Source organism: Solea solea, chromosome 15 (assembly GCF_958295425.1).
Source record: "Solea solea chromosome 15, fSolSol10.1, whole genome shotgun sequence".
Lineage (NCBI taxonomy): Eukaryota > Metazoa > Chordata > Actinopteri > Pleuronectiformes > Soleidae > Solea > Solea solea.
Window position 1 is genome coordinate 7,331,266 of NC_081148.1, and position 60,948 is coordinate 7,392,213.

Consider the following 60,948-nt stretch of genomic DNA (forward strand, 5'->3'; position numbering starts at 1 on the left):
ATGTATGAGTGCTGAGTGTTCTGTCTACAATAAAACATATAGGTTGATGCCAGCGAACATATAGCCAATTCGCTGGCTTATACTGCATATACTGCAAAAATATAACCTGTTTCAGCTTCAATGATCTCTACTTTGTAAAATTAATTTTCAAATGTGTCAGTAATTCAGCACTGGAGCCACAATGTGGCTTCATCCAAAAACAGGACGACGGCAGACTCACCAGGAGCTCTGTCAATAACACCTGGAAAATATCCCACTGCATATGCTAATAAATAAAAGGCCAAAAGGTTTTTTTTAAAAAACAAAACAAGATTGCACCCACTTTTAATCTACGTAGTCTCAATAAGGTCAGACTGTTTTGGAGTGTGAGTGTGTGTGTGAGTGTGCATTTTTACATTGTTTGAGCTTGATGAGAAATAGTTCTTCTATATTTGTGTTTATATACTGTCTTATATTGTCATTTTTACTGTACATGTGTTACTGTAGAAACTAGCAAGCAACATACTCTTTCTGCAGTACATCAGATGCACTTTATGTCCACTATGTCTCACTGCATTGTCCCTGAAAAAGAAAGATTGATTGATTGATTATTGTTAAAAAAACAGTGAAATGACTACTGATCAAATAACAGTCTCTCATCCATCCTGACGATGGATTGCGTTCATGTGCCACATTCACTTCTTCAAACCACCTCCAAATGTGTTTTCTGTGATTGGATCTGATTAGTTAGAGTATTGAATTACACTAAGTAGCCGCTCTCAAACTGACACTGAAGTACTGACTTTGTCCACAGGAAACAAACCCTGGACAATATCTGTACCCAGTCCTTCATACATCATCTGGAGTTCACGTGTGAGTATATGGCTACAGTACAGTACAGTACAGTGAGTACAATAACAATTCTTTCATGTCATGTGACTCACACTTTCTAACCATCATGTATTCACTCCATCATGCATCTCATCAAATCAGCACAGTACAGACAATGGCCAACAATTCCCATAATGTAATAAAGTATCAATACATTATAAAACTATTCAGTTCATATCTGCTTGTGAAACCAAAGTATTATTCATTACCATATTTAATTCAGTCATATTCTAAGTTGGTTGCTGCTCAAACCAGAAATAACGTCAGAGTGAGACCTCTTTCTGTGTTCTCGTCTCTGGCAGTGAAGGTAGAGGAAGGATGAAGCCACGCGAGATCTTTTCTGCGGCGCCACGAGCTACAGATCCAGGCTCAGTTCCACCATCACCCTTTCACCACTTCAACATGTGTACACTATGCAATGGAGCTGACTCCAGAGCAGCTGATAGGAGCAGGATCCTCCGTGGACCAAGTGATGCCGCAATATTTTAATATTGGCACAAGGAAATGAGGCACGATTTCATGATTTTCATTTCATAAACTGCGCCACCCAAACAAACAGCATTCTCAATATCTGAAATCAACAATAATGATTCATTGGTGACATTTTCTTGCTCTCCAACAGTTTTTTGATCTCCACACTTTATAAAATCAACAATAAATAAATAAATAGAATTAAAAAGCACTTCTTTTTAACATTATTCTTCAGTTATTGTCAAATGTTTTACAAACCTGTGGAACCAAAAATACACACTTTCATTAGTTATGCATTCTTTAAAAAAAAAAAAGCTGCAATCATTTTAAAGCTATTTCCACAATAAATTAAATAAAAAATAAAATGAACACAGAAAGGAAAAAAACATGTAAATCTCTTCAAACACAAACAAAACTAGAAATACAAAAATATGACTTTGGTTTGAAAAAAGGTACATTTGCATTTGCTAATTTTATTTAAAAAGGTTAATTTAATAAAAATAACACATACTACTTTGAATCAAACAGATGGTTCTGCAGCAGTTTTAAGTAAATAAGGTAATAAATAAAATAAAATAAAAAATGAAATAATAAAAAGACTACTTTAAAAAGGTATTTATAGTGTGAACTCTGCATTGGCACATGACTTTAGAAAACCAGTGGACTGCTGCTGCTGATTTCTGTGTCTCATCACTCGTTGTCCCCTCAAATTTTCCCACGATTGCAGTCACCTGATGAATCACCTTCCTCCACAGCTGTTTTCAGTTCATTCCTTCGCTCCCCACTATAAATAGAAAGCTGCTCACCCTCTCCTGTTTGCCATATATTTAAATTAGCTCTGAAGCTATTGTCGTCCTGCCATTTGTTGGCTCAGTCAAAGTTTGTAACCTTGCCAAAATGTTCTGCTTTTAAAATATTTCCTCCTCTGCCTCTGTGTCTTTATCTGTGTCCTATTTCCTGCCATTTTGATCCATTTATCATCCATTCATCATCTGTACTGCTCGTGCTCTGCGGGTTCTGTGAGGAAATGGAGCCAATCGAGGCAGACATTTGATCAGAGGCAGGGTTCACTGTGGTCAACATATAGAGCATATTCGTGTATTTAGAATCTTCAATTAATATAATGTCTTTGGACGGTGGGAGCAAAATCCACAGATACAAGGGGGGAAAAAAGCACTTTCTTTATAAAAGACATGATTGAAACTCACTGCAATTGACAGTGTTTTCTTAATAAGCTCAGTATGTTCACGAAGTATAAATGTAAGCAAGTGCATCTCCTTTTCTCCTGCTGTCCTCTCCGCCTCGCCTCTGATCTGTAAGTGAATATGTGGAGCAATGTTTGGAGACCTTTCCTGGCAATTAATGAGTGTTTGCAGTGAGTACAGGAGCAGCGCAACCAGTTTCTGCCATAATTACAGTGAGCCGCTCTGATATGAAAGCCTAATTAGTGAGGGTGCAGAGGTACTGTCGTATTAATTGCTGAATTGCTGTGTTCTTCTGTGATGTGCCTGTCAGAAGAGTCTTGGACAGGCTGAACAAAGGCAGATCTGAAGGGTGGGCGGTGACGGTGGAGGACAGAGCTGCACTTACAACCTTTCAGGCTCGTGAGCCATAAGGCAATATCTGCTGGCAAATGTTAACCACGGCCAAAAAAACAAAAATCAACATAGTCTCAGTTTGGAAAGCTGTATTCTCTTGAATGGCATCAGTAAAAAGGAATCTGTATGTATGAACATGAGTTATATCAACAACTTAAATCCATCCATTATCAAAATAATTAAGGAAAACTTGTTTAGATATGAAAATAAATAAACAAGCCGTAAGATCAGGCAGCTATAATCATGTAAAACGGCATATGAAAAAGCCAGCTGGAGGTACGCGGTTTACACAGAGACGAGTGAAACCTTTTGCGTGAGTATAAAGTGATAACTTTGTGTGACTCATTCACTTGTGTTGAGCTACAATTATCAGGTGTTGAGCGAAGGAGTGTAATCAGGCTTTAGAGGTTATTAAAAACCTGCTGTCATTGTGGCATGTCTGCTGAAGTCACAGCCGACCTGTGCACTCTTAAAAAAAGTGAACACAACATTTTTTCTATTGTTAATCCTCTCATCACTGCAGAGACACCTTGACTGTCTGTGTTTCTCACTACAGCAGTGTTCTGTTTTCATGCAGCCCGGCAACATCCCCACGCCACACACAGGAAGTAGAGGCAATAGCATGGTTAACGCCAGACTGCAACTCAGTCTCATTTGACATTTAGTATGAGTCTAGAAAGGGTGTAGTCACCTCCCACTTTCAAGAGGTGTGACCAACGGACACAAAGTAGATGAAAACCATGGTCGCCATGTTTGAAGTATTGTATACAAAAGCTGCAAGATCATGTCACTTCTCTGTTGTTACTGCATTAAGCCGGCCTCTAGCCTCTAGTTTGTGAGTGGTTCCCCCTTTTTTAGGACATTTTTAGGAGAGTTTAGGAGAGACATTGGCCAAAACTACGTCCTTGCCAGACATGACTCGGCTGGATTCACCCAGGCTATAGTGGCAAGACACAACAGCTACATAGAGCAAAGCGAAACAGTTGCACATAGTTTCACAAATGGACTATTCTGCTAGAAATGAACCTGCACATTCAGTGTTACTTTGCAATTGTATTTGTTAATCATGATCTTGATTGACTACATGCATGTCTGTTCCCGCACCACACGGCTTCAAGTCTCCTGGATGAAGTCTGGACAAGTAACACTACTATAAAAGCATTTATGTTAAACAGAATGAGATGTAAAACAATCCTAAGTGCCAGTGGACTCTGCAAGGCAGGGGCGTTCTCCTCCCTGAGCCAAGCTTACACCCGACTGCATACCTTTGCAAAAGACTGTGTTCAAGTGGGCTCCTACCTTCACCGACGTTCCGCTAATCTATGCGTCTCCAGAAGGCTCAGCAGTAGATTCTGGTGTCCCAGAACCACCCTCCTCTGTGTCTGTCCAACCAGTCTATTTGGGAGACCATGTTGGATCTCTATCTCTTCAGCCATAGGCACTGGCTGCTCCGCTCCGCCACTCTCGATGTCTCTTTGATTGCTGGTCCACTGATGCCCAGGTCCTTCATCAGCATTACTGTGGCTGTTGCCACGTAACCCCAGCACCCGATTTCCACGCTGCAGATCTTCACGGCCAAGCCTCGCTGTTCTGCCACCTCTGCGAGATCTGTATAGCGCAGTTTTTTCCCTTCAAAGGCTTCCTGCACAGCATCCTCCCGAAGAACTGTGAATTCAATCACGTAAGCTCTGGAGTGCTAGTTGGACCACAAGACCAGGTCAGGCCTCAGGTTGGTGATTGCAATCTCTGGTGGTTGTCATTGGCCCACGTCCACCAGCATCTGCCAATCTCTGGCTGCCTCTAGTTCTTCCATTCCAGTCCTTGGTTGGACTTTACGCTGTCCTTGTTCCCCCTCCTCGACAAACACTACAGGTACGATAGAGGTGGTTCTTCTCGCTAGAGGTGGTTCTTCTCGCTAGAGGTGGTTCTTCTGGACAGCAAGGCGTTGGTGGTGGTTCTCTTGCTTTCCAAGGTAGCTGACAGGCATTTGAGCAGATATACAACACATAACTTACAAAAGCCCTGTAGAAAAAAACAGAAATAAAATGCCTTGTGTTGTTTTTGTAATTACTCAGAAGTCCACCGTGGGCGCTTTAAACAATGAAAGAAGTTATTTTGAATGAGTACATGAGTACTTTTACTTTTGGGAAGAGCGCTTTGTTAATAAAACTGAACAGGTATTTAAAGTAGTCTTTCGTTGTGCAGTACGAAAGCTGAACCTCCTCACGGTGATGAAACAGGAACAGCAGCAGCCAAAAGAGAGAGACTCACTCTCCAAGAATGCTCTGGGTATCTTTGTAGATCTTCCCTCACGCTGAACTATGACACCACAGGACACTTAATGGTTTTTTGACATGTGTGCGTGTGTGTTTTATCTCAGGGAGAGACCACCTGAGTCGTCCCCCGCATGATCTATCTGCTGCTGAGCTGCACGGACACTGGCTCTTTGAGGTCCGGTTTGTCATTCAGTAAATCTAAAATCTTAACCTTAACAGTTTCCTGAGGAACGGTCTGTAACGTCCAGTACATTAAAGTGGATGTACTGTCTTTCTTTGTCAATTACTGAATCATCACGTTGCCCCAGGTAAGCATCTCACACAACATCAGGGCTATTTCACTGCTTAATGGGCTGCAATTTATGATGCTATAGACTTGAGTGAATGTGTCCCAGACGACTCATTGATATCACTCTGTCTCACTGAGTGAGTGTTGAGAAATGGCTGCAGTGAGGAACGGGTTATCCATGTTCTACTGTGATGTGACTCATTTAGTGGTGAACTAGCATTTTGAAATCATGAGTTTAGTATTTTTGGCAGAGTTTGTCTACTGCACATCCACCTACATGTGACATCACATACCTATGGGACAATACTAGCTGTCAGTCAATGCGTCCATGTGTCATGCTTCTCCAACAGTGTCAGGGCATTGATGGTGAGTTACAGTAAATATTGACTTTCATATATTTTGTACACTAATGTTGAATCCAGCATTTTCGATGCCTTTCATTAATATTTTACATGACATTAGTTGTAGATTACCATCAGCTCTGTAACACCTCCCCTTTCACTGTCTGGTCCTTGTGGTAAAAAAGGTTGGGAACTCCTCGTCAATTTGATGCTAAATGGGACCATGATTTTTTTTTTAAACCACCTAAGACCACTTTACATACAAACAGACTATTTCTGCAACCAGGCTCTTCTGCCTTGGCTTCACTTTATACATGTACTGTATATTATTTGTCTTATAGTTTTGCTTTGATTTGTCTTTGGTGTTCAACCGGAAAGTTACATTTAAAGTTGCAGTGTGTAATTCATGGGATTATTGTAGTTGTTTGTTTTGTGAACAGAATAAATAAATAAATTACTATATAACTATATATATACTATATATTATATTACTTGTTCCCTGCATCCTTCGTCTGAAAACAAAAAAAACTGTCATGCAAAACTCAGATCTGACTGATGGAGCATTTGTGTGCATGCAGTGGTGGTGCAGGGGCAAGTGGAGTCAATAAGCATTTATTCCATCTACTAACTGCTAAGCAGAGATTATTGAGCAGTAAAATTCACACCTGAAACTCTGTCGTGACATAAAATGCACCACTTCCTGTGCACTGTGTGAGAATGTTACTGAGTGACACAGGATCCAAGCAGTGGTATACTGAGAAACACAGTCAGTGCGTTTACATGCATGTTAATAGTCCGATTTTAGTCAGACTAAGACAATATTTAGTTTTTTTTAATGTCATGTAAACACATTAGTCCCACTAAAATCGAGCTAGTCTTAGTCAGACTAACATACCTGGATAACGCGATTCATAATCCAATTACTCCTGCATGTATACGCTTAGTCGGACTGGAGTCAGACTTGGCGTTCTGCTGATGCATCCAAATTTCCTCCCCGGTCTTTGACCTGGAAGTAGAAGGAAAAAACGTATAAATTGCAGTAGGTAGCCATAGGCCGCTGTGTCTTTCTCTGGACAACACAGCAACCACAAGAGTCATGCTCCATCTAATTTGTATCATAATTAACATTTACAGCAGGTATAAAACATACAGAACAACAACACAATCCATCTCACCGTTTGTTTTTCTGTGATGTAAAGGTCAACAGGAAACGGATTAAGTATGATCAAGCTTAAAGAGAGATACAGCACCACCTACGGAGGTGGAGTCAGACGTACACGGTCAATAAATAGATTTTAGATCGAAAAAAAGAAATAGATTTAGACTCAACAAGTTGTCCGATTGTCTGTCTTAGTCAGACTACGGTTGTAGCTCGATTAAAATGTGGATGTAAACGTACTGAGTGAGTGTCGTGTGGAGATGATAGACTGAATCAGCAATTGTTTAAACATGACAAACATCCATCCATTTTCTACCACTTTATCCTGCACAGCAGGGTCATGGGGGGTGCTGTGCCAATGTCAGCTGACATAGGGCATAGGTTGAACAACCATTCACTCTCACACCAACGGTCAATTCAGAGTGTCCAATCGACCTAATACAAACATTTCTTTTTATATTAGTTACTACAGTTTTAAAACAGTATAGTTCTTGTGCTTAATGTCACAACTTCACCAAAAATCTGAAGACGTGAAGTTGCCCCTTACCTTCAACTGGTTCTCCAACAGTAGCTCCCACCCACACACTGAGTAGCACGGTGTGTGTGTGTTTGTGCGACACCTCCTCCATGATTTATATAATCTGACGCTGCCTTATTTCTGCGGGCAATGACAGTGTACTGGGAATCAGATGTGTGGGCATCTAACCATTGTTTCTCACATGTACACGACTGTGAAGGTCTCCAAGCAACGTTGTTACTACGAAGGCAAAGCAGTCTCATCACATCTCATCATTGCAGTCTGCTTTTGTGTGTGTGTGTGTGTGTGCAGGAAGTGAGCCAAGTTCCTTAGGCTTCAATGCTCCTTGGAGTGATACCATGAACTCTGTGCAGATGGATATTTATTGAGAATAGAAAGCCTCCAGTTATTTGATTGCCAGTATTTTCCATAGAGATGACAGCCACAGAAAGGGTTTTAGTTTCTTTAAGTGTTTGTAAAATAAAATAATATACAAAATAAACCTGTTGAGGAAACACAAAGCAAATGTTCTTCTTAAAAATGTCTTCATTTTGATGAATATCAATGGATAAAGTAATTTGGAAAGCCGAAGCTTTATATTGGCTTCAGATGAAGTTTAAATGTTGGCAGTGAACAAGGACGTAGGATGTGAAAAAAAAAAGATGAACAATAGCCCTTTGTCAGAGCAGTTACTGTGTTTTTGCATGAAATAATGAAGGCTCTGTTGTATTTTGAGAGAGGAGTTTAATTATGTCATTTAACTATGTAATGGAATATAAACCACAGTACCTGACAGAGTGGAATTCCTTTTTTCATGGCAGCATCCGATTAAAGGTAACAAGACCAAAAAAAGTCATTGGGATTCATCATTTTAAAATGTCTATGGCAAATGTGAGCAATCCAAAAGTTGTTTTATTTATTCTGGACCACAGTGGTGGACATTACCAATCTTACAGCTGCTTATAATTTAATATAACAGCACAACTTCTAAAAAAAACAAAACAATACTCACTGAAATAGTCCTTAGGAAATGTACGGATTAGTCACATACAAGTAACTTATCTTGAAAAGTACACTGTCCACTTTCTTTTTTATTAGACTTTTTTAAGACTTTCATCTTCATTAAAAACTAGCAGAGTTGCCCGAGAGCCACAAGGGAAGTCGGAAAATATTTGCAACAAAGAAAAACAAGATTGATCATGTCATTAATTCATTGTTTACCTCTCTATCCTCCACATGGGGTCATGGGGGGCAACTGGAGCGAATCCCAGGTGACACAGGGGGAACGGTGGGGTCAGGTCATTGCAGGGCCACAAAGAGACCAACGACCATTCACTCTAGATTACATCACAAAAGTTTATTTTTTTTAATAAAACAATTAGCCACTTATTGCATCTCAGGCATGTCTCATGCAGCTCCGCCTCCCCTGGGAAACTCTCCCTTCCCGCCTCCGCTCTTTTTATTTTAACTGTATGCCGCAGAGCTCTGAGCAAAACACGGACACCATTTCTAACTCGGTCTTTCAAAATGAGGACAAACATGCGAGTAGGATGAAGAACAAAATGAGAAAGACGAGGGAGGGGGCCGGTTTGCAGAGGGAATGAAGAAAGAGCTGAGGGATAAATGGAAGAAGAGTGACATCAGGGAGGAGGAGAAGGAGGAGGAGGAGGGGGAGGAGGCAAATGTGAGAGCTGACCAGAGGGGTAAGAGATGGTGAAGAAATACAGATGAATATTCATTATGAGGCCACTGGGGACAAAAGTACAGTTATGTTGCTGCTGTGTGTGGTATTGCTGCTGACACTCTCATCCAGGAGGACATTTACATCTACACTGTACACCACTGAAGGTGTTTACTGTGGAACAGGCTGGGTGAGACCGAGCAGAACCAGCACTGACTCATTCCTGTCAGGCTTCAGCAGCAGCACGGCGGCGGCACGGCGGCGGCTTCACCGGCAGGCAGATACATCACACCTAATCAGACAGCATGAGGCGTCGCCGGCCCAGTACCTCAAAGAATTACACCCTATTAGGTGGTTCTGCAGTTTAGGATTTGGCTTCTTTGCCAATGTTCAGTGCAGACTTGGGATGTAGCGTGTACTCTCACTGAACACATCGCTGCCAGTGGGGGCACTTAATTAAAGACTCACCTCACCAAGAAATCTAGGCTTGCTTAAGTCTATGATACCTTAAGAATATGTCAACCGATTTTTTTGTTTGTCTCTCTTTGTGAAGTTCTGTTCCATCCTTTGTTTGGATTTACCTAAGTAACCCAAAATTACCAAATAAGGCAGCAGTAGGCAGCAATTTTCTCTATGGACTTAGGAGAAGGAGAGTGGGTGGTTTACAAAGCTCACTTTCCCGCCTGAAAATACTGCCTTACTTTAAAAAAAAAAAAGAGAGAGAAACATACCTTGACTTAAGTTGTCATAGACTTAAGCGGGCATCCATTTTTATCACGTTGCTAAAACCTGTTTTTCCTCATGCCCTAAATGGTTCCTGATGACATGAGATGTCAGTGGAGACATTTTTTCAATACCTTATATAACAGTAGCAGCATAGTTCAAATCCCTTTAACACAGTCACATACAAAATGACTGGATGATACTGAATGAAGATATTTCTTAACAAGTCATGTCTTTACCTGGCTCACTTATATCCAAATCATAGTGTTTTATAACACAGTGATAGTGAGTTAAATATCATTTCAAATGACACAAATTCACAAATTCAAATGACTACAGGGTCTGGACATCATGAGTCAGTCACAAGTCTCTTAAAGTGAGTCTGCACAACCCCTAAGACCAGAAGAACAAGGTCAAGTTTGACAAAGACAACTGCTCCGGGTTCTTGATGTCATCCACAAAGGGTCGTCACTGACGATCAGGGCAGGAGAGATAGTGAGGTCATCCTCCGTCCATGTTTTCTGGCCTTGTTTCCACAGGCACGCACTCTACCTCCATTTGCATTAATCAAAGTGTCTGTCGGTACAGGCAGTACATGACACACACGTTAATCCTGATGTAGACCAACGACAGCCCAGAGTCATGGTGCTGCAGTTTGGCCACGGCACTGAGAGTGAATCAGCTTGCTCAGTCAGCTGCGCTGCCTGTCAGGCTGCCTATTTATCTGCCGACCTTCAGTGTGTGATCATGGCGGGCATTTTATTTCGTCTCCTCCTCTTTTTCTTTTACTCCTGGTTAAGGTGCCACTATAAGTCATATCAAGCTCCTGTTGGATTATGACCAGTGTTTGAAGTCTACAAACACAAATTTTATATTAATAATATGACAAGCATGACACCTACACAGAGTCAACTAAACACCAGTTCCAATTAGGACCAGAAAAAAACATTTAAAAGAGTTTTTATTTAACATCAAAGAAGTTAATGTAATACTAAGGACACATATATTACATAGTTCAAGGAAACAGGTTGACTCTCTAACAGTATCTCAATAAGCAGTGTCACTTTAGACATTTTGCAGTGTGTTCCTGGTTTCTAATGCCTTGTTTTTACAGTGTTTGTTGTTTTAGATTTTAATGTCAGGTCTTGGCTAGATTTATTGATGTATTCTTAACTGTTTGTGTTGCATTACTAATTCTTTTAGGGAAGGTGCAACATGCATCTTTTTTTATTCTGTTACTTATATTATGTGTCCTTTATAAGCCGTTTTTTGTCTCTGTTGTGCTGTGTGTTATTCTGCAGCTGTCGCAGCACTTTTAACCATGAAACGTTTACCTGTGGGGACAATAAAGTATATATGACCGACTGATTGACAATTACAACACCCACACTAATTGGTCCCAAACAGTACTGGCGTTAAATCCACTTGTTTAGTGATACTTAGTGCTATACTTTAAACACACATTTAACTGTGTAGATGTGTGCAATTGTCTTTTCATGTGCAAAACAAAGGGAAACACATCCCTCTGTGAACAACTGGCTCTATTCCTCTCCCCTCCATCTCTCATTTCCTCTCCATGACAGCAGATGTGTTTGCCTCATCTCTGAGTGTATTGATTCATAATAACCACTTTAAGGTGCCTTCAGATGTGTTCAAATGACACATGTTATATGAGGATCACAAAGCGTTTCTAATTAAGGTTGCTAGATGAAAACATTAAATAAACAGGGTTTTCCTCTCTAGACGTGAGCCCACCTTTTTGAAGAGGGCTTTTAATTTGCATAGTTTACAGTGCTTAACCTTCATCATCCTTTCTTTCCTGCCATTCTCCTCCACAATATTCCCCTGCTCTCCCTCCAGGCCCAGCCAGGGGCTCCACACTCCTCCATGGAGGTCAGGGTCAGCCATAGGATCATCTGGTGGATTCATGGCCATCACAGCTGTCTGGTTGTACTCTGCCAACCTGGTCAGCAGATGCTTCACTATCAGAGGACGAGCGTCCGCTAGGTCTGACCTCTCATATGGGTCAGAGGTGATGTTGAACAGCCAAACTGACTTCCCCAGCTCCCTGTGCCCTTTCTCGAGTCTCTTCCACCGTTCTGGACCAACAGGAAGAGCCTGTGGTGGTATCCAGTCCCCATCACCTACATTTCCTGTTAATAGCTTCCAGTCCCCGGCCCTTATCGCAGCCCTCACGGCTGTGTCCCAGATCCCAAAACCATTGAGTACCAATGCTTTTTCATATGGCTCTCCAGGCTTCCTGGAGATTGGGTCAATGTTGAAAAGGATTTCAGTTCGAGGACAGGGGAGCCCCTCGCTGATGGTGCTCCACACATTGTGACCATCAAGGCCACGGTTGGACTGCAGGGCCCCTGCCAGCCCGAGTAATGTGGGATACCAGTCAGAAACATGGATCATCTCCCGGCTGATCACACCCTTCTTCTTTAGGAGGGGACTATGGACAAAGCCCACAGCACGGATGCCCCCTTCCCAGTAGGTCCCTTTGCCACCTCTCAGTGGCCAATTGCTGCCTCCAGAGAGTGGCTGCCCGCCATTATCTGATGAGTAAATCACTACTGAGTTTTCATAAAACCCACTGGTCTTCAGTTGTTGGACTACTTCTCCAACACCGCTATCCAGACAACTCAGCATGGCTGCATAGTGGCGTCTGAGCCGGTTTCCCTGGGAGTCATAAAGGTGCAGAAAATGATCCGGTACCTGTAAAGGTGTATGAGCAGCCTGAAGGGACAGGTAGAGGAAGAGGGGCTTACTGGGGTCATGGCTCCTCAGTATCTGCTTCACTCTGGTGGGACAGAGGGAACACATTATAAGGTTTTTAAAAGTTACTCTCTCAATATATGGGGTCTATAACTATTAAACATGAACATATGACTAATGGTATCAACAACTACAAAAAACATCATCACTGGAGCTTTAATGTATGCCTCCATGCCTCACCTCTCTATGTAAAGCAGCGTGGAGTAGTTGCCGGTCATCTCCCAGGCAGGCCTGTCTCCGTCATGCAAGTCAAATCCACAGGCTTCCGCCCCATCGCAGCTCCGATAGGAGAAGTGGTCTCCGCCGCCAGTGAGCGTGCCCAGGAAACTCTGAAAGCCACGTCCTGTGGGAAGGCAGCTTGGCCTGCAGAAGCCCAGGTGCCATTTACCCACCATGTGTGTGGCGTATCCAGTCTCAAGCAGACGCTCTGGCAGGGTGGCAACATGCGGGGGCAAGCAGAGCGGCTGACGCGGTCGGATGATTGAATGCTGGAGTCCAGTGTGAATTTGGTAGCTGCCTCAATAGGGAGGTAGAGTGAGGAAAAAGAAAAAAGAAGCAGTGCCTTGGTGAGATCTATACATTAACACGGAAATGGGAAATTCAACAGATGCTTTAGGAAACATCTCACACGGATAATCTCAAACATCACTATTCAAAATGCTCAGTGATTGGAAGAGGTTGAGATAAGGAGGTCTTCTTCAGGTTCATCCCAGAGATTAATAATGTCTATATCAGAAATACGTTTATAACCAGAAAATTAACAACACATGGTGGTGGATAGTCACTGTAAATATTATAATGTCTTTAATTGTAAGCAAATGTTTTTTAAACACCTTATCCCTTAAATGTTTACATTTCCTTAGAAAATGTAATCAGTCTACGATATCTGTTCTGTGGTCAGAAAACTTCTGTATCAGGTCAGGGCATCTGCAGTTGGATGGTTATTCACAGATAAAAATAGGTCTGTTAAATAGTGTGTTTTACTGTGGATTTGCACTTTAAAATAGATGCTTATTTTAGCTTTGACATTGTTATTGATATAATGATGTGAGACAGTTACCACGTCCCCAATGAGGACGTTGAAGAAGTTGAAATCCATATCGTTTCTGCTTTTGTCCCAGAATCTTATCTCAATCAAAACAACGTTTAGAAGGAAAATCATTTCTTCTTTGTGTATTTGAAAATAACTACTTCATACTTCAAAAAACAAAAGCCTGTCTACAGTATAAATTAAATGAGAAATGACGGATCCAGATAATGATGTACTGAGGAGGAAAGTACTCACCGCCCTGTCATGAGTTGACTGCGAGAAGGTGAGCAGATTGGCTGGACATAATAATTTTCCAGTTTCACTCCCTCTGCTGCGAGTTGGTCCAGCACAGGAGTGTGGATATCTGAGCCATGGTAGCCAATGTCTCCATAACCCTGGTCGTCCACCATGATAAAAATAAGGTGAGGAGGCCCGGGCCCATTCACAGCTTCTGTGTCATTTGATGCCTCACCCAGGCAGCAGAGCAAGGTCACCCAGGCGACCTGGAAAAGCACTGAGCACATTCCTCCCCTCATCTCTGTCATCGCCCCCAAAGCGAATATCTACTTAAGCCTGACTTTGTCTGGACTGTATTTTATGTCCTGTTTGGTCAATAAATCTGAAGCCAGCTCACCTCAGCAAAAAAAGGTGCAGATCTTTGTGACCATGAAGCTCATCGAAAAGTCTTATCTGTCCATAAGGATTGAGTTGTCATCTGTTTCTGGGGCTTATTATTGGTTTTGTGAGATGTGCCAGCTGCTGTAGTGGGTGGAGAAAAACTAAGATGGAAAAGAAGTTGGTAGAAGTGTGTGTGTCTATTTCACTTGCCCTGGTCTTCCCAGCCATTGCATGAGGCCCCTCGGAGTACAGAGGAATGTAGCATGGTACTGTAAGAGGGGAGCTTCACACACACACAGTATTCTTCTTCTTGCAGCTCTTCTTGTAAGGACTCTGCATCGACACTAATTTGGACAGCTTTGGCAAACCCTTGACCTCAACAACTGACATCTGTTCAAAACTAAACTCAGTGGACAGTTGGGGAATGTGATGCATAAAAGAAACACCAATACACTAATAAAAAAACACTTCCCGCTTACTTTTGGAGAGATGGTGATTTTCTAAGCCTCCAAGCAATGCATGGTTCAAACTCAACTAAATAATGAATAAAACAACACAATAAAACAATGTTTATCTTTCCTTGTAACTTTTACCTGTGAGATGAATTCAAAAGCAAAACAACAGCTGACAATACAAATGGTATTGGCAGGGGTGAGAAGAGATACAGGTGCATCAGTCATATAAAAATAAAACTCTCAAACTTCCCCCTCAACATAACAGATGCTTCTTTTCTGCTATTTGGCCGAAGTATTCCTTTCACTTTTCATTTACACTGCAAATAATAACCTTTTTTGTTTCTTGGAGGAAATATGACAGGGAAAAAGAATTGTGATTAATCCTTCAATAGTAAATCATATTCCATCGGCAGAGAAAATCAGTTAAACCACGGAGAAATAAAATAGCTGCAGAGCAGCGCATGTAGTGCAATTATATGCTTTTGTGTTCAATTTCTATACAGATAGAGCATAGAATAAAAGCACGTAATTGTCTTTGCAGTAAGATGAACACAATTATAAAATCTACAACTGAACATAGTGCTCATTAAAAAGGTAGCAAGTAAATACAAAACCTCACATCTGGTGATAAACATACAACCTATAATTCAAAAACACTCACCCAACATTTCAACAAACATCTAACAGTATAAAAACTACCTATGCAAAGAATAAAAAAGAGGAATATTGTACTGCCATCTTTCCCCTCCCTGCAGAAACAGCAACCTGTGTGCTCTGTATTGCTGCTACATTACTGCTCTTCGTTCTGGGAGCCACTCCCATCAAAGTACTTTTATGACCACAACAGCTTTATCCCACTTTGATCTCCCATACTGCATAATTCAGACTATACTCTAAACCCCTAATGAAAATAAAATAATCCCTGCGATCCGTCTTTTGAAGCTTGATAATGCTCAATTAATAGAGCCACCTGATGACAATTACCGCCCGTGCATTGAAACCAATCTGGAGTATGGAGCAGCATCCGGTGTTGTGATGAGAATGTATCGACCGCAAGGCTCTTATCCCTCACCTCGCTGCCATTTTCTACCCATAATGCTGAGAGAAAATCAATGCTTCAGATACAAGTCCATTTCTTACATCGTAGAAGGAAAGTCATGTTGCCTCGCCCTGTGGGAAATTTCATAGGGTTTTTGCCAAAGAGTAAGAGTGAAGCATATGCCGGGGAGATTGAGATCTATGGTTGGAAGTGACGGTGAGGTAAGAATGATGCTAAAAGGGATGGGAGGGGTGATATAATTGGTGGCAAATGTGGGCCACATTAAAATGACGGGTTAAGGTGCGGGGGGGACAAGAAGGGATAATAGTGAGACTGAGCAATAACGTGCACATGGGAAAAGTAAAGTGTCTCTGTCTGAGAGAAAGGACAACATAAACAAGTGGCATAAAAGGAGCAGTCACTTTGTCTTGCTGTGTATGTGTGTCTGGGTCTCCGGGTGCAGCCATCAACGTGCCTCTGGGAAACGCAGGGCGACATGAACTCCATTTTACTGCTGAGTGGGAGGGAGAGGGGGAGGCTGTAAAATGGAAAGTGACAAATGACTTCTTGAAAACTAGAGGGGGGTAAGGAATTATGGTCTTCTATTATCAAAAACTCTGCGTTCCTTTGTTTCCTTTACCCTCCAGGAGATTGCCATCCATCCACTTCATATTTTTGTGGATTCAAATTCCAAAAATCATGGATTTACATCTCCTCGCTCACTTTTCTGTGATGACCACTGTGGATCCGAACATCAGCTCAATAGTTTTGTACCATAGTGGTGGAGTACAAAGAAATTCATCAATTGAAAAACACTCATACCATGAAACGCATGCAGAAAATGTGGAGAACAGACAAAATCAGAGGCTGATGAATTCAGATCTATTGCAAGTGAAAGTGTGATGTGTCACTGGTTACAATAAAAAAAAATATATACGATTAGGCATTCATTTTCCAATGGGAACAAAAGCTGTGTCCCGAGTGGTTAAGAATTAAGTCAGAAAGAATTGATATAGCGTATAATTCAGACCCATAATTATTTAATTAAACAAAGTCAAATATAAAACAAGAAATTTTTTTTTTAAAAAGACATCAAACATTATTGTATGCAGCCGTAAAGGAGCTCAATATTTTCCAGGCACACAGTTCACTGTTCACTGTATGATCAGCTACCACTTTTCCTCCAATGCAACAAAGTGGAAATGCAACTTACAACCCAGTGTGTATCTGTGCAATAAATTGTTTGATTGTGTGTGTGTGCATGTGTGCGTGTGTGCGTGTGTGAAAAGGCAGTGGTGCAAAGAAGAAGAGAGGGTGTGATTTATTCATGATGAAAAATAAGTGACTCACTCGATCTGGAGCCACTTTGTTGAGCTATAGAGGTATAAGTGTGTGCACGTATATTAAGGACCTTGTCAGGACCAGTAGTCCTAATGGAGACCAAAACCTGGTCCTGATATGGCAGAACATCATTTCTGAGGAACTGGTTGAGTTCAGGGCTGAGATTTGAGGTTAAGGTTAGGGTTAAGCATTAACTGGTTATGGTGAAGGTTTGGGCTGTCCAAATGAATGGAAGTCAATGCAAGTCTTAATGAGAGAGAGAGAGAGAGGAAGAAAGAGAGATTGGTATATCATAAAAATATTAGTAAAGACACACACACACACACACACCCGCACACACGCACACACACACACGCACACACACACACACACACACACACACCTGTTCGACATTCATGACTTGAGGGGACATTGCATTGACTTACATTCATTTCTTGGAGACTTACTCTAACCTTAACCACAATTACTACTGGCCTAATCCTAATCCTAACCCTAACCCTAACCCTCACCCTAACCTCAACCTAACCATGAAACATATCTTCACCTTAAAATGTAGTCATTTACGTTATGGGGACTTGCTTTTTGTCCCCACAAGGAGGACAAGTCCCCATAATGTGACTGTGTAAACAGGTTTTGGTCCCCACAACATTAGTAATACCTGGTACACACACATACACACACACACACACACACACACACACACACACACACTCAATAGATCAACTTCCAGTCAGCAGTCAGACACTCAATCCACCCCATGTTCTCCTGACCTGACTCACTGATAGATAGACAAGACAAGGCTGGGAGGTGGGAGGTTAGGGGATCACTCGGTGTCATCACATCAAACAAACCATCCACACAGAAGATGCACTTGGCTTTAAGTCAAAACAAACTTGGGATAAACTTTTCCTCTGCATCATCCTCCTCTACTTTAGGAGCGTTCAGTCCTATTAGACATTTCCCCAGAGGAGAAGAGAAGAGTGAGTGCTGCCTTTGACTCATCAGAAGTGAACAGGATTACACAAGCTCAGTCTCTACATCTCACTGTGTATGTGTGTGTGTGTGTGGGTTTACGGCCAGTGAAGAGTGCCACCGTGAGGATTAAAGAAATAATGCATGCAAATCCATAGCAAAGCTGATGTAGGGCGAATAATAAGAACAAGATTTTGTCACCGAAGTCCACAGGCATGTAGATTTACTTTCTATCCATGTCAGATAGATGAGGATTTTATGATTATTACAACACCGGAAGAAAAACAAGAAAAACTGCAACAACGTGTGCGGATGTTGGCTTAGACTTTATAGTTTAAACTTTCTGTATTTATACGGCATTTTTCTAGAGTTGATGACCACTCAGTGCTCTACACTACACGTTTGCCATTCACACCCCTTCAATGAGGCACATCTCTAGTATATGCAGCACTCTTCACACATCTGTCACACCACCCTGTGTCACCCAGGGACACATCGGCATATAGACTAGAGGAGTTGAGGGTCAAACCACCAACCTTCCAGTTGGACGTTAGCCCCCTCTACACTGCCCCACAGTCACAGTTTAAGAGCAACTGTCAAATAGCCTTAAACTAATAAAAAGAAGAAAGAAGTGTGGGGTTTAAGTTTTAAACATTAGACAAAAAGAAGGAAAAAAAAGAGGAGTAACTACGTCTAAACCTGTCATGTCAACAATAAATGTAACCGAAGCTGTGATTTGAGTCTGTTGTGTAGTTTGCTTTTCTTTATTGATAATTATGATGAGTCATTTGTTGCCTCATTAAGAGTTGGGCAGCTTGAGGAACCATCTCCTTTTCTTTTTTCTGTTTTAATGCATTCAGCATCACGATTCTCTGTGAATATCAGCCTGCAGTCGCTCCACCACTTTGGTCCAAACTGAAATATCTCAGAATCGATTGCAGAGAGAGCTGCTCTTCTCGAGGCAGACCTTCATTCGGTGAGCCCAAGGATGAATTTTTATGACTATTGATTCGCATACTTTTTCTCTTCTGTTCTTTTCTCCACATTTGTCTTCAGTGACATGTCTTTACAAGTACTGTTTGCTCTGCAGCGATGTTTTGTTCCAAATTGGATATGTATTTCTAATAACTGCACAATAAAACTAATGATCCTCCTTCACCCTCAGCTACATTTTGTAGTTGGCTGATACGAGGATGTGTCTTTGTGAACAACTTGAGAAGTTAAGAACAGATTTTGCTGAGTGCATTTGCATTTTATTGCCCAAGAATGGAGTTATTAGATTCTGGGTGTGATACAGATCTGATTCAGGATATTTTAACAACTGAGAAAAGGGAATGTGGGACACTGTGGGAAACTGAGCGACCTCAGTGGAAGGTAAAGCTCTGCATTAGTTAATGTTAAACTAATATAGTGACAAAGTTCCATTAGGTTTATTCAAAAACACAGTTACACATATAAACACACTGGCGCAGCACAGTATGACTACAGACTCACTGTTCCAGAACGATAGGTGTATGAACAGTATTTGTTCCACAAATGCCTCAAAGAGTCAGATTTTACCCCCGACTGTGGATATAAATGTGTTATTGTACAAGTGAGGCCAGAAAGAAGACATTCACTTTTGGAGTGGAACTGATTACGGGGCCAACACAGGAATATTTGTCATACTCTTGAATACTGTGAGTTAAACACTGATTAAACAGGAAGGAGCATGTTTTGACACAGCACACAAGAACAAAAAGCAGCAAAGCAAACATGGTTGCAGCCATTATTTTCATCCAGATGGTCTGCACCATTGTTTGTTTGCATGTGTGTGACTCACCAGTGACAGCACACAGAGGTTACCAGGGGCCACCTGGCACGATGTCACCTCTCTGTCGCGAGGAAGATGACACAGGACTCATCTACCGGGACAGTGGGAGTCCTGGGAGACATGCAGCACAGTCTGTCACAAACTGGGGTCAGACGTTCATAGGACGAGTGGGACACAAGCGGGTGGCAGAGAACACAAGTCTGTCAGGGTGAAGGAAAAATTCAAGCAGTAAAGTTAGAAAAATAGCTTTGTATAAATGCAATTTTCATACAGAGTAAAGACATCAGAGTTGATAGTTATTAGTTAGTACACATAGTGTTATGAAACAGGGAGGGAACCATACATTAATATTGTATGAAAATAAGAAATCAAATGCAAGCCTCAACTAAATGAGATAACATCATATTTCAAATGATGGACGTTAGGAGAAAAAAGCTAGCACTTTGAAACTATATCATGAAATATGTCTTATAAATATTATCTTCATGAATGGAGAAAAACAACTTTTTAACTTGACATTTTAAAAATGTGAGATGCTCAAAGGTCACACAAAATGTTCTCAGCTTCAAATAATCTAAATTTTCTAGATTCAGAATCACACAAGATATAGTGCATATGTTGTTTTTTTTTATTCAGTCTTAAAAAAACACCCACAATTATATTCCAGCTTAGAAACTGCTCTCACATAAATTCCACAAATCTTTGTCTCTACATGTTTTAATCATGCACTGTTTGCAGCATTTTCTAAAAGCTCAGTTTATATCATGTTTCCTTGTACGGAGGCAGAGCTGGCAGCGGCTGTTTGGCGATGTTGGCAGCGTTGGCACGGTGACGGATGCATCAGTTAAAGGGCACTTGGTCTGTACCTGCTGCTTCTCTACAGTCCTGTCTGTCAAAGCCTTCCTGGGAAGGCGAACTGGCCAACAGAAAAGTCATTAAAGTGTTTCACGCCATGCTTCTGAGTATGGATTTTGACCTTTTTACTTGTCTTGAATGACAGCCAATACTCTCCTTGACAGAGTGACTGAGCAGACATCATGCTGACTTCACACAGTCCTACAGAGGCCACAGCTCTCTGCAGCGCAGCGTCTCTGTCCAGTTTGACAGGGAAACAGTGACAGCAAAGGGCACAGTGTGATTGTTTTCATGTATCAGATTTGTTGTTTTTCCCTTCTTAGATTTCTCACTGTTTTACAGATTGAAGAATTTGTCTTAAGCCATGGGGTATTTTCACATCTCAGCGTTAGATTTTGGAGCCAATCCCAGGTGATTTGGGGTGAGAGGTAGAGTTCACCCTGAATAGGTCACAATTCTATCACAGAGCAAGATGAACCAATGTCCACGATCACATTCACACCGACAGACAATTTAGAGTCTCCAACGAGCCTAATCCCACTCTGCATGTCTTTGGACTGTGGGAGGAAGCAGGAGTACCTGGATAAAAGGCACACTGATATAGTTTAATTTGAAATTAAATAATTAATTAGATTAAATGTATTCATGCTAAGCCCCCCAAAACAAAACTAATTTAACCCTAAATTGAAAGCCATGGTGCATCCAGGGTAAAATAAAGGCACTCGTTTCCATCTGGCCCGATGTTACAATGGACACTTGGATCAAAATTAGAATAAATAAAATAGCTACACTAACATTTCAACTATTAACGTTGGTGAAACATTGAACACAGATATATAAAGGAAAAATGATACTACAAATTGAAAGCAATAAAACAAAAGTAAACATAAAACAAGTGGCAGGACGTGAAACATGGTTGAGTGTGGAGTGTGAGGAACATTCAACACACAATTTGTCATATCTCATGTTACCTATTTTTAACCACAAACAGGAAAGAATTCCTGTAACTACTGAGCTGCATATTCTAAAGAAACAACTCCACAGGGCAAACAACCTGCATATTTTTCACCACTAGAGGGAGGAGTTGGCACAACTGATCTGCAACTACCAGTTTAATGACATGAAGCCATTAACTCACTATCCCTGTGTGACTGCAAACTTGACACAAGGTGGATCAGTGTCATGTGTGCGGTTGAGCATTTTCTTAATATGTCGTTCCGTTAGATCTAACACCGTCTCCAGGAAGAGAGGGAGTCATGTTTTTTTTCTCGGTGTCTGACCCAAGACTTGTCTTGGTTACTATCCTGAGATGTGGAGACAGCTGCAGAGCAAAGCTGCCAAAGTGAGTGGCTATCATTGGTAACCTCCTGCAGCATTGATAATAGCAGCAAGGGGATCATACAGCCTCTATCAACACATTCAAAGGCCCATCAGTGGCCCAAAGGAAAATACAAAAAATTGAGCCAAAGTGCACTGAGACTGTGTGCACTAGAGGTGGTGGTTGTCAGATAGTTTTAGGCTTCATTTATTTTTCAGCGATTTTAAAGAGCCAGCTTTAAGCTCTCTGACTTATGTCTTACATAATGAGTGCACTTGGTCTGTGGCAAATCAGTGTTACATTCCAGCAGTGAAGAGAGAAAGGTAAACACTTTGCAGTTTAAATGTGCCTAAAAATGGTTTCAAAATCTATTAAAATGAGTGTTGATATACATTCATATACATTCACTGTGTGCAATGTTGAGCCATGACAGCAGCATGGCTCTTGGGATGAAATTTGGTAAAGACATCCACGGTTCAGAGAGGGTGGATCTTAATGACTGTCCTTTCATCTAGAGCAAGCGTTAGGCATGAGACAAACTCATGCAAAAATAAGGACTAATTCAATACAACTAATTGACTAATTGACAACTTGCTACATGCTAAAAGAAGATGGTGGACATCTGCCTGCACACAGGAGTTTGTCTGACTGTTAGCATAATTATGTACAGTATGACTATGGCAGCTTCCAAAAAGGTAAATGTAAGTGTTTCTGCCTATAAAGAGAGATGATCATGTATGCAAAGTTGGTTAGGTATCAGGTTTTTATAGTTGGTTTGTCTGTTTGTCAGCAGGATTAGGAAAAGGATTACTGAACCTACTGCCTGAAACTACAAACTTGATGGAAAGGTACAGCATGGCTTAAGGAATAAGCCATTGGATTTTGGAGCAGTTGCAATTGAGGGACTGGATATAGGAAGTTGGGTTTTTTCCACTTCGTGTAACATTGTGAGGGAATTTTTAAAGAAAAATGCAGAGATCATTATGGAAAATTTATTTAAATTGTATTTAAGGTGTTGCTTTCCATGTTTCTTTTCATTTAATTCCTACACAATCAAGTACGGGTCCCTTCCGAGGTTGCCATTAAATTGTAACTGTCCGTCCAGAGCTTGCTTAATCATTCATTCTTAAAGCTCTATGAAGACAGCCAAGTATGTCTCCAAGTCCATAGGACCTGGCATGACATTCAGAAGCCTCAACAGTTGAAGACTCACCAGCACAAAAAAAAACAGTCAACTCATTGTCTACGACGTCATGTACATCAGAAGATATTTGATCTAGACTGCAGTCCCAGCCTTGAAGGTGTGGTTGTGACCCTACTAAAGGTCACTAATGACACCAGTGTGAAACCACATATGAACAAATATACTTGGGTGATCTGAATGTTAACTTCCCTTGGTCTGCAGAAGAGCAGGCAAAGCAGTGATGGTGGTGGTGTCCTATTTTTGGAGGAGCTATCAGCAGCCCAGTGGCATAGGTCTGAGTGACAGGACAAGTGTTTGGTTGGACCCTCCCCTCGCTCATTTGAGGCAGACATTCCTCAGTGTAAGCAGACACAGACCCTGTGCCATCATATTTCTCCCTCCTTCTCCCCCTCTCTCCCCTTGGCTGTGATAGTTGGCCCACTCTTGGCATGGGTGGGTGCACAGACGTGTGTGTGTGTGTGCACGCATGTGGGTGTGTTCAGGTGTGAGCGTTGGCCTTGGAGCTGGACTCGGAGAAAGAAGTCAGCACCCGGACAGTGTGGCAGGCAAAGAGCAGGTCAGAGCTCAGTAAGGGGGCCCTGACCGCTAACCATGGGGCCAAAGCACTAAAGGGGCCCCATAGAGAAATATAAAACAAGAAATAGGAACGGAACATAAGCAAGAAGGAGAAGAAAAGACAAAAAGACAAAAACAACAAAAGACTGAAGGACAATGGTTGCAGAGGAAGTGATAATTTCATTATCTGGTGGAGCACCATGGGGGTTTCGTCTCCAGGGAGGAGTGGAACATCAGAAACCGCTCCAGGTGGCTAAGGTAAGACAAGTCACTGAGGAGCTGTCAAATCATGGAAAAAATCTGGAAAGTGGACGATTCAACTGTCCTGCTGAAGAGAAGTGAAACATCAGCTGAGATAGAAGTAGAGATCGAAGGAGCTGTGAACACAGTTGAAATGGAATATTGGCTGCCACGCTGGTTGGTCCCGGGCCTGAATATGAGTCATCATCTTGTTTGAGAACAGTCTTCATGCAGAAGCATGTTGATGATTGATTGGGTGAACTTTAAACTTTAGGCTTGAGCTTGGAATGTGGAGCAACCCTGCTGCATTTCTGCTAATTATTGCTGCTTATCCAATTAAAGCGGATAAAGCTAAAACTTATAGGAAGTAGAGTGACAGGAAATGTGCCCAGTCAAAGGACTTTGTGATGCTTGATACTTTCACCAGTTAAATGTGTACATTGTCGGTGTCTATATTGCAAAGGGCTTAAGTGGACACTTCACACTATTCACCCTGGGCAGTGATCTGATTTGTGCTACTGAACTAGAATGTTTTCACTGTATCATCACCTCTGTTAGAATCTCAGATAACTACAGCCATGCTCAGTCATGTTTAAGGTGACAGATTATCTGAGATTTATTTGGAAACACACACATCACTGGGTGAATCTGCTGTGACTTTTGCAGGTTTGTGAGCGTTGCAGGTTTATATGCTAATTTCCTTGAATTCACTGTAAGGAAATACAAAAAGAGCACAGTGGCATACACACACACACACACACTTGCAGTAATAGTTGTCTGGGCAGACCTTTTCAAGGTAGCTATATTTGGTTGAGAAGCTGCAGGTCACGGGGTCAGCCGAGGTGTGCGTTTCAGCTCCTCACTCAAAAATGAACCTCATTCACTATTTTTGCCTGGACACTATAATCAGTTGCTGCTTAGAGAAGTAGATATCTTTTTTTTTATTGTGGTTTTACATGTAGTTCATACTATTCATGTTCAGCTTACAGCTGAGAATAAATGACAAGGGAGAAAACTGTTAGATTTAGTCAATTTAATCAGTGCTGATTTATTTTTTCAGAATAAATATTTTCTTTTTTCTTTTCCTCGCTTGTTTTTACACCCTCTCTGATGTTGCCTTACTGCCTCCTTCCCACTATGTCCTTTACTGCTTAAATCTTAATGGTTTTTTTTACTAGACAGAGTTTGTAATAGATGTCCAACACAAGGATATGTGCAATGGATCAAACACCAACAGATATTTTTGCTTAGAAATCCTGGACAAAGGTGAATCTTGATTTGCAAATTGTGTTTTATTCATTAAAAAATAAAAATGTGCTATCGATCATCCTATGAGACAATCACCATCACAATATTTGTGTTGAAAATGTTAACGCTACATTTAGTGGACTTGGAATGCAGTGGTATGTACACAAGCGAGCCACAGGACACCAAATCACCTTGACGGTGGTGCACAGCTGTTTCTGTCTGACAATCCAAAATGGCGTGCTCCTTCACCCCTCATAGCAGAAAGGCATAATCGTGTCAGGTCGCATACTATATTGTCCATAACAGGTGGAGCACAGCACCACTTCACAGAAAGAGCCAGTGTGTCAGTCCCTGTGTGTGTTTATTTATACAAGTTTATGTGTATTTCTGTGTCAGTGTATGTGGTGTATGTGTATATGTAAGCATGTAAGGGTATTATTACAGTCATGGCTTGTAACCACAAGGCGACTGACTGAATGAAGAGCCGATATGCATGCAAAGACCACTTTGAAAGGCTTAGCTAAGTGGGGAGATGGGACTTCATTACAGGCCTATCAGAATAGCTGGAAATGAATGTAATTAGGCTAATGCTAAGGAATAATTCCATATCACTGAAATCTAACATACAATATTGAGTCTATCCATGGCCAAATGTCATCTTAGAGTGCAATTAACAATGCAGTCTTTGTTTTAAACTTTCCAAAGATCTGATTTGAATTTTTTACAGGACATGTTGACATGACTAACACAGACCTTAGGGGAATCTGGATGCAGGCACAACACCATGGTCCTGACAGAACTCTGGCACAAAATAGCAAAGCACCAAATGAAGATGGCTGCTGGCTGACATTCTTCTGCTAAAGTGTGCATGAGTGCCCCACTTATGCAATATGTGGCATACGTCTGCAGCAAGATCAAGCTGTCAGGACACAATCTGCTCCGCCAGTCATAATCACAAGGCTCAGTTCATTTTTTTTTAATCCTAGCAGCAGAAACAGCAGCCAAACATGCAGTTCTCAAGCATATCAAGCATTATCAGTCCATACACTTCAGACTTGAACTTGGTGTAGCTCTGAAACCTGACATAATAGACTTATCCAATTAGATCTGACATGCAAGTAATGAATATCCAACTCTTAAAAAAAACATATTTTCAGTAAGATGTGCAAATTCTTCAAAGCCTTGTGTCATGATATGAAACTTAAAAGTCTTCAAGAACTTGACAGTTGTTCGAATCAACAAATTCAATATATTCAGAGTATTTGTGTTGCTGTGCAAAATGTTGCCTTCCTTTGCTTTATTCAGGTGCGTAAACGCAGCAAGGCATGCAGAGCTGGGCTGCAGGAGGGTGACGAGCTGTTGTTCATCAATGAACAGCCATGTGAAACACTGTCCCATGCCCAGGCTATGAACCTAATTGATGGCTCAACTGGAATATTACACATCCGGGTCAGAAGGTAACAAAATAATTACACTCATTCATTAATGCTGTCCCATCCAGAAAAACTAATTTCATCACAGACCTAATATCCCCATTCAGCCCCATCATTTTGATGACCCTCTATTTATTTGTTTGTTTGCAGAGCACCTGTAGGTTTTCAGTCTGTGGTGCTTGTGACCCGTGCTCCATCTCCCCGTATAGACAAAGAGTACCGTGCTGCTTTGCGTGCCATGTCACCCAACCAACCCCATCATGCACCTGTCCGGGAGGTCCATTGTAGCCGCTCTTCCCTGACCAGTGGTTTGACATCTCCACCTGGCAGTGAGGCCTACTATGGTGAGACTGACAGTGATGCAGATGTGGCAGGCTATGAGAGGCAGCGCCGACAGAAACGCCGCAGTCCCAGTAACTCCACCCCAGGGAAACCGACAGGACGAGCCTCTCCTGAGGGCGGGGAGACATCGGAGATGAGCGGCTATGACAGCGCTCCAGATGCACACGTCTACCCTCCTTTGTTGGATAAACGAGGGGGAGATGGAAATGAAGGAGGAGGGCTACCAGGGGTGGCAAGGAGGGAAGTGATTTATCAGCCTCCTGCGCCAGGAACGTGGTCCTCCCAGACATCCACTGAGACCTCCTCCATTATCTCCTCAGCAGATGACCAGGGACTGCGGGATGGAGGGCAAGAGGAGGACAGTGGCTTTCTGGAACTAGCCAACGTGCCTCTGGTTTCCCCTGAGAGGGCAAAGGAGGCACTGATGCTGGGCTCCCGCAACCAGCTTGTGCCCATGGTGGGTCCTGTAAACAAACCCATTGACGAGGAGCTTACAACAACCTACATGGAAAAGGCCAAGCAAGCCAGTAAGTTCAAGTTCAGTCACAGAATAATTATCTCAAAGTCATGAGTTATATAGTTTCTGATAGATGTCACACTGGATCAAGTGTCACAAACCTTTGCCATAATTATATACACGAAAATCTCTGTTTCGTTAGTGAGCCCCACCCTTAATGGCTTGTTCAGGTATTAAACTATGAATCTGAATTGCACATATACAAATATAACAGTATGTATTAAAGGTATTTTGGATCATAAACATTTCCTTATTTAATAATACATACAATAATACAAGCCACTTGTTTCTCAAGATCAACTTGAACTAACTAACTAACTAACTACCACACGTATACATTTTCTTAGGTAGTCCAGTGTGAGATGGTGTCAGCTTGAGCTAAGACTTTTGAGTATGGTCAGTATAGTTTACTATATTTACCTTCAGTTGCATGTTTAAAAACCCCAGCCATCAATCTGGGAGCATTGAACAACATCTACAGCTGCTTTTAGGTATCAAATAGCAAAGCAGAGATACTCTCATTTTCCCTGACCTTCTCTCCCTCTCTGCTCTCTCCAACTGTTCTGTTGCTCTTTTTTGTTTTGCTATTCATTTAATCAAGTGCGTATGAAGAAATGTATGATGAGTTTTGCAGCATTCAATAGAAAAATACTTTTCTGTCATCATAAGGACTAAAGTGGTATGTTTCTGTAACATGCACCAACATAGAAATGTGCTTCAACTGAGCTGGAAGACAACATGGTAGGTCAGAGATGTAAAAAAGAGCCATTGCATAGAATCAGACATCAGAATTAAAGGGAAGCTGATATTTCTTGATATTTCTATACCTTTACCATATTAGCCACATAATTTAACCAGCATATACAGTATTTGAAGAGAGGTCAACATTTGTGACTACTGCTCACTACATTACAACAATAGTATCACACTGATCAAGTATGCTGTTACTTACATGTTATTCAGCTCTGTCAGTCAATTGTTAACAGGCCCATGAAAAAACACAGAGCTGGGTTATTTGAAGTTGACAGGCATGCTTTCAGAACTTACATTTTCTTTCATAAATCCCTCTTACCATTCCTTCACACATTATGTTCTACTTAAGAACCCTGTCATGGACAAATTTAGAACTCTTTTCACATGGAAGTACATTTTTGTGAACTGAATTTGTCTATGATAATCTGCTTCATACCATAACATGTTAAAGGATATGTTATTGCTGCCATTTTAAGTTCCAATAACCTACAACAAGTAAATTTCAACTAGAATGCAATTTTTTTTCTTTTCAGTTAGATGTGAAGTACATAAGGCTAATAATGTGCAAATATATCCCTAACCCATGATAATATGAGAAGCTGAAGAATTTTCTGGAAGCGTTAGATATAAATGCCTGTTCAAATCATGGTAGTCAGGACACACTCACATGCTCACACGAGTCAATTCTTGGTTAGAAGGTAAAATCTGTGGATTCAGACTTCTCTGGCTTTATGTAATACTACTATGTAACTGATACTAAAATGTAAATGACTTTCATATCCTGCAGAACTGAACCGAGGAGATACACAACAAGATAAAACTGTAAAGGAAGCCAAAAGCAAGTGTCGAACAATTGCATCCCTGCTGACTGATGCTCCTAACCCTCACTCCAAGGGTGTGCTGATGTTCAAAAAGAGGCGGCAGCGCTCCAAGAAGTATACCCTCACCAGCTTTGGTAGTGTGGATGAGGACAGATGTAGAGACTCACAAGAGGAAGATGGGTTATTACCCGGCAGTGAGTCAGAGTTTGATGAAGATGGCTTCTCGTCAGTTCCTGACCCAACTTGGGATAGTGATTACTTGGATATGTTGGAGAAGAGGGCAACTGCAGGCACTGAAGGTCGTGGGGATGGGGCAGAGGATGCTCCAAGTCCAGGGTTGAGTGATACAACAGGCAAGGGTGCTCAACTGTTTGAGCAACAGAGAAGGAGAGCAGCTGAGCATGCAAAGAAGATGAAGGCTGCACAAGCTCAGACTCCTCCACAAATTCAAGACTGGGCTCAGCATCTAGAGATACAACCACAGATGCAATCAGACCTCCAGCCTCAGCACATGATGCCAACTGGGCCTACAACCATACAGCGAGAATTTTTCCAGTCTCCTGGTCAAGTTTCTGTTGGTGCCCTTGGGGCATCTAATGGCGACGTAGCATTCTCTACAGTTACAACTAGCATGGTGATGTCATCTCTACCTGTGACACCCAAACCCGCCACTGCTTCAGTGACTATTTTGGCCACTCGCTCACCACCAGCTGAAACACCACAACCAGAACTACCTGCCAGTAATGTTCTCAACAGAACAGCACGTCCTTTCACTCCTGGCTTCATCAGCATCCGAGCCGCGACTGCCCCTGTAACTTTCCGACCATCAGTCACAAAGACAAGCCAGCGTCCAACCTCAGCAGCTGTGTGCCCACCATTCTTCACTACTTCTGAACTGGCCATTAATGCTACATCCATGACGTCACAACTACCCTCCAGTCCTTTATCAATGATCTCCCCACAATTCTCTGTATCTCAAGGTCCCTTGCCTCAGCCACCAGAAGCTCAAGTCACTTTCCATCCTCCAGCCATATCTACATCTGTAGAGACAATGCAGGCAGCACCATCTATAACTACTGTTCATCAGGCTCCATTTGCAACTATGCCCCCAGGATTTAGGCATCCAATACCACAAGAACCACAAGTAGGATTGTATCAAGCCCCTGTTCCTCCTGTATCTCAAATTCCAAGTTCAGCTGAACCAATTGCTGCAATGCATCCACTACAAGTGCCAGTTGCTCAGCCACCTCCACCTCAGTATCCCATGCCATCAGTAGCTCAAGTATCAGGGGTAACCTCACCAGAAGCTGTAGCTCCAACCCCTGTGCCTGGTCAATCAGGTCGCTCAGGAATATTACTTGATTCTCGGCGGCGTAGTGGTAAAGTCAGACCTTTGTTCACTGTTCCAGAAGTCAAAAAGAACTCCCCAAATCCAGACCTATTGTCTATGGTGCAGAACCTGGATGACCGGTCCACTCGATACAAATATGGCCAACTACCCAATGAGGCCAATTATGATGCCACTGAGGAAGGCAGGAGTGGTGAGGTTGGAATGGGAAAGGTTCCTCCTCCAGTGGCCCCCAAACCTCGGGTCATGCAAGAAGCTCCACAGTTTCTTCAAGCTGGGGGTAAAGGGGCAGAGCTTTTTACCCGTAGGCAGAATCGTATGGGTATGTATATAGTAGATTCCCCACCTGAGGCATCTTACCGGCAGGAAGTGACCTTGCACAATGCATCTCACTCATTTGACTCTTCCCTAAGTCCTACACTTCCCTCCAATTTTAAATACTCCCCGAATGTCCGTGCCCCTCCTCCAATTGGGTACAACCCACTCCTTGGTCCTTCTCTCCCTAAAGGGCCTCAGAAGGATAAAAGCAAACCAAATAGCGGGAGTAGAGGAGGCACACAAAGAGAAGGAATCCAAGCTCTGGATTTCATGAGAAGGCAGCCCTACCAGCTCAACTCTGCCATGTTCAATTACGGGGGCAGTGTTGCAAACATATCAGCAATGCCCTCTTACCAGGCCCAGAGGCAGCAGCAGGGTGATTACTCAACAACAATGGTTGGAAGTTCATTAATCTCACCAAAGCAAGTCCCTCTCAAAACAGCCCGTGTCTATGAGATCAAACGATTCTCCACACCCACACCTATGTCTGCTCCCAAGCTGGCTCCCAAAGTCATTGCACCTCGCTCAGCTACAACCCTTGGAGAACGTTTGACTCACTCTGGCATGACCTCCCCACCTCTTGCTCCTTTTGCTCAAAACCCAATTCCTTTCTTACCGCCAGGTCCATTCACTGGCCCAATCCCAGCCATACCTCCATTGAAACCAGCTGGACTACCTAGCCTCCCACAATTCTCTGCCACCTCTGTTCCAAACCCTGTGCCACCTGCAGTCCCCACTCCTTACACTCCAGTATCCTACACCACTGGGCTCCAAGCAGCCAAGCAGTTTCAGAGTGCTCCTGAGCTCAGTATCTTTTCCTCTTTGCCTTCACTCAAGTCTAAGCCAATCCAGGCACCCAAACCACATTTTGTTGCCACCAAGGCAGGTGTCCAGCCCTGTGTCTGGAGGCCAGGCGCAATGTGAAGAGCAGCAGTCAATCCCTATCACCCTTGGACATTGTAATTCATTACTAATTTACAGCAGACATGATTTTGTCAATTACAGCCAAAAGTTAACCAAAAAGCAATTTTGGTAATTGGTTAAATGATCAGACTTTTCTCCACCTTGGGCAAAACAAACCTGGCACATATCCATTGATTCCATTTAGTAAAATTAGATAAATTGTCAAAGTTTGGGTGGGTACAGTAGCTGTAAAAAAAAAAGAAAAACTTTTTTTGAGGGTATCAACTTAGATTTTTGGGAAATTCTCTGATGATGAAATGACAAATTACTAAATTAATATACAAATGTTATTCTTATAAATTCAGCTCTAAACAAAAGGCAAAGGCATAATTAAGTTGGTCAAGTTTTTGAATGTGCTTGAACTTCATTGTAATAATTCATAAATATCAAACATTTTGCTTATATCATTTATTTTGCTACAAACACACTGTGCTGTCTAGTTCACCACATGCCTGTCCTGGGAGGTTGGTGTAAGGCTACTGGAGATATTTCTACTATTTAAGCAGAAGCACCATCTAAACAGAGCCTGTACTGAATTTTTCTTTGAAACTTGAAGTATCTGAATTTGAATCACTGGATTAAACCACTGAAAATGTACAGTATGTGGTCATATGTGGACATGTGGAGGTAGATAAGGTTTGTATCATTCTCACATACAGTATATTACTCAGTACTGTCCTACTAAATGACATGCAAAATATATGTTTTCTATCCACTAACTGTACTGTTATCAAGAAGAAGCCCACGACAGTCTCTGGGGTATATATTATGCACAGAAGACATTTTAAAGATATTGTATCAGATCTCTGTGGAACTGTATGTGAAGACAAGATTTACTCTTTGCAAAATGTTAGAGAGGTTGTGCCAAATACCACTGCTCACTATAACGAGACAGAAATGCTATCTTTTAAGCATGGGTCACATTCACCAAGTTCCCATGCTGACACTGAATGACCACTTGTCACTGGATATCAAAGGATTTCAAATGCCACTTAGGCACACCAGAGTTTCTTTAATATCAGTATGATCTTTGCAGATATATGTAAATTCTTTCACTTTTATTATTAAACAAATAACACAGATGGAGAACAGTGTATTTTGTTTTAATTGTGATTAAATGTGAAGGGGTGTCGGGGAAAGTTGATGAACTGAGTGGCATCAGCAATTGTAAGATGGTTTATGGAATGACAGTGGCTGTGGAGGTGGGTTATAGGTATGATCGGTTAAATGTGATAAATGGGATCTTAGATAGGATATTTACCATCACATCCCACTTCTCGGAAACAACAATCATAATCAGATGTAGTAATTCTGAGACCTGTGATTGATGATGCACAGTTTTGATATCCCACAGCCAGAAGAAGTTAAAGGATGATGGCCAAGAAAGGACGGCATCTGAGGTTTAATGGAAGCGATTGACGAAAGAATGAAACTGAAGTTTATCTGAAGTCTTTCCACTAATGATGGAAAAAATAAAGGATGAACATATTTATCAGTTATATATACCTTGGAATACTGGGTATATGTTTATGGAAACACGTAAGAAAAAAAAGAAAAGAATATGTTTTCAGTTGTGGATTTTTTTTTTACCGTTTTTGAAATATAACTTGTCTTACAGCTTCTTATTTTCATATTATGAAAAATTTAGTTTGTAGATATAGCTATGCTGAGGTGTAAAATATGATGCATATTTCTGACTGTAGATGGATTGAAGTGTGAACATGTCTATTATTATTGCTGAGCAGACATTTATACTGGATAGGGGACGACATTTTTAGAAGAATAAAATTAGATTTGAAAGCTGTACACTTATGACTTTACACTGCCTCCTGTTGTCCATTGTGTGATACTGCACGTTGTACAGTACATGCATGTATTAAATGATAATTTGAATAAATAAGCAGTTCAGTAATGCAACTGTATACTGGTTTTAATTTTTTTTTTTTTTCAAATAATTAAATGCTTTACAGACTGTTTTATGAGAAACACACACACACAGTATTAGCTTCTTTTTTTTTATTGGCACATTTTTGTGTTTGAAAAAAATGTGAAAATATTATTTTGCTAAATCCAACCAGCAACTTTCTCCTTTTTATACATATATTAGAATCAAAATACAAAGCCCTATCTATTAATATTTTCCTAAGCATAAAACTGCCAATCTGCTTTAAAAAATATAATTACCATTAGTAAAATATGAACAAACATGAATAAATGCCCAATGTATCATATATGTCACATTACATTGTCTCCATCACTGGGGATTCAGAAATGTGTTATATACTAGGTAATTTGTTTCCAGATTATGCAAATTACCCATCTGAAAAAAGATTAATTTATCAAGTAACTTAAATAAGTAAAATAAATAAATAAATAACTAATAAATCAATTTGGATATATCATATTTCCAGGTGTAATGTACAGAGAAAATCAAAACTTTGATTAAACTGTGATTAGATGATTAGAGCATTCGAACAAGCTCATGTAACTTCAACAGGTAATATGAGAAAACAGCAGGGAAAACTAAGTAAGAGCATGCATACAAGACGTTTCATGCAGTGTCGCTAGATGGTGTTATGTGAGAAGGGATACTTTTTAAAGGAGTGAAAGATAATATCATAAGATAGACCTTCATGGAATGGAGCTGAGAACTATAGACAACGTCCACATCACATAACTGTTGAATATTCTTTTTGAGTTGAGGTGGATTCAGAGAAATGTATAAATATAATTTCAGTAACTAATTTAGGAAATTACTGTGGGATTCTCGATTTCCACTATTCATCCATTGAGTCACAGAAGGCAGAAATATTATTTTTGGTAATTAAAAGTACATTAGCACAGCATAGTATCAGTGGCATATTCACTGTAGGCCATCAAGTCTGTGAGAGACACAAACACACTGATTCCTTCCATCTTCTACCACTTTATCCTCCACATGAGGGTCTAGGGGGCGCTGTGCCAATCTCAGTTTAGATCATCACAGGGTCACATATCCACTCTCACACTCACCTACGGTCAATTTAGTGTCCAATTTACCTAATCCCCACTTTGCCTTTGTAACATTTATTGATTAACCTATGTAGCCTTTAGTCAGCATCAACACTCAAAAGATGTCTAGTTTGTCCATGGTGGGCAAATTGTAAAAACATGGTGGTATTAAATGATGGCCTCAGTACAGCTGACCAGGCTCCTGATAAACATATAATGCTCATTCTGTGTTAATGAAAAACACAGAATTCATACAATCAGGTGATTTTACACTTTGTTACAAATTGGGACAATGATTTTACCTTCATTTTCTACCAAATTGTTAATTTAATGACATGAAAGTCAGATTTTATCAGTTTAAAGTTGTGTTTAAATTCCTTTTATTTTGCTAAGATAAAGGAAATGATTATGTTCTATCTGAAATCCTGAAGTTAACATTTATGGATATCATCATATACTGCGTTAGATGTTTTGGAGCCCCTTAAGAGCGAGACATACATGAATCCCACATAGACTGCATAAGCCTGTTCCCTGCTGGGGATGCAGTCAGAAAGGCATTCTGTTTTCAACCTCCACACTCACACAGTGCCTATATATAGGGCTGTTTATATCCAAACAGAAGACTCATTATAGAGAAAATGACACATTGCCAAGTTGCTACTGTAATTAAGAATTTGTTCTTAATTTAACTGCTTTAAAAATATCAAAAAAATAAAAGTGGCTTCTCAGCTTGTGGCAATTTCTATTTTGAGATGGAATGAAAACACTATGTAGAACTGCTTCTTTAAGATCATCATTTTCTACAATAATATGACTACAATTAGATAATATTGTAACATCTTTCCCATCATTATAAATGTGTTTTGATTTTTCAAGTTCAAGAATACTTGGCAATTAAAGTAGTTGAGAAACAAAATATTTGTTTATAAGAAATTGAGAGTGAAAACATATGGAATAAAAATCTAAATAAATCGACTTTAAACCCTAAATGTGAAGGTAGAGTGAGTTATAAGACGTTGAAGGAAGCCATAGAATGTTGCTTCAAGCCAACAAGGATCCAACAAAAGGTGGATTCGCTTTTTTCCTCATGAGACCCCATCTTTTATTTACTAAAATGTGAAAAATGCATTAAACTGATGATACAGAAGATGAAAGAAATCTCTCAGAGGGTAGGAGAATCAAAAGTTACTGACTATTGAGGGGTCAAGACTTGTTACTTTAAGAAGAGGTGTGAAAATGTGTTAAAAATAAGGTGGAACAAAGCCAAATACAAGTTAGAATACAAGAAAGATTTACACTTTCATATTAAAAAAAATAAATAATGAAACACACAGATCTGCAGATATACCCCACAAGAGATCCAACAACTTCACTCTAATACTTGGTGCATAATTGTATTTATATATTTTATAAAGACTAGAGTAGTTCACTTTTGACCTTTGCATAATAAGCCTGCTCCAGTGCCTTGAGTTCAAGCTATCATTATCATCCCAGGGGACGGGCATTTGACTCACAGCCAGCAGTGACAAACAAACAAATAAATAAATAAATACAAAACAAATCACAATTCAGAGTTCAGAGACTCATTTACAGCTGGGATAAATGACAAGTTGAACTAGTAGGTTCTGTATCCTGGTAGATTGCATCTGTGCCCTGAGGGAAGCAACATGAACTCAGAATGTAATGCATGGCTTGGATCATCCAGGATAACTCCTGCCTTTACCACGTTCGTAGTTCTAAGTCGACGAATCGTTTTGCCTTGGTGCCACTACGAGGTGCACATTTGTGGTTTTGAGTGAACTATCTCAAAAGGGAGCGTGTGCTCAGGGAGCCCATAACTTTAGTACTTCCAAATTATAACTGACTATCCTGGATTTCAGTGTTTTTGTTGAAATTAAGGGTAATATTTTCTTTTTAAAAAGTGCTCATCTTCATACATTAAAAACTGTGCTCAAAACAAACAGAAATATACAGAGGATGTACTGTAAAAACAGGCACTCTCTTTAAATACCATTTGCCCGTGGTTGCTCTTCAGTTATGTTGATACAGGCCATGCAAAGATTGTTGCAGTGTCTGATAACTCTGTCTCACACATGTTTATCTTGTCTGGTTATATGAAACTGAAAATGTGACAATGTAGTGTCAGGTTAGAGAGATGTGGGTGGGATTGAGGCTGACCCTCACTGAAACTGATATGGCACTGCCATACACACATACTGTACACCAAGCTTAAAGTTGTATTGTGAACTTGTATATACTCTACCCAGTCTCTCTGTGTACCCGACACACCCGAGTCCTTATCTTAGAGCCAAGTTCTGTTCCCCTTGGTCTTTGCTACTAAATATAGGCTTCAGAGCCATCTGTGAGAATGATTTTGTTCCCTTAATATCTCCATCAGCACTTTCCTACCCCCCATTCGTATTCATACTCCTAAACTCAACCACCGCCTCCTCCCGTCTTGACACCAATACCACTTCCACCCACACCCCCAAGCCCCTGGAAGATCTGCCATCTGAGTGAAGGGTGGGTTTTGCACTTCTCTGGACCTGGGTCCGGCCATACGTGGGGTCAGAGGCACTGTGGGATTTGTAAACTTGTGACAGAGATCACCAGATTTGAGCCTCTTGTCTATTTGGTATTTACAGGTCATCCTTTCCAGGATTACAACTAAATATCGGTGAGTGGATCTGCATCCCATCAATGTGCTTTGTTCTGCAACAACAACCAACAGCTTGGATTTAGAAGTGTCGCTGCTGCAAAATGGCAGTAATAGAGGCAATAAAGACATGCAACATATTCTCCAGTGACATTTCTGCAGGTTTTACAGGTGAAACAGGAGACCATAACAGCTCAGGAGACCAGATTATATGTTTGCTTTTAATGAGAATGCTTCCATTTGTACCAACATATCGCAGTGAGTCACTTTGCTGCTTTTAGATTTTCTTGTGTCTTAAAATGACCATAGGAATGGGTGAATGTGCTGACCATCCCTCTCTGTGGGCGTTGCAGAGTTTTTATATGGTGATGAGGTGGTGGGGGTGGTAAATCTGAGTGCGATGCGTCCCTAAGCTAATTATTCAAGGAAATAACACGCCATCCAAAACCTTCCTAGTTAAAATGCATAACTACTACGGATTTCATGCGTGTATGAAGAGGGGTTCAAAAGTACACCCAGACTTGAAGACCTGAAGATATGTGATTTGCGTCCTTACGTGTTGTGTTAAGTCCATTTGATAGTTGAATGACGCCATTACATGTCACTAAAATGTCTTGGCTAGAAATGTATTTTATAAATAGCTGCAGTGGGTTGAGTTACAGTCAGTAGATGTGATGTTTTGTGAGTTGACTATGAATTAAAGAAACAAGAGTTGTGGAGGTTAATGTGCATGTAGAGCAAAAAATGCAACATAGTCACATAAGATGATGTAAAGATGCTAATGCTAGCATGCTCCCTCAGTGATCGTTATCATGACAGATGACGCAGAGGAAAGTATTACTCCCCACTTTCCCCGCCAACAGGTTCTCATGCAGGCTGCAGATTGGGAAATATGATAAGATGATATAAATGATGCTCAATGCTATTTTATGATCTGCAGACCTTTACTTTGACTGCAGTACAACAGCACCAGAGCGCTCTGAACGCTGAATCTCGACCTAAAGCACAGCGCATTTCTGTTTGTTTACTCTGGCTGTACTGCAGATCATGTGACCACAAACCAAACTGAACATGCATTAAGCTTTAGGTTTCCTTCGAGGGAGACATCTGCTTCGCCGGGGAATGTGGGGAATCTCAGGGCCCTGACATCACCCTTGAAGTTGAAAAATGAGAGGGGCCCAAGCTGTCTTGTTTGTGTGTCACATTTAGGTCCCATGGATTCACATTCAGTGGTTGTCAATGGCTGCAGGTGTTGACGGTGAAGACTAACCTTGAAAAGTTGGATGAAATCTAAAAGGCTGTTTATTCCTTTGAGGGGGCATATTGTTATATGAAAGCTTCATATAAAACTATTTGTTTTTAATGCCTCTGGTAATTTTTCTCAGTTTTGTCTGTATGTTTGTAAGCCCATGTGTTACTCTGTTACTCATAACACCATATTTTTTCCTGGACTTGCAGCCATGCCTCAGCGAACACTTGCCCCCGTAAACAAAAGGAAAAAGCTCGCCAGGATCATAACCGACTTATCACACATCACTCAGGATGGTAAGGCTGATCCTTCACAGTATGCATTGAGATTTTGATGCATGATTGGTGATGATTACTGTGACTGGGGCAGTAATCTTACAGGATAAACAGGTTTACTTCCGCAGCTCAAATCAAAAGAAGCATTAAACATGGCACAATAAAATAAATGAACCATACATCTAACTAACTTAAATTGAGTAACTCCAAGTTAACATGTTTTTCCAATGAACAGTAACTAAATGCCAAGATTGTAAGATAATACTAAGCACTAAAACTTAGTCACGTCATGATTACTTTTTTTAAGAAGTATGTGCAAAAGAATAATTATCATCATTGAATGTCCTTTACCTAGAGTTTGAGTTTGAGCCAGAGGCCTCCGAGTTTGACCTGGGGAAAAAAATTGGAACTCCCAAAGACATCATGCTGGAGGAGCTCTCGCTGATGAAGAACAAAGGCTCCAAGATGTTCAAGATGAGGAAGCAGAGAGTGGAGAGGTTTATCTACGAGAACAACCCTGATGTCTTCAGCAGTGACTCAATGGTTAGTGAACACGCCCACAAACTCCACAAAGAAACACAGTAACAGACGTAAAATGGAGGTAAATCCTTATTAAAATATACACCGATCAACCACAACTTAAAATACAGAGAATTAGAACATTAATTCTCATTACAATAGCACCTGCTCCCAGTACACAGTGTTCAGTTCATGCCAAAAAATTGCTCCAAAGCTATAGAAGCAGTCAAAGTCTCCAAGAGAAGGTGACCTTGAAAGAAGAATCATGTTGGTGGCACCTGGATGTACTCTGGGAAAGAAAGAAAGCTGATGGAGGTGCTTTGGGCGAGGTTTCACTTAGGCATTCATGTGGATGTTACTTTACCACGTGCCATCTAACTTAGCACTGTTGCACAGCAAGTACAAATGCTTATGGCAAAAGTAATCCTTGGTGACAGGAATGAGGACTGCAAGAATGTTGGAGGAACGGTCTGAGACACATGACATGTTTTCAAGACATCAATGCAATGTGCTGTGACCGATTCATAGAAGCCCCACCTTGAAATTCAAAAGGTACGGATGCCAACATAATGCCCAACATCACTGGGCACCTACAGCAGTTAAGATGAGTCCACACCTTGACGTTACATTAAAAACACTAGCAATGCCTGTCAGGTGCAAAGTGGAGCTGCTGAAACAAGCTAACTCATCAGATACAAATGTATTGTGTGGCATAATGGTTGGTCATTTTGTTCCCATGTCTTTCAGGACAACTTCCAGAAGTTTGTCGGTGGACAGATGGGAGGTGAAATGATAAACCTTGGTGGGCATCTTGTTAGCAAGCAGTCTGGACACCTGCATTACACAGGACTGCACACTGGAGGAGGTGCCCCTGTGCCTCCACCAAAGCCTGGAAGCAAAGGTGCAGGAGGAGCAGGTGGAGCAGGTGGAGCAGGAGGTGCTGGAGGTGCTGGAGGACTGAGTGGTGGCGAACATGGGAAAGGTGGTAAAGGAGAAGGCGCTAGTGACGGGTCAACAGGTTGGTTACATTGGTGCCTCTTACTTAAATACAAGAAAAAACTTAAATAAGCACATTGTATTTTAATCACCACAATTTAGATTTGCAGTATGTCTGTTGTCGGTGGTGTTTGCTGGTGAAGAAAAGGATGTCTACAGATTCCACAATTTGTGAGCTTAATTGATTATTGAATGACAAAGTTTTATGGGATGATCTGCACTAAAACACATACCAACCTAAATGCTGTGTAATATGACTACAGCTCTTATACAGTATGAGCCACCACCAGTAGCCAAAAGGCTTAGGGTTATCTTAAAGACTAGAAGGGAAAATGGCTAGCCAAGCTCAGTCTAAATGTAGCAAAGTGGACTTGAACCCAAAAATGTTTACTGATTGAAAAACATCTACATTTTATTTGTGCTGGTTTTAAAGACATATTTACTGCACAGACAGTCGTTCTGATTACCTCACTCAACTCTCAAGCAAAAAAGATTAACAAGCATGTTTTATTTTTTTTTTACGTACATGAAATGATCCTTATAACACGTATTTTTCCCTCCACAGGAAGTGGAAAAGATGCAACTAAGAGGCAGGCTCATGTGAAGACATACCTGTCACCATGGGAGAAGGCCATGAAGGGTGATGAGAACCTGTTAGCCACTCTGAAAACATCAATGCCTGGTCCCATAGATCGAAAGGATATGCCCAAGTACAAATCCTTCAACAGGTACTTCCACCCACACCTAACCTTGTAGGTTCTTCATGTCAAAGAGGGACTTCAATAATCCTCTTACCTTGCTTTGCCAGGTGTGCACTGCCCTATGGAGGGTTTGAAAAGGCCAACCAGTTAATGAAATTCCAGATGCCAGACAGAGAGACGGTCAAAGAGGAGCCTGAACCTGCAGTGGTGTACCAAAATGATGTCGGCTGTCGGCCTTCCTTCAACCGCACTCCTATTGGCTGGATGGGCAGCAGCGAACCGGGCAGCATTCACATTGAGAGTGATGCCGTGCCCTTTGATGCAGAGACAGATGAGCTGTGAAAAAAAAAAATAATAATATTGTGATTACACTCTCCACACACACACATACACACAAGCCTGACTGCATGCACACACCCACAAAAATGAGCTTTAAGTCAACTGTTACACTGATGAATCTCTAAATGTGAATGAGTGAATGTGTAAATGAAATGTGGTCATGTTCTGTATTTGGTTGTAAGGCAAAGAAACCAGCTTTGATCTTACAGACAGATTAAAAATGTTTGTGTTTTCACAAGTGAAGTGCAGATTTTGTCAATAAGGAAGAGTGAATCATGTATGAAGGACATATTTATGCTATGTTACCGTGACTAATGCCGTCTTAACTTGTCATTGTTTGTCATTACCTAGTGCCCTTTTGTTGTCCAAATTCTCTGATATTTTGTTGAGCTATGAAAAGGCTATGAACCCGTTTCATTCAGAATGCATGCATAGAGTCAATCCTCCACATTTAACCAAGTAACCATATCAAAATAAATAATGTGACAATACTCCAGAGGAGTGATTAAAATGTCAAGGGGAATCATTTTGTGTACATGAAAATTCTTACCAAATACATTTCTCATGCGTCTTTACTTTCCCATAATTTGTAACACAAATTCCAACAATCTTTTCATGTTCTTGGTCCTAAATGGTCCTAGGTGCAATGAAGGAAAGTATACTTGTCTCATGACTCAACAGCAGAAACCAAAAATAGCTGTGCAGTGTTGAAAAATTCCCGAGTTTTGGGAACAATAAAGTACATCTATTCATCCTTCCATCTATGGATACATTTCTGAAGTTGAATGTAAGTTTTAGTTTTAAAATCTTGATCAAAGTGAATATAAGTCTTTAAAAAAAGCCTCCAACTAAAACCATAATAAGCAGTTGTACCACTCCGGTGCAGTTGAGGGCGCTCGTGCTCAGATAAAACAGAAGCATGAATTGTTTTTAAAAAGATGTAGAATCAATGCTGCAGCTTTGAATGTTTGCTTGGAAACAAACCGGAGCATATTAGCGTGTTGTTGAGACGATGTTACTACTGTCGAACTGTGTAGTCTCCCATTTACAGCGACGCAATGAACACCAGTCCAGTATTATTAGGTAACGCTGCAACTTGTTTAAATCATTAGCTTGCTTAGCTATCGTTAGCTCACAGTAATAAAACAAGAGTATCTTAAGTTTTCAGGTCATTAAACAAGGTGGCAATAAATCAAATGGCCAGTGGACGGAACGTGTCCACGCATTTTGCTTTTGCTGTTCAGTTATTATTTACATGATAAGATGATGTCGATTAACGTCAACTGATTTCGTACCCGTTCGCCATGTAGCCAGAACTTGTTGACAAATTTAACCCAAATGTCGTTACTTTTTTGGCAAATCATATGCGCCGAATTTGACAACAGTTGCTCATCTTTGCTTTGTATCACTTAATTAGCCGACGAGTTCCCCAGGATTACTTAAGGACTAAAGGAAACGTAAAATGTGATGATTTTGGGGCAAGTACTGGTTTTATGAGGAGCGTCTTTTTAATCAACGTTTGTTTGCGATGGACATCGTATCTATGGATTTAAAAATAGTGTGTTTTAGTATATGTTTATATTTGACAGAGCTTCTTTCTAACAGAAACTGCAGCAAGTGGGTGCTAAGGATTCGTAAGTGGCTAAACTTAATGAGCAACATTCACTTGACCTGTATTTTATCAGTAACAGTGATACAAAAATATGCTCAAATGAATGAATCAACTCATTACTCGTCCAAATCACTTATTGTTCATGTTCCACCAATTAAAGGCCCAATGTGTATGAATTAGCAGACTAGTAAAGCAACTGAAATGCACGATATTAGCTAGTTTCACTAGCATAGAATCACTTTCAAATAATAATAATTGTTATTTATTTACCTTAAAGTACACGCCTCACATCATATCATGTGTAGGGTTAGGGGTTGTTTCCCCACAGCAGTTTTAACATGTTTTGTTTTAGCAGGGAAGGCACAGGTGTTAATGATGACAGACATTGACGAATCATTAACGGTGGCCCAGTTCAGTTCATTTAAATGGAACAGGCCTTATTAATTTGATTATTTACACCTGTTGTTTTCCTACTTTGGCCTGTCACAACAAAATAATAATAATAATATATCAAAATCAGAGGTATGTACATTAAAACTTTTTCATTTAGATATAAAGTTAATACAATTTGATGTATTTTTTTGTAATTATACAGTTACACATGCAATTTATCAAATGTATTTATATATAAACTAAAGTTTGTCAGTGTGCATTGTTTTTGAAATGTAGTTTGTGTGTCAATCATTCTGTCTTAGGTGAACCATAGCACTGATTTTTTTCCTGATGAAATCTAAATCAAAGGCCCCATTGGCAACACTGCCATGGATAGAGATCCTTGTGTACTGGCTGCTTTCCTTTGGCTCACATCTGTACTCCTTCTACCACCTGCACAGGTTCTCTAAAAGTACGGTAGATGGACACAAAATATCGATATGTTGTTTGATTTAAAAGAATGTAAAACTAAAACGTGTTAATACAACATACATTTGTCTTTTGTTCCTCGATCAGAACATGAAAAACTTTTAGAGAGAGAATACCAATTGGAAGAAGGCCTTCTTATGGGTTTTAAAAGGGTAAGAACAATGTTGAAATTAGTTTGTTTTACATTTTTTATTAATTAACACATAATGTAGACCTGAGGTGAACTATAATAGATGTTTTTTGTTAGGACCCATCAGACTTTGAGTGGAACTTCTGGACTGAATGGGGCAGGAAGTCTTTACTGTGGTCCCTGGCTGGTCATGGCATCATATCCAGATTCACTACCGTCTTTTACCCTAAGGTAGGAAGCAGCAGTAGAATATTCTGTTGCTATTAAAATGTTTAAATCCATTATTCATGTTTCTCCAACAGTTCAGGGTGCCAGCACTTACGATATATGGCTTCTTAGCAGCCAGCAGTGTGCTGGGGGTTAAAGGTGTGAGTGTGTTGCTGGTGCACATGGCTCTGTCCTTCTTAGTGGCTCAGCTGCGAAAGCCCGCACTGTCGTGGGCATGTAACCTGCTGCTGCTCTCCACACTTCACTTCCAACCACTTCAAGAGATCCAGGTGGGTTGCTATTTATTTATTTATTTTTTTTTTTCTATTGCTGTGTAAATTTGAATCGGTTAAATATGTTGTTCAATGTTATTCACTAGATAAAAACTGCTGATTTTTTGGTGGTAAGCATGTAATCTGTGTTGGTTTGGGACTTTCTGTGTGGAGTTTACACGTTCCCCCATTCGGGTACTCCTGTTTTCTCCCACAGTCCAAAAACATACAGGGGTTAACTGGACACTCTAAATGTACTGTAGGTGTGAATGTGTGTGAGTGAATGGTTGTTTGTATGGTGGCCCTAAAATGGACTGGTGACCTGTCCAGGTCCCTATGTCACCTGGGATTGGCTTCAGGGATCATTTGACCCTCATGTGGACGATAAAGCATACATGTTTGAACTTCTTTAACTAGTTTGTACTGACACTGTGCAGGAAAAATAGCATTAGTAAAGCAAATGTAATTACACTACTACATTATAAATTAAACATTATACTACAAATTAAGTAAATTATATTACTTTTAGAATATAACACAACTAAAACTATCCTTAGCTAAATCCACAGTGTACACAACAACAAACATGCAGTCCTAAAAACAGGCAGTTCAAAAAGTGGGTTCTGAGAATAACTGTCAGACTTCACTGTTAAAAAATCTCTAGGTGTCATATTTTTGAGGACACAAGAGGGCACAAGATACCAACAGGATGTAAAGCACAGTATGTATTCTATGTCTGTAAAAATCAGGTTTATTGATTTTACATTATTGTTAGTATTCATTTTTGTTGCTGTCCTATATTTCATGGAGATTAGAGGATTGTAAAAAGCTCAGTATCTTCCAATAAGAAGTTAATAATGGGAGATGCACAGACAGTCTTTGTATTTATATATATAAGCTGAACATTACATTTTTATAAACTTTCTTTCATAATGTGACACAAATAATTATAGCTAAATGTAAATTCAGTTTTTAGTAATTCACCCATTCATTTTTATGCCTATTATTTTTTATTTTTTTAATGAAAACTGGGTCGTAGTCTACTTTTCACATGGTCTGACACCGATCCCCTCAAAATATCTTTGATGTGCACAGTATCTGCCACATCAAGTGCAGCCAATGTCTGGTAACTGTGTTCCAGTCAGACGTTCAAGACTTGAATTCAGAAAATGAAAGACCTGACAGACCTGCTTCCCGAACTCTGCCTCATCCCCTCCTGTGCTCACCGCACCCACACACGTGCAGTCACATTCAACTGACTCCTGCGTTCAAGCAATAACAATGCACTGAACAGACCTCATTAAAAGTTGTATTAAGCATGTGTTTTTTGTATTTGGAGGAGGAGACTGTAAATTTACTGTCAAAATGTCACTATTTATAGAAGTCTTCCCCAGTGATGTGTTAAAAATAATTGGCCTTCTACCTCTGTTTCAGAGACGCTGGTATAACTCTGAAGAGGAATACTATCTGCTGCTCTTCAGCATCGCCGTCTGTGGTCTGCGCTTCATCAGCTTCAGCCTGGAGAATTGCTGGTGCCCTGCAGGCCGTGGTGGAGTCACACAGCTCTGTTGGTTGTTATCATACACATTCTATCATCCTTTTTTCTACAATGGACCCATCATCACATACAAAGACTACACGGAGCAGGTAAGAGAGCCATTAAAGGTTACTCAAGCAGTTTTGACCAAAAAAAAGAAAAGAAGCTGCGTTTGTTTTTGTCTGGAGGAGGTAGCAGCTGATTGCTGCTCCTAAGTGCAGGTGATCTTAGGTCACCATTTTTAAAAAACAGCAGACAGCACATTAGTGCTGGGCTGTTAACAAGAAGACAGCAGCTCGAGTTCTTTTTCTTTCTTTTATTGTATTTGTAAGAAAACATGGTCTTTATTTTTACATATGAATACCTACTGTTAGGTTTCTCATCTCTCTATATTCTATAATATTGTAAAGGTTTCTGCCTTACAATGTTCAGTGCCCTGAGATAATGTTTGTTGTGATTTGACGCTATAAAAATAAAATTGAACTGAATTGACTATGAAAACTTTGCAGTAATCCAAACTCAATTATCATCACAACAATATTATTCTTTGATTGCAGAATAATAAACATTCTGTATATGTCAATGTAATGTTGATGCATAGTGCAGGGATGCATGTATCAGCCACCATTCACCTTCTTGACTTGTTACTGGCCTATCAGCAAATAAAATGACATTCACAGATACTGAAAAAAAATGCTTCGAATTGAATATTTTGTTAATTAAGTGGCTAAAAGGGCTCTTAAACTTTGTGATGAAGGTAGTATTTAATGTTATTTTAAACATTTTGTATGAATGAATTTGAGATTATTAAAAAATAGTGTGAAGGACTGAGAAACTTGAGATTAAAGCACTTTTAATATGGTTCTTCAGCTTTGTCTCTTAAACAAAATGATCAGACTTTTATTTATCAATATAGAATAATTACAGTATCTTTATTAACTCTTTTGGCCATGTTTCCCAGTCCTTCTACATATTAAAACAGCCTGGGTTCATTCTTCTACCACAGTCCTTGTATTTAAGCTCTTGGGTAGTAAAGAGATTCGACCAGTAGCAGTGGAAGTAACAACCTTCTCACGTTCTCCACATGCAGATGCAGAGGCATGCTGAGGAGAGTGACAGACGAGAGTCTGCTTTTCGTTACTTGGTGCTCAGATCAGGACGGATCATTCTGTGGTGGTGCATTGCAGAATACATGATCCATGTAATGTACATGCACACTATCCAGTCTAATGAGACCTACTTAGAAATTCTCCCTCCTTGGGCCTTGGGTAAGTATTTAGACTGTATGTATTTTTAGCTTTCGCACTGAGCGTCAGCTTTAATGTTTCTCCAGATAAACACTGAACATATTTACATGGAGACATAAAAAGCATGAGATAATCTTAATGAATGACCACCGTCAATCATCCAATCAATGACCCGCCCACTCAGCCCTCACAGGATTTAGTTGCCTCTAAATCACTAATCACCCCTGAATCATCATCTGTTTTAATTCTTTTTATTGCGTGTTGTCATTATTATTAACACTTATTTATTTATTTGCTTTTACATTTGTAAATTAGCTAATCCTCCTGCAGTTTCAAAGCAAATGAATGTCTTTTTAAGTTGATGTGAGTGATCTCATTCTACAGATGGTTTTCATGCATGTAAACTTGCCTTTCCTCTCCTCACAGGTGGTCTGGCTCTGGCCCTCGTCCAGTTCTTCTATGTGAAGTATCTGGTGCTATTTGGCTTTCCCTCCATGTTGGCTACGTTGGATAATCTAGCTCCTCCAAAGCTTCCTTCTTGTGTCAGCATCATGCACAGTTTCACCGGAATGTGGAGGTAAGACAGAATTCAACTCTTCTTGTAAACAGTGTTCCTTAAACATTTTAGTGTTCAGTAGAAACCGGCTTCCCTAATATCCTAAAGGATAAAGTACATTTAATGGGAAGTGCTTGAAGTGGAGTGCTTTGGCAATCAGTTTCAGACTGGGCACAGCAAATTGTCTCATCTTTTGTCATTACTGGCAATCACAAGAGTAGGTCACCTCTGAGCTTTATATCGTTCTTTCAGACTTCAAACTTAAATGATTTGTATTGTGTGCTTTTTGCAGCAGCGTTCCTAAAACAACAACTTAAATCATGAAACAAAAGAAACATCTGTGTGTTAAAATCCCTAAAGACAAGATGTTTGTTTATCATATTGTTTTGCTTATACTCAACATAGAGGTAAAGATGATAAACTCAACACCTTATATGGTCACTGAACACCAGATGTTAGACTATTGTTTGTTGATTTCAGCTCTGCTTTTAACACCGTGCAGCCACACTTACTACCCAACACGTTAAAGCAGATCATTGTCAATGTGACAACAAACACCATCTTATCCTCCACATAAAAAAACAGATGGTGTTTGATCCCAAGTCTCATGGAGATAATTTACCAGTGATCATTCCTAATCAGCCCGTATATGTGGGCATCTGGTGTGGAGGCTCCAAGTAAAACTCATCTGTTCCAAGGTGGAGCAGAGGCTGCACTTCCTGCAAAGGCTGAGAACATTTGGCGTTACACAGGAAGTACAGCTTCTCTTCTCTCGTAGGATCAGACAAGCACAAAAGATAATTTCAGACCCAGCCCCCTGTCCCTCACCTTGAGTTTTAGCTCCTCCACTCAGACAGACTTACAGATTCCCACTAAGCAGGCACAACTTTCCAAAGCCTCCTTTGTCCCCCTCTCCATTAAAGCAATTAACACCACCCAGAGTATGTCCAGTTTCTTTGTTGCATGTGTACATAATGTATTTGTCGCAATCCAACCATGAATTTAAATATCAAGATGACTGCTTCATTTAGCACTTCTGTTAAAACTGAGGTAAAGACTGTGCCCTGTTGATGCTGAAGGGGTCACACTTGCTCAAGTTAATGAAATTATACATTGCAGTGTTTAATAATGCAGTGATGCAGCATCTCAAGAACAAGACTGACTGTAAAGAAAACTAAAAGCAACAAAGTTTCCATCCCTACTTTTAGGAAATTCTGATTAAAGTGAACATTATATGTCCTGGTGACATCTGGAAAGACTTTTGACTTGTATGCTCCATACACTTACATACACATATACAGTTGGGTTTGCAGTTTATCCGACACACCAATTAAAAACTAATATACTACTGCAATAATTCCTACATTTATGAAGGTTATAGTGTTTCTGTTGAAGCATCTTTTTGATTTACCTGCATAATAACACTGCAGCAGTGTGCGGTGCTGGGAAACGATCATATTATACTGAAGAGTGTCCACCAATAAGGTCAAGCTTAATAACAGGAATATCTCTTTGTGTAATGCAACTGGATTTAATAGCACCTTTACACAGGAGCCTCAGAAATGATGATAATGTGAAGATACCAAAGTTGATGTAGCACTTTTACTGACAATTACTGCATAATTAAAATGATTAGAGAAGGTGAAACAATTTGATCCCATGGGGAGATCAAACATAACATTATAATAAAGGTTATGGTATCGGGATATCAGTTAAATTGGATAGTAATAGACAGAACAAGGTTTGAACTCAAAGTACAATAAAAAGCAGATTGCATCATGTGCAAAAGAAATAAGCATTTTAAACAATCAACAATCATAGAATATGACACACTAATGGCAGGACCACTCTCACTAAATGTAATTATAATAACACGGCACATAAAGTTGAAATAGAAGCTAGTACTAAAGGAAAAAAAGCCCCACCTGTACATGTGTGCGGGAACAATGTGCTGACTCTGATGCACTCCAATCCAGCCTGTGTGTGCTGAGCTGGCCCATGTTGACAACATTGATGGAATGCATAAAGCTGTCCACCAATATCATTGACCAAACAGCCCCACTTTATAGCCAGAGGGGGGGGGGAGGAAGAAAACAGTTTTTCTAATCTTCTTAATGTGAAAGATTGATTTGAAACACAAACACAGCAGTGGTGCACGTTACACATGTTCAATGAAGCCCACTGCTGTGCTGTGTTATGTAAATCTGTGAATCACATTTGCCTTTTTTTTTCTTTCTTTTTTTAACTCTCAGGCACTTTGACGAGGGACTGTATCGATGGCTCATCAGGTAAGAGGCACTTCATGAGCAGTGGATGGACTAATTCAGACCTTCATGTGTATAAAATGAAGTGAAATGTCATCTAAATCAAATCATCCCTCTCACATTGCAAACCTGTCTGTCTAACTAGCTAAATATCCATTTATTTGAATAGTTTGTGCATGTGTTTAATCACTTTATCCGTTATTCATGTGTAAACGGCTCATTTCCTGTGGGGTATTAATTTGTGAGGTTAACATCAGCCCTTCTCCAGCTGCCTGCCTGCCTGCATGTGTCATGATAATGGACAAGGATGTTGCATTTGCATGTAGGATGTTGCATTTGCATGTAGGCTTTCTCATGATTATGAGGTTGCATGTTGTTGGTGAATAGTTCTTCTGTTGTGTTGCTGTTCCCGCACCCTGGAGAAATGCCTCCTTGTTTAATATGTGCATATGTAATGGGAGCATTATGTGTCTGCTCACTTGTAGTTTGGACAACGTGCATTATTAGTTTGCGCACCTCTAATGATGCACACTCTGCTGAAAGCGGCCTATTGAGACTTTATGGTCTACTTGGTAGACGTGGGCTTGCTCAGTTAAGCAGTGGCTCAGTTGCATGGTTGTCAGAAATCACAGTGACGATCTGTGAAAATATTCCCTTGTCTTTGTCATTTTTTTGCTAATTAGTGTCTGGGTTTTTGTCTTTGTTTTTTGTTTTTTGTGATTATGTGCATGAACATCTGCTTTTCAAAAACCAAAGAGGAGTTTAGAGGGAAATGTGGCTTATCAAACCGTCCAAGTGGCCGCACATAATTTGCTTAAGATCCCAGAATTTAAATTGCAAATGTAGGTTTCCATTTGAATCTGTGTCCAACTGGAAATTGTTTTCTCCATTTTAATGGCATCACTTGCAATTATGCCACCGCAGATGCAAAATGATACCCGCGACACAATGCCCTGCCATTCCTTCTCGCAGAAGTGCTTTTAAAGAGGTTTTAATGCAGTTCTGAAATTCTGTAGAAATTGTTTGAAGAGGGCTAGATGAGCGCGTAGGTGTTAAATGATGTGCTCCACATGACTCACTGACACCCCGTCTCCCTGGGCAGCTAAGTGGCTCATTCTTCACCATTCCATTAAACCTCCCGTATTTGCACCACCACCATGGTTCCCAGCTTCTCTGTTACTTACACACAAACACACACACACAGTTATTGCACAACAAAAGAGCTTTTACCGTTTGGGTTTTTTGTTTTCAGATATACATATGAAAAGGAATATATGATCTCAAATCCTGGAAAGTAGTTGTTTATAAGTAAGTGGGGGCCGTGTGTGAGCATGGTCAGCATTCACGTTTGGTTAAAATTGTGTATTAATTTATGTAGACTTGACTCATGTTAAATTGTCATATCATATTTTGGTTGCTTTTTGTGAGTTGAGCAAGCAAAAACAACATATAATGACATTTCATGTCAATTGCAGATTCACAGGCCGCTGAATAGTGTCCAACAAATCACATGCGACAAATTTCCTAATAGAAAATATCATATACTTGTGAATATGGAGTCATGATGGAATTTTATGCCTCTGTTTAAACAATGGAATGTACAATAATGGATATAAGACCATCTCATTCTTACATAACACATTGATTATTCAGGTATTAATGTATGTCTCAATATTATCATATTTTGATTAACATCTGTTTGGAATTTGAATAATGTGAACAGATGGATGTTGCCGAGTATGTGTATGTATTCAGTAACACTTGTACCTCTCCATCTGCTTCTGCATTACTTTCATCCTCTAATATGGCCAAGCTGGCCACTCTATTTACGGCTCAGAAAATGCTGGCTCATCTTTCAGGAACATTGATTAGCCACAGGGTGGCTGAGATAATTAGTTCCCAGCTCAGCAACATGAGATAGATTGTGGTGTTTGTTGCTAAATGTGTTGGAGTGATGTAGCATGTCGGTTCCTCTGGGACTGACGAGGTTCTCACAATGTCTGAGACCATTTGTCTCCAAGACATGAGCCACGTTCTTTACTGATTGGATTTTTATTATTCACATCTAGCTGGCCACTGCATGAGTACACAGCTGCTATTTATATGACACACTATATAATGCAGTTTAATCTAATGAAAACCACCGTAAAATAACATGCATCTGCTATGTGGTGGTGATGTGACGTAAAAATCAGCTGCAAATAAGATGAGATTCACAGATGCAGACGCCGATGGTTAACTGGGCTATTTATACTGAAAAAAAATGAGGCTCTAAAATTGTGATAAAACGTAAACAAAATCATAAAATAATAAATTGTTCTTAATAATTAAGATGTATTTCTGTCCCTGCCACACACACACACATGAAACAACAACAGTGAAATCAGGAAACCAAGAACGAAGGTCAAATTTATGTTAAAAGGTTTGGTTCATGTGACAGCAATCACTTTGCAATCATCAGCCCATATACTGCCTTATTAACCACCTGGCCAGGCTGATATTCCCTGGAGTGCCTTTGTTTCTGCTCTGGACCCAATAAACATTTCTGAGAAATGTTTATTGGGTTAAAAATCAATGGACACAACCTGATGATTTCTGTGACATGTGGTCTATGTAATTTATTGATACACTATGGTGGCATTTAAAAGAAAAAAAAAAAAATCAGTCTTTTGCATCTGGTAGATTTACTGGCTTCAGTACATGTCTGTACAACTGAAGACAAATAATGAAATCAGTAAAGCATCTCTGTCTGTTTTTATTAGTGCTTTCATAGATGGGTTATAGTCCAATAATATTTGAATGGCATGAAAGTGCTTCTTTTTCATGTCTTGTTCTCTTGTGTTTCAGATACATCTACGTGCCACTCGGAGGTTCACAACACGGCGCTCCTTTCAAAATACTATCAACTGGCCTCGCATTTGGATTTGTCTGCTTCTGGCACGGTGGAAGCGACTACTTGCAGTACTGGGCTGTGATGAACTGGGCTGGAGTTCTGGTGGAAAATGGACTCATGTCTCTGTTTGCTTCACCCTCTATTCAGTCAACTGTTGTAAGTTTGAAATGTTTTAGTCTCCAACTGTTATAAAAGCAGTAGCCTTAAAGATGAAATTACCTCGTTAACAGATCTGATTAAATATTTAACGCAAACAGCCATAGAATCTGATTAAAGAAGAGCTGCTACTGAACAAAGTATTTTCATCCTGTCACATCTAATTAGGGATGGGAATTATAAGACACCAATGCCATTATTGATTAACATTCCAATTCTTTATCAATTCCCTCAACGATTCCTGACAGCAGAGAGTTAGTCTGTTTCATCATCTCTGAATCTAAAATATTAATTAACTGTAGTCTGACTTTGAACGATTTCTTCCTCTGATTCACCGTTTCATGCTTCCAGCAGCATAGTTGCAGGGCAGCTAGTAGAAAAAGATGCCGATATACATTTTTTGGAGAAAAGTGTCAGTTTAAAAGCATACAATTTAGATGTTCAGACAATTTGGAACCAATTGCCAGCTGGAACTGTCTCTAATCATCACACTGACCACATTAATGTAAATGAAAAGATTATATTCATTCTGACTGCTCTTGATTTTAGCCCATGGGTGACTGACTGGTCATAAAATCTGATGGCATACTTTGTAATCATTGCAGTTCACAGTCGCACACGTTGATACAGCCACGTGCAATTTTTGTTTCTCAGATTTACGATTAAAACCGTACTCATGTACTGATTTCCCAGGAGCAACATTTCTCTGCGGCGATGAAAAGGCGCGTCATTGCCTTCCTGTGTGCCTTCTCCACCGCCATGCTCATCCTCTCTAACCTGGTCTTCCTTGGGGGAACACATGTGGGCAGAATCTTTTGGAAGCGTGTCTTCATTCAAGGTAATTTACCTTCTAAAACACTCACTCAACAGGATTTGTGCATGCTGCTGTTTCACCTGGTTTTTATAAATGTGCTCCCGGTGTGGCGCATCAGTCATCGAAGGCAGTCACAGATTTCTCTTCCAGTGGCAGCAGCTCAACATATTTCATCTACAGCAACAGAGACACCAGTTCACATAGGCCTGAAAATGAAATAAAAATATCATGAATAAAATATAATGATGGATCAGAATGAGTATACTCTGTTTCACTACACATCTGCGTAATGGTTGTGTCAGACTCTGTTTTGCTGTGTGTCTTTATTTGGCTCATTTGGCAGCTACAGTAAGATGGCAGTCGCTCCTCAGGCCCTGCGTCACATGATAAGTGGTCTGAGCTGCGTTCATCAGTGCCGAGAGCTCGGCTCAGTGTTGATACATCATTATATTATTAATTAAAGGGAACTCTCAATTCACGCCGACATATCACACACACTTCACTAAATTTTAAAGCACTGGTAATTTCCCTTTTACTAGAGCCGGTCTGATTTTTAAGATGCAGCTACCTACCTACTGTGTCTATTTGTCCTTATTATCTATCAATGCATTTATCTGTCTATCCGTCCGTCCATAAAGGGTATTAGAACTATAAAAATAAAAGGAAGAGTTTGAAAAATACAATTTCATGCATTGTTTTCTACCATCAATTCTATATTTGCTCTTTAGGGTCAGGGTTAGGTTATGAGACAAAATCGAGCCTAATCGGCCTCATTAAAGTTATATAGCATTCCTCAGGGATCAATTATTGATTAGGGCTGGGCATTGATTGAACATTTTAAATATCAATGGAGTTTCACTCTGGACTTTGACCATGATTCCTGAACAATATTGTTTTTCATTACCAATTTCATCAAATCAGTTTAAAATGAAGATTATTCTTGACATTCATTCATTAAACAAGTTTCAGCGTCTTTGTGTGTTAAAGAAAAGCGCTATAAAAATACGATGAATTATTATTAATATTATTATTATTATTATTATTAATAAGTGTAGTCATTAAACACAACACAACACAGACACACTCGCATCTCAGTGTCAAGCTCCGTCTTCCTTTGGGGATTGAGCTCCATCTCTGGTTGCAAAGAGCATGAAACTTTACATATTAGGCGATATAGAGGAAGTTCGGTAACCAGTTGATGCCACAAAAGTATTGAATTTCGATAGCCAGCCCGACTTACCAGCACGATGCGTGCAAAACAAACGCTGCGTAGCGCCGTCGCCTTGCACTCCTGACCCACTTCACACACGCAGCACTGACAACTTGGTGTAAATAAGTTAATAGAGGCCTAAAAATAAGAGGAGGGTGTTTGAAAAGACCATTTCAGCTGTGAATTATTCAGAGGGAGAACTAGAAACTAAATGGAGAATCTCAGTTTGCTTTCATGGAGAGTCATTCGGACCATTACAGCACTAAAACATGAAAATGAGAGTTATTAAATAGCCAATTTAACAAAGCACTTCATAATCGGCTCCCTTTTTATTAACTTTACTCTAAAATTGAGATATAATGGCTTTAACAGAAACGTCTGAAGCTATTCCTTATTGGGGGGTAATGTTGCAGTTTGCTTCATTAGCATGAAATCAATAGTTTTAAATCAGTCTGTCCGGGCTTGTGCAGGTGTGTAATTGCTCTCCGACCTCTCTGAAGAAACAAACTCCACACTTTGTGTCTCTGTACTGAATAATTGTTTTGTGTTTATTGAGTTGAGATGTAGAGACGTGAGCTCACTGACATCCCAGAGCATGACACACCAGTGAACACGTTAATGCTCAGTATTATTAGTTGTCACATTTAAATATAGTGGCAGTAATTACAACCATGAAGTGGAAGGTGTTGCTGATCATCTCCTTCCTTTTCACAGCTATGAACATTTTGATTGACACATTATCCCTTTTTTTTAAAGTTACTGTGCCATTTTCCTACTTTCACTGATGACAACGAGACCATGCGATATCATTTGAATAGCTATGTTTGATTCTAAGACTAAGACGTGTGTTATCTCCAAACTAGTTGTCAGTCAGTACTTTTACTTATGTATTTGAATAAAAAAAGGGTTTTGAATCAAAGACTTTCAGGGAGGTGTAATAAGCACAACTACACCTGGGGGCAGATGTCATATACAAATGTCCTGTCACTGCATTTAAGGAGAAAATAAACATGTTTTTACCAAAAAACAATCTTGGTTTTTGGAACTAATCTGTAGAGATACTGTATATCTACAGTTCTGTCTGGATTCTTCACAGTGATTCGAACTAACAACCCTATATTTTCTCTTAGAAAGTGTGTATTACTTCAGTTTAGAGCTAAAATGATTAGTCAATTAATCAGTTATCTCTATTTGTTCTTTTTTAATCATAAATGCCAAATACTTGATAAACTTTGCCAGTGAGAGGGATATACTTTACCCTTTTGATAAACCCTATACACATGTATATTGTCTCTCAAGAAATCACACCGGGCTGTTGGCAATAATTCTTTGAATGTTTCACGTTTTCTAATATTTAATCTCATCACAGTAATCAGTAATGAAAATAGTTGCCAAGACTACAGCAATTCTAACTTTAGTTTGTGCACATGTGCAGTATTTTTAAAATGTATTTATCTTGAAAAGTGGGACAGTACACATTTAGACAGAAATGAAGGATTAAAGCTCCAGTGTGTAACTCTAGGACCATATTCCAACAGTATCTCACTCCTGTTAACCGGGGATAATTCCTTAACCTAAAGTTTGCTGTCTCGCTTTTCTAGCGTAGATTTTATGCTCCTGCAAACTGTTGCTGAATCAACTTTCTGAAGAAAAAAACCTGCTTTAAAAAGTTTAATTAATTGTCAACTATTTTGAAAATTGATTAAATGTTTAATCTGTGTTTTTTTTCTTTAAATAATTAAAAGCTGTCTGAGTTTTCAGATTATTAAATATGAATATTTTGACAAAAAATGACACATTAATTAAGAAAATAACAGAAACATGTATCCACGATGAAAAGCATCGTTAGTCGCAGCCCTACAGTCGAGGTTTGCTTTTGTTTTTGTTCAAATTTTATTTTAATTCTTCATTTTGTGAATGTTAAGTAGTTACATGACGTATTGTATAACTAGATTTTGGCTCATGGAGAATGTTAGAGTTCTGACTTTCACTCATTGACCTGTGTGAGACTATATTTCACTCGAGGGTGTTATTGAAAGGGTACGTACCTGCAAAGATAAAACACTGGGGCGTCTTGGCATCACAAGGAGACTTGTTCATGGTGCAGACAGTGGCCTCAGGCTGAAAGACTTTCAGAGATAAATGAACAATGTGAGAAATGCAAATAATAAATAATTCAAACAGGTCTTTTTGATTCAGACGGTTCAGATTTGACCAAAATGTGAGTGGCGAAGTGGTAATTAGCTCCACGTTCACTGCAAACATAACGGCTGTTTTTAAAGACAAAAGGCAAAATAAGTCATATTAATATCTATCACCAAAATATGGCTTTACAAGCCTGAGCCTGTGTAGCTTTTCTCTTGTGCAGGCAGAAAACTGTCAGTACAGCTGTGCACGAAGCGGCTTCTGCGTGTGTGTAAGAGTGTGTGTGGATTTCGATTTTGACATGAATAGAAAAGAATAGGCCATTGAAAAGCATTGTGGGTGCAGGTGCAGGTTACTGAGATAATCTGGAGGAGGTGCACACAGCTGTCCTTACCTGCCTGCTCGATCCTCTAAGAAGCTGCTATAAATAGAAATGGAGGAAAAACATAACAAAACAAAAAAACAATACATCAGGGAGAAATGACCAAACCATGAAAACTATCTAACCACCAAGTCTACACAGCTCCCACTCCTCTAATCATTTAAAATGATCAGTATTTCTAAATTAAACTGTGCCCTCAATCCGTCTCAATAAACCAAATATTGGGATCATTTCTGTAAATCTAAATATCCCCCGTTTATTTCAGGCTGGTCCACCGTGGCTCCACCTATGCTGGCTTTCCTCTACTGCTTCGCTCAGATTGGACTGGAGTGGACTTCTCCCCCACCATGATTCACCTTGACTTTGCACTCGAGTGAGAATCCGCACAACCGGAAAAAGCAAAAACGCCCCGCTGAGCGTGGAGTGTCACCATTGCCACCCCGCGCCTCTGTGACGGCTCTGGCTCGTAGCCACAGAACCCGTGCAAACCTGGCTGAAGAGCAGCTCAGCGGCTGCTTTCTTCAACCTGCAGGACCAACTGAAATCCGTCTGAACGCGAAGACTTTAAGGATTAGAGCTGATTCTTTGCTGTATTTCAGAATCGTGTTTGCAGCTTTTGTCTTTGCTGCGTTGGTGTGTTTTCTATCCAATAAGCTGCACTGGAACACTGTCATTCCAAGAAACTATAAAGGACAAAATGGACTCTGAGTCTGTCTTTGTTTTTATGACTCTGATAAGGTTTTGCTCAGTGGCGCAGTGAGGTGGATAAATGCTGAGTTTACATTTGCTATTCTCCTTTAGCTCGCTACAGACACAGAAGTGTCTTCCCAGGTTGACAATAGACACAGGAAAGTGTACAGTGCAGCATGAACACGATCACTGGCAATATCCTTTCTGATATTAACCAGATTAAGACTACAGTCACTGGAGGAAGACAGATTAATCACTCAGGCCTTTGCAATTATCATTACTTAATTGTCCGATAATTATGACAAATGCTCCTAAATCACTTAAGTTTTTCCATCCAAACGTTGATTATGTGCTTCATGTTTAGCTAATACATCATTTTTCTTGCAGACAAAAATGCAGATTGGAGAGACAGACCATTAATGTTGTTGCTCTCTAAAAAATTAGATTTAAGTTATGCAGTTTTGTGTATCATTTGTCATTGTTAACCTGTTTTATTTTATCAGCTGGAGGGGAAAACATAAAAGCAGCACCATGGATCAATATAAGCATTGGCCATATGTAAACAGCATTTACATTTACACAGAAAAAGACACCAGTGAGCTGCAGAATGTACCATTACGATGCAGATGGCAATAAATAATAATAAATAATCTGTTGTATAACCTAGATGTTTAGTACAGTATTGTGAGAATAAATAGGAAGCTGCTTTAAATAGCTTTTGTGTTTTTCACACCTAAGTATAAATTGATGTTCCAGGAACTGTTTATTCCAGACTTGGCTGTGGCATCTCCACAGATTACCTCAGGCATGAGTGAGTTTGAATCCCTCATTGACGTACAGTAAACCTCTCGTGTGGCATCTGTTTATTCATCCTGCGGCAATAATTGATTGTTCCCACGGTTTCTATGTATGTTGACTTTTTTTAAATCAGTAATAAATCACACCTGCACACGTGTGTAACGTGTATCCCTGTGAGAGTCCATAACAGTCTTAGAAAGAAATACAAGCTGCTCTGACGATAAGAGTAATCTGGAATCTGCTGTTCTGGTTCCATTAGCTGATTTCTGTTCTCGGGATTATCACATCTGTGACACTAAGGCGGATCAGTGAGAGTGGGTGAGTGAACAATCCTCTTAAATGTGCACAAAGTGAGCTTTATCTGACCTAAGTCGATCAGCAGCAGAGAACACCTGCTGACAAACAAACTATCTCACAGAAACTCATCAATCTGCAGCGTGATCAGTTTGTCCAAACCACCAAATACACTCACAGGCCACTTCTTAACGTATTATCTGTACTTACACAAGTGTCCGGTGCGGTCGGTCACTCACTGGCTAGTTTCTCTTTCTCTGTGAAGTCTAGAAGTGTTTGTGTGATTTTCAGTTTGTCTGCATGTCTTCACAGTGGAACAGGTGAATCTAATTAGTGAACTTAATTAGGTACACCTGGTTCAACTCGTTAAAAACAAGTGACCAGTGTGCGCTCATGTTTCTGATCCAAAAGAACTGGAACTAATTAGGTGTACATTTCAACAAGATAGTGTTTAAACAGCACTGCTGCACTTTTGTGTGACAATTAATCTGCTTATGAAACAACATAAATGAACCCTTTAACACCCACGCCTCAAAATGTCCATCTTTTGCTTATTTTAACCATAAAAGGGCCAGAAAATGTCCTGTGAGTAAGTGCTTTTCCCGGCTTTCCCAGAATATCTGTCAATATGTGGCAGTTATTCACAATTTACTGCGTGTTCAAGTGGTGTATTAACAATTTTCTTTCTGTCTTTCTTCATTTTAAAAACAATGTAGTTTTGCATGAACATCAGGTTAAATTTGAAATTTTAACAATATAAAACGTATTTAAACAAACATTTTATACATAGTTTATGTCTCGAATATCCAAAAACAGGCCAAAAAAAATGGAAGCTATGTACAGGCGTTTTTCCAACTCTCTCCTCTCAAACACAAAGACGCTGATTCACCAATTTCCTGCAAGAAGGCGAGTGAAATTACTATAATAACACAAACTGTCGTGTAATAACAATAATGCGAAGTGTGCTTGAGCAAACGTGTCATTAAAGGGTTAATGCATTTGTCTAATATTTCATTGGAATAAATGTTAAACTCGCTTTGAATATCAATATTTCTCTTTTAAGTAACTTTATTTTTCACTTTGATGGCACAACAGTGTTGTGACCTGTGGTTGAGTTTATGTACAAAAAGCACATGGTTGGGCTGAGAAGGGGAAAAAAACATGGATTTTCCCTCAAAGGGTGTGAAAATCATCATCTTTCGACTGAAAACCTTAGATATGTTGGGTTTTTCTGCGTGTATGTAATGTAAAACGTAATGTTTTTGTAA

The 60,948-nt window shown here is 40.1% G+C and overlaps 4 protein-coding genes across 4 annotated transcripts; 3 read left to right on the forward strand and 1 right to left on the reverse strand.

The window, feature by feature from the left end:
* Positions 1-10,869: 10,869 nt before the first annotated feature.
* Positions 10,870-14,524, reverse strand: si:dkey-174i8.1 (arylsulfatase I). The gene is made up of 3 exons (XM_058650862.1): positions 13,989-14,524; positions 12,884-13,216; positions 10,870-12,728 (listed from the first exon to the last, which is right to left on the reverse strand). Exons 1-3 carry the CDS (start codon positions 14,276-14,278, stop codon positions 11,642-11,644), a joined length of 1,710 nt encoding a protein of 569 aa, XP_058506845.1. The 5' UTR covers positions 14,279-14,524; the 3' UTR covers positions 10,870-11,641.
* Positions 14,525-23,751: 9,227 nt separating this feature from the next.
* synpo2la (synaptopodin 2-like a) lies at positions 23,752-33,798 on the forward strand. The gene is made up of 4 exons (XM_058651984.1): positions 23,752-24,161; positions 26,697-26,848; positions 26,975-27,693; positions 29,224-33,798. Exons 1-4 carry the CDS (start codon positions 24,060-24,062, stop codon positions 31,845-31,847), a joined length of 3,597 nt encoding a protein of 1,198 aa, XP_058507967.1. The 5' UTR covers positions 23,752-24,059; the 3' UTR covers positions 31,848-33,798.
* A 3,526-nt stretch (positions 33,799-37,324) lies between these two features.
* On the forward strand, positions 37,325-42,135 carry myoz1a (myozenin 1a). The gene is made up of 7 exons (XM_058652120.1): positions 37,325-37,400; positions 37,523-37,554; positions 38,992-39,078; positions 39,413-39,600; positions 40,324-40,594; positions 41,138-41,300; positions 41,381-42,135. Exons 3-7 carry the CDS (start codon positions 38,994-38,996, stop codon positions 41,613-41,615), a joined length of 942 nt encoding a protein of 313 aa, XP_058508103.1. The 5' UTR covers positions 37,325-37,400; positions 37,523-37,554; positions 38,992-38,993; the 3' UTR covers positions 41,616-42,135.
* A 354-nt stretch (positions 42,136-42,489) lies between these two features.
* hhat (hedgehog acyltransferase) lies at positions 42,490-58,606 on the forward strand. The gene is made up of 12 exons (XM_058652119.1): positions 42,490-42,695; positions 43,920-44,068; positions 44,173-44,237; positions 44,333-44,446; positions 44,518-44,712; positions 46,129-46,341; positions 47,322-47,499; positions 47,905-48,055; positions 50,287-50,322; positions 53,146-53,347; positions 54,041-54,185; positions 58,164-58,606. Exons 2-12 carry the CDS (start codon positions 43,948-43,950, stop codon positions 58,247-58,249), a joined length of 1,506 nt encoding a protein of 501 aa, XP_058508102.1. The 5' UTR covers positions 42,490-42,695; positions 43,920-43,947; the 3' UTR covers positions 58,250-58,606.
* Positions 58,607-60,948: the final 2,342 nt, after the last annotated feature.

Excerpts from the sequence above, each read along its gene's own strand:
- myoz1a (XM_058652120.1), top strand. The coding sequence starts at position 38,994 with ATGCCTCAGCGAACACTTGCCCCCGTAAACAAAAGGAAAAAGCTCGCC. Across the intron at positions 39,601-40,323 it reads TCTTCAGCAGTGACTCAATG|GACAACTTCCAGAAGTTTGT; the intron begins GTTAGTGAACAC and ends CATGTCTTTCAG. Across the intron at positions 40,595-41,137 it reads CGCTAGTGACGGGTCAACAG|GAAGTGGAAAAGATGCAACT; the intron begins GTTGGTTACATT and ends TTCCCTCCACAG.
- si:dkey-174i8.1 (XM_058650862.1), bottom strand. The coding sequence starts at position 14,278 with ATGACAGAGATGAGGGGAGGAATGTGCTCAGTGCTTTTCCAGGTCGCC. Across the intron at positions 13,217-13,988 it reads AGTCAACTCATGACAGGGCG|CTACCAAATTCACACTGGAC; the intron begins GTGAGTACTTTC and ends CTATTGAGGCAG. Across the intron at positions 12,729-12,883 it reads ACGCTGCTTTACATAGAGAG|AGTGAAGCAGATACTGAGGA; the intron begins GTGAGGCATGGA and ends CTGTCCCACCAG.
- hhat (XM_058652119.1), top strand. The coding sequence starts at position 43,948 with ATGAAATCTAAATCAAAGGCCCCATTGGCAACACTGCCATGGATAGAG. Across the intron at positions 44,713-46,128 it reads AACCACTTCAAGAGATCCAG|AGACGCTGGTATAACTCTGA; the intron begins GTGGGTTGCTAT and ends CCTCTGTTTCAG. Across the intron at positions 53,348-54,040 it reads CCTCTATTCAGTCAACTGTT|GAGCAACATTTCTCTGCGGC; the intron begins GTAAGTTTGAAA and ends CTGATTTCCCAG.
- synpo2la (XM_058651984.1), top strand. The coding sequence starts at position 24,060 with ATGGTTGCAGAGGAAGTGATAATTTCATTATCTGGTGGAGCACCATGG. Across the intron at positions 26,849-26,974 it reads TTACACATCCGGGTCAGAAG|AGCACCTGTAGGTTTTCAGT; the intron begins GTAACAAAATAA and ends GTTTGTTTGCAG. Across the intron at positions 27,694-29,223 it reads GGAAAAGGCCAAGCAAGCCA|AACTGAACCGAGGAGATACA; the intron begins GTAAGTTCAAGT and ends CATATCCTGCAG.